At 39.9% G+C, this 72,089-nt stretch overlaps 1 protein-coding gene, 1 long non-coding RNA gene and 1 pseudogene across 2 annotated transcripts; all 3 read left to right on the top strand.

Moving 5' to 3' along the window:
• The first annotated feature begins 28,728 nt into the window (after positions 1–28,728).
• On the top strand, positions 28,729–28,847 carry LOC111911684 (5S ribosomal RNA; annotated as a pseudogene).
• Positions 28,848–48,372: 19,525 nt separating this feature from the next.
• On the top strand, positions 48,373–49,542 carry LOC111911674 (uncharacterized). Its single transcript, XM_052767776.1, has one exon. The coding sequence runs from the start codon at positions 48,373–48,375 to the stop codon at positions 49,540–49,542; it is 1,170 nt and encodes a 389-aa protein (XP_052623736.1).
• Positions 49,543–51,114: 1,572 nt separating this feature from the next.
• On the top strand, positions 51,115–53,621 carry LOC111911671 (uncharacterized). Its single transcript, XR_002856940.3, has 2 exons — positions 51,115–51,486; positions 53,453–53,621. It is a non-coding gene; the product is annotated as an uncharacterized LOC111911671 (long non-coding RNA).
• The last annotated feature ends 18,468 nt before the right edge of the window (positions 53,622–72,089 follow it).

Below are 72,089 nucleotides of genomic sequence, written 5' to 3'. Positions count from 1 at the left end.
GATGGGGACGTACGTCTGAAGCTGTTTTCGCGAGGATCAAATTTTAAATCGAGTCGTATGATAATTTCGGAATCATACAGAAACTTTTAAAGACATTAGAATTAACATAAGACAGTTACAGACAAAACACCACTATGCAACCATGAACAGAGTTACAGTACTTTAAGTTTACCACAAGACTATTGCTGCGAATAAGATATACTACAAAAGACAAGTATACGCAGCACGAGAACTCCTATACAGACAGGATCTCGCAAAAGGTAAGACTCTAGTTGCACTAGTTCTAGATAGTTTATAAGTCTGTTACAACGAAACGCCTTAAACACATTAACGTGGTTCCTGAGCAGGCTCTCCTGCAGCTGTGATCCTGAGAAATTTCCCATCTGCGCCAGAATTCTGCCTTATCAGGCAATCCTTCTGGAGGTGTCCAATTTCACCGCATTGGTGACATATATGGGCAGTACCCACACTGGTGGTGGAAGTGGAGTGTCGGGTAGGAGTTATGGGAACACGGGTTCTTTCCTTGTTTTCCTTCTTTGGGAAATTTCTTTTATAGTGCCCAAACTCACCACATTTATAGCAATTTAGGCTGGCCCTAGTGGTGGAGGTAGCTCTACAGAAACGGGCGATGTGCCCTTTCTTGTTGCAGTTCACGCACTGCAAGACTCGGCACATTCCCTCGTGGTGGAAATTGCACCGGTCGCACTTCGGGAGTGTTCCCTTATATGGTCTGCTCGGTACTGGGATGGCAGAGGTTTGTGGCTGCTGCCTGGCCATTTTCTGAAACCGTTTGCGTTCCACTTTGGCTTGACGTTTTCTTTTCTTGTTCTCTGTTTTCTGGCTTTGCGAGCCTGTGGCTGTTACTGTTGGACGACTTCCTGGGTGGATATCGCGATTGGAAACTTTATTTCCATCAGCAGCATTGACCGTGCTGTTAGTGCTACGGTGCGCCATGACCGCGGTTACGGCAGCCACTACGGCAGCTGTAACTGCCGTTTGAAAGGTGGCGGCGTCCATCGGAAAAGTAGAGGTCTCGTTGCTTGGCTGGTTGTTTCCGGATGACGACATGATTCTGTAACACGAAAGAGTAAAGATTTGTAAGCGATTCTGGTTGACCCTGATGTACTTAGATTGTTCATGAAAAGAGTAAGAGTATGATCTCGAAAGTTTGACCTACATCCCTATGATGCAGTCCTGGTTAAAGAATGAAAGTATGTTCGCGAAGGTTTGACCTACATCCCTATGATGCAGTCCTAGTACGGAATGGAAGTATGTTCGTAGAATGGTCTCAGGACGTTTGTCGTTTGAACTGAGGTATCGTGGGTTGGTGAATAACAAGATCCAACCACTGAAAGAGACTTGGAAATGCCTCTGGAGATAAATCACCATAGTCCAATGACTTGACTAAAGTATGATTCAGATAGACTCCAATGAAAGTAAGATAAAAGTACTCGGATGAAGAATGACACAGAAGTTAGCCGGCTGTCAATATCTTTGATATTCACGATGTAAAGATTCTGGAAAATGACCTTGTAAAGGTCTTACATCATATCCACAGAAGATAGTTCATGACAGCATGAAGACCTAACTAAAGTACTTACGGAACAAGATAATTTCATAGAAAATACCACATCGGGCATAGACAGAAAAACACGATTTCTTTTTATAAGGGAAAATAAAGTAAAGCGTCCACTACGGCGACGGTCATCCCTCTGGTGAACTCTTAGTTCAACCAATTGACGTTCCACGTCAAGTAGGTGTCTTTCACACACCATCTGGCGTACTTGGAGCTCTTAGCCTTCGGCTCGTGATTCAGCTAGTGCTTGCAACAGGATTTCATGGTTTCTCTCTGACCTCTCGTGAGCATCCTCTAGATGAATGGTGTGGAGGGTATGCATTCTAGCATAGGCGACTATTTCTGAAATCTGACGTAGGGCTGTCCGGTCTTGAATCTCCTTTCAGGCCACTCTGCGGACCAAGATTGGCAAGACTATATCTGTTAAGCCCTCATTGCTCACGTCATAAAAGCTTCGGTCACCATCAAATAGCATAAACTGATCTTGTCCTTGGCTCCCTCTTTCCAAGCATTCCACTCACTCAGGGTCGGGCCATGAAAAGCCAGACGAGGGTTAGGAATTGGAACGGGAGTTACTCGAGGTAGGTTCTCAACCTCTGGCTCGGGGTTAGCATCATAAGAAAAGTCTTCATCACGGTGATCATCCAAGGGGATAGGATGATCATTCTCTGGTTCTTCTCCAAACCAACCAGCTATGACTTCATTCGGAAGATACTGGTTGTCAAGGGGATGGAGTCCAGTTATGATTTCTATGCGAGAATTTAGGGAAAGAAGATAATTATTAGACGAACTATCTATATAATTATTTTAGAAAACCTTCATTAGTTACATCGCTATTTGTGAAGTGCATACCAGCTATGTGTAATCTAAACAGGATAGACCTTCGAATAAGTGACCTTAATTCCTTATTCACACAGATAGGGGTAAGGCAAAATTATCACAGATTCTGAGTCTATAACATCCTAATTACATGTAGCCTTAGTGTATCCACTTAGCAACTATGCAATCTAGTAATGAAGATCCCATTTTAATTCTCAAGTATAAAGTACTTATAGTAACACCAAATACTCCTATAGTATTTTAAATTTATTGTTATGTTCTATTGTTCTCATTGTGGTAGGGTTGGTAAGATTTTAGCATTGTTGCCACCACACACTTAAACTTAGGCACATGCTAGTCAACCCTCGGATAATATAGGTGATCGGGCTATATCTTCCCAGTTTTGACCATATGTCTCTAAGCCCACTTGTGTTGCCCAACAATCGTAATTCTTTTGTACTGTCCTAATGACATTGATTTTAGTATGAATGCAACACGTATACTTACTTAAATATTTTACTATTTAAAGTATAAACTCTTGGTCAGAGTATTTTTAATCCCTTATGTATTTATAGTTAGTATATCTTTTATGGGTTGATATACTTAATTCACTATAAACAATGCTCTGATACCAATCTGTCACACCCCAAAACCAAGAACAGCGGAAACGTTCTGGGGCGGAGGACGTCATGTTTAATATCAACAACAATGTAAAGTAGTAAACAAGCAACAACATCATCCATTGCATTAATAAAATAATTATTATACAATTGTATTCGGTCAAATTTTGATAAACACTAAAGCATAAATCAAAATGAAAGATAAGTCTTGAATAAGCTTCATCTTCCTTTCTCCTTGCATCGGTACCTGTCTATGATGACCTGAGGATACAAGTAATTTTGAAAGCGAGTATCAGCTATAAAGCTGGTGAGATCATAAGTATTAATGTGTCTTAATTTGTGAAAACTTATAATTTCTAAGACTTGACATTACTTTGAAAGAAAGCTAGTATAAGTATGAAAATGTTTGTAACTCAACTTTAAATGTTTGAAAATCCCTAGAAATCCCTATGATTCCTATTAGTAACAAAAGGAGTCTTCTACCAAGACTTAACTGTTCTGCGTGTGTGTGTCTCTTGTAAGAGTAAGTATTTTTCCAAAGTATAACTATCATTATCCAAAAATATAGTTTGTACAATTTTGTTTAAGTGAGGTTATCACTAACATATGTATTGGAAAAATTAACGTAGTACTAAATTGTAGCTCTAAAAGGGCTACTATTTATCAACAGGTAGTAACTACATTACCGTGCTCCCTATGAAGAATTCACTAAGTGAATGTAATAGGAAAGAAATGGTACTATGGTGTAGTGTCGAACTACAACCGTACCTATTACCTTAAGTCTAGGGTAATACTTCCAAGTACCATAGTATTTGGATATATATGTGTATATATATATCAGTACATCGATACTCAACTTGCCTTATTTGAGGGATAAGGTATAATGTGATGTCTAGATCCCAAACTGTTTCGCTCCCCTATCAGAGGGATTTTAGGACCTACCCACGACCCCTGCATGAATGCAAGCCGTGAGCATCCACATTACTATGATCATGTATACTCGATATTCCAATCACAATTGTAGTGTGAGTTATCAGTATAGTTAGATCCTGAACTGGTTCTGAGCTATAGCTCCTAGTGACGTCTGTTCTATGTATATGTATATGTATATGTATATGTAAGCGTATTCATGTAAGTGTGATCATGAAATTGTACATTGGTGTACTGAAATGTTCTACGTGTGCTAGCTGAAATATGTGTTCTCTCTATCTAGCAAGTATTGTTACGTAAGCGTTCTAGTATATCTGTATATGTATTGTTTCTAGTATATCTGTATATGTATTGTTTCTAGTATATCTGTATATGTATTGTTTCTAGTATATCTGTATATGTATTGTTTCTAGTATATCTGTATATGTATTGTTTCTAGTATATCTGTATATGTATTGTCTCATGAATGAACTGACTCATTGTATGATATCGCGTTCTAGTACTGGTTCTAGTATCTTCCTGAACTACCCATATGGTAGCTTACTAGTAATCTAAGTAGTACGTATGGACGTGGATGTATACCCTTGCTACCCAAGGGCATAGGATGAATTGGAAGGACCTTTTATGACTTTATATGTACACATGATATATAACAAATATTTAAACGACCTTCGGACGAGTATCCGATATCCCACCAGACCACATCTCAAGCGCGAAAAGGAAATAGGGTGAATAGCCTTCCTAAGCCTTTTAAACATTCCTTATATAACTATACATATAGAGGCATGCAATTTTATAATATCAAAGCATAAATAAATTTAGTAACATTTGAAATATAAATATTAGTCTAAAGAAAGATCGACTTGATGCCAATCTATAAAACAATTTGAAGGCATAAGTTTGATAAAACAGTATAAGTACAAAGAACATTTGTTTGAAAACACAGTTGTAAATGAGTTTGAAATATGATGACAGAGTAAGAGTACAGTGTAATAAGTAGTTGAAAACATATAAAATGTTTATAAAAATCTTTTGAAGGAAAACTATTTGGTAAAACGGCTAATGAGTAGCCAAATCTTTTGAATGCTGTATATTAATCACATGTGATTGATGTAATAAGTAATATAATCCAACTTACTAATCACATGTGATTGACATAATAAGTAGCATGATTCTACTTGTATCCCCCCCATAAAACATTTGAAATAGTTTAAAACATTAGTTAAGGGGTATGAACTCACCTGCAGTATGTGACTGGAAATGAACGGGCTGTTATCGTACGGAAGGATCGGACAAGTGCTTGGTGTCAAGTGATGACTTAGACACACACAATGATCCTAATTACATATGAAGACATATGTATATAAATAATTAGTGGTTATAACACTAATTATACAAGTAATAACATTTAAGCGCGAGGACAACACTTTTGGTCAAGTGCTAGGAGGCAAATGGGTTGCAATAAAGGAGTGCAATGCCCCTAATGGAAGTTTAAGGTCAAAAGACCATAATCAATAGAGTTTACGGCCCAGGGGAGTAAGCTCCTGGCCGTAAACTCTCAAACAAGCCATGAAATGGAGTTTAGAAGTACTACAACTTTAGAGGGGAATTGTTTCAAGGCTAGGCAAGAGTTTAAGGCACCATATTGACTCCTAAGGGGAGTTTACGGCCCAAAGACCCTTTTCGCTTGGAGTTTACGGCCGTAAACTCCCTTGGGAGGGTTCTTATTGTCTTTTCAAGTGTCTAACAATCCTAGGAACAAGTCTAGGCTTCAATACTTGGATTAAGGGAGGTTTAAGGCACTAAATGGGACCATTTGATGAAGTTTACGGCCATAGAACTCTTTGGGCCGTAAACTCCCTCACACATGAGGTCCTAAGAATTTTAACTAGTCCATATCTCATCTAAGTACTTGCCCTAAAAGTTTCTTGGCCTATGGAAGTGTTTAGGGTGTCCTTTGACCCTATTTAAGGAGTTTACGGCCCAAGAAATACTCTTGGCCGTAAAATCTCAAACACTTATGCTTTTTATGTGTTTTCTAGGTCCTAAACACATTAAGGTACATGCCAAAAATGAATACTAAGCCTTAGGAAGAGTTTAAAGGCATTTTGGAACCTAAAACTTGGAGTTTACGGCTCAAGGAGTTTCTTGGCCGTAAACTCCCTTATAGAAATGATTTCTAAGGGTTTTGATGGCATAAATCATGAGTGTAAAGCTTCTAGGTGTTTGTTCTAAGGCTAGGGATCACAAGGCACTCATTTGTGCCCTTTGCTTGGAGTTTACGGCCCAAGAGGTGGTTCCTTGGCCGTAAACTCCTCAAACTAAGTGATTTTGATTTGTTTCTAGCCTCCAATGATCATACACTAGGTCCTTAGTTAGTTGCCTAACACGGAAATGGGACTATGTGGCCTTTAGGCTTGATTTTGGAGTTTACTCCCCAAGAACGTTCTTGGGCGGTAAACTCCCGGATCTTGTGTTTTGGACATGTAATCAATGTTATAAAGCATATAACAAGTATTAAAACACATTTAGGGAAGTAGACTCACAATCTGGGATGAAAACCCGAAGATCCGTGAGAGAGTATTTGGCTTTTCTCTAATTGGAAATCAAATAATGAACCAATTTGGTTCAGAATTCTATTTATAGTCTAGAGATTTTTGGCAGAAAATATTTCTATTCTCGGAATGGTTTCTAATGACCTAGAGTAATGAATTTACAGTGTTGCACAAAATCCTAGTGCAATCACTCTCCTAATAACTCCTTAGGTGTAAAACCCTAAAACTGCCAAACTTATTCCAAAAGTTTGAATTCTCACTGAAACAGCTCTACTTCTATTGGATTGATGTGGTTTGATTTGAATGGAAAATTTCGGGTTGTCACATTTTCCAAACTTTTTCTATGTTTTAAAAGGGGGGGGGGGGGGGTACAAGTAAAAAACAATAAATTATTGTGTTTAAAAATATAAATCATTTATTTCGTTCTATTGTACTTTATAAACACTTTACGCAAAAATGCTAAATAAACGTTTTTGCCAAACTTATAAAATTTTAAAGTTGTTAAAATAACGAGGTTTTTTTTTTTTTTTTTTTTTTTTTTTTTTTTTTTTTACATATATACCAGACAAATGATATGAAAACAAACATATCAATTATAATAGGTATAATTTATGGCTCAGTTAAAAATGATTATCATCGTAAACATGTTTAAATAACAATTACATTTTTATTTACTAAAAGGTTTTCCACTGTATTACTCGTGAACTCGTTGTAATAAGATTTGTGAGACATGTCTTTGCGTACTTACCTAAGTACTAACAGAAGTCCTAGCTTATGAACCAGAGTCTCCTAGAGGGAGAGCGTGAGTTTGTGTATAGATCTATACGGGGCTGACAATCCCGCGTCCTAACTGTTAGCTACAATTATCTGGGGTGACAAATGTCAATAACGGTACTGACGTCTGAAGAACGTCATATCAGGATATCCGACATATTAGTATGGTTATTAGAACTTACATGGAGAAACCAACGACTCATTTGTGTAGTAACATGCTTTTCAAACAATCTTAAGGAGTAGTAAGTATATGATTACTTCGTATATAAATCAGGATTATATATAGTTAATATCTGATAGGCAGTGGAAAGTGTGATTTCTGCCTTACTTCTTGTTACTTGTTTGGTTGTGGGCTTAGGGTAGAATCACCTAATCGACTATTTGTTCGATCTCGATTATATATAATTCGTATGTACTAAGTAATCATGGTAAGGTATTAACAACACATCCAGGTTACAGGGCAAACACATCTTCAACTAGTTTTACTTAATAATAAAACTACACGTTATCAAACTAAGTATGGCACTTATTTTTCGGTCTTGGAACATTAAAGACTACAACTCAACTTATGGAAAATATAGGATTTTCTGGGATAAACACAATTATTTTACAAACAGACAGCTCATAGTTCAGTTTTATAGAAAATATTGGATTTTCTGGAAACGAATACGATTATTTACATACCGGTGTGATTACTTACTGGATACAATTAAGTTATATACAATGAAGATCCGATAGGCACTGGGAGGTGTGATTTCCGCCTTACTTCCTGTTCTTTGTTTGGTTGTGGGATTAGGGCGGAATCACCCAATCGACTGTCTGTTCGATCTTTGATTATATATAACTTGTATGCACTAAGTAATCAAGGTAGAAACAAGTATTGTGTACTCTAATTATATGAATTTAAAGCATTATATGTCATTCTTTAAGCCTAAGACTACATTCCATTTGTGACAACCCGAATTTTCTAGCTTACATTCTTCATTTTTATCAAAGTTAGCGTCGTTTTGCTATTTTATAATGAAGTTTTAGGTCTAAAAGAGTGCTTAAAGCTTAGTATAATTGAGACACGTGTCAGAGGATGGGTTAGATTGGGTGTAGCATCGAAAAAATGGCAAAACACACCAAATCAGGTGTGTGCGGCCGCACACTAGAGTGTACGGCCAGCCAGTCGCACACCCCTCCAGCCGCACTCACCCTCCTATATATACTATCCTTGGTCATTTTGATCGTTTCTTAGACTTCTACAAAGCAAGGACCCGAAAATCCTCTCAAGTATCATCCGGAAAGGTAACATCTTTCACCAAGAACACCAAGAACACCATGTGTTCTGGTAGCACACGCCTTCTGGCCGCACACATGGCTGCACACACGTGCTGGCCGCACACACACATATAGTGTGTATTTTGGCCATACACTCTCTTGTATAGCCTTATAACCCTTCGTACAATCATATATGGTTGTAACACTTCAATATAAGTGTTTACTAGTCTCTAAGGTGGTCGCAATTCAATAATTAGTTGTTCATAATACTAATTATATTCATATATGTATCAATATATGCTAAATAGGATTCACGTGTGTACTCAAGTCACCACTTGGCACTTAGCAACTGATCCAACATTTTCATCAGAACCACTCACTACAGGTGATTTCATACCCCTAAATTAACCTTTGAAATGTTTTTAAATGCTCTTATGGGGGGGGGGGGAATACAAGTTGAAGAATTATAGTTATTATATCAATCACATGTGATTAATGACTACCAAGCAAATGGTTTTCTTACTTTCCAAGCTATTTATCAAACTATTTTACCTCAAACTGTCTTACAAACTCCTTTGATTGTCAAATACTTTTACTTAAACTCTTTTAAACTTATATTCTATGTATCTGTATAGATATAGTTATATAAGTAGGATTGAAAGGACTTAGGACTGCTAGTCTACCCTGTTTCCTGTTCTTGTTTGATTGTGGTCTTAGGGTATCAAGGTTAGTTGTCCGAAGGTCGTTTGAATCCTAGTTATATATTATGTATATGTATATAGATATAAAAGGTTAATTCTTTCATTCAATTCCATGCCCTTGGGTAGCAAGGGTATACAAACATGTTTATACTTTACTAATAAGCTACCATAGGGGTAGTTTAGGAAGATACTATTACTAGAACAATGAAACATACAATGAGTCAGTTCATACATGAGTCAATACATACTATGATGAGAAACAAACGATAGACACTATGAAGAGAAACAAACGATAGACAATATGACGAGAAACAAACATACAAGCTAGATAGAGAAAGAACTCACAATACTGCTAGCACACATATACATTACATATACATTAACACAGTTATGTGAGCCATTAAACAGGGCATGGCACTACCTCCCATGACTGTTTTTGTATCAGAATCTCCTTAATTAGGGAGCGTATGAGTTTGTTCATAGATCTATAGTGGATTGACAATCCTACACCTTGCTGCTAGCTACAGTGGGACTTGCAAGTCTACGGGTGCCAAACGTCATTTTTACGGCATCTTACATTGTCGTTTTACTGTTGAGTCGGTAGCAAGATACAGGCCGATCACATGTTACCTTAAAAATTACAATTGCTTAAGGTAGTTAGTACAACAGTAGTTACTTAATACAACACTACAGTATTATAATATTTTCCCATTACATTCACTTCGTGAACATGCACACGATGCACGGTAATATAAAACTATATTTTTGGTTAATGATAGTCGGAGTTGGGAAAATACACACTCTTACATGAGACAAACACATATACTAGATGCCTTGGTAGAAGGCTACTTTTAGTAGAAAACATGGGGTTTTCTAGGAGAGTTCAAACAAATACAAACTTCACAAAACTTATATAAACATTTTACAAGCATCTTACAAACATCTTACAAATGCTTTCATACAAACGTAGACACTAATATACTTATGACCTCACCAGCTTTCAAGCTGATAAACTCTTTCAAAATAAATTGTATTCTCAAATCACCAGTAGACAGGTATAGGTTCTGGGTTTTGAGAAGAAGGATCTCGTTCAAGACTCCTCTTTTATTTTGATGTATATTAGTTTTGGTGTCTATATAACTTGACAGAACACACTTGTATGAAATTATATTATTAATGCAATGGATTATGTTGTTGCTTGTTTACTACTTGCATTGTTGTGATACTGTATATGACGTCCTCCACCCCAGAACGTTTCCGCCGTTCATCGGTTTTGGGGGTGTGACAGATTGGTATCAGAGCATTGTTTATAGTGAATCGAGTGTATCAACCCATAAAAGATATACGAACTATAAACACAAGCGGGATTTAAAATACTCTGATAAAGAGTTTATACTTTTAAATAATAAAATATTTAACCAAGTATACATATCTGCATTCATACAAAAATCAGTGTCACTAGGACAGAACAAAAGTATTACGATTGTTGGACAGCACAAGTAGACTTAGATACATATGGTCAACCCTGGGATGATGTAGCCTAATCAACTACATTATCTGAGGAGTGATTAGCATATGCCTAAGTATGGTTTTGAGGTTGCAACAAGTCTAAATATTTACCAACACTCCTACAACAAGAACAGTAGAGCATAACATTAAACTTAAAATACTATAGGAGTATTTTGTGTTACAATAATCACTTACCTGAGAATTAAAGATGTTTATTAGTATGTCAATAAGTGCTTAGTGGATACATTACGGGTATATTTTCCTAGGATGTCATAGCCTTAGAATCTATAAATCTTTGCTTTACTTCCCGTTCTTGTTTGATTGTGGGCTTAAAGTTAGGATTCACTTATTCGAAGGGCTATCCTGTCGTGAGTACATATAGCTGGTATGCTCTAAACAAGTGTTGGAGTAACTGATAAAGATCATCTTTTGAATATTCTAGTTAGATAATCTATTAATTATTTCTTTATCCCTTTTCTCGCATAGATTAAATGGCTGGTTTCCATCTTCCCGGAGACCCATACTATCCCAATCACGGCAATGCAGGATGGCTAGAAGAGGAACCAGAAGATGATCACCCAATTCCTTTAGATGATCATGAAGCTGAAGGCTTTTCTGATGGTTCTGACTCGGAGCCAGAAGTCAACAACCTGCCCCCAGCTAATCAAAACCCGAACCCTCGTCCAGCATTTCAAGGACCCACACCTCTGTGGGCCACAAACTTGAATAGGTGGAGTCAGGAACAAGGTCAACCCATTCCCTACAATGGAGACAGAAGCTTCTACAACCTCACTAGGGGAGGTTCAGCTGACAGAGTCCTACCCATTATGGTTTGTAGGATTGCTCAGAACACCGAGCAAGGTCGAGCAGCTATCGACCGAGTAATGGAGGTTGATGCCAATTCTGGCATTAACACTATCCGCATTCGCCAACTGGAGTCCGCTCATGAAAGGGCTTAGGTCAGCAATGCAATGCTCTAAAGGGAACTCGCTGAAACTCAAGCTGAAGTCAGGGAACTTCGAGCTCAGCAAGTTAGGTCTGATAGGCATGTGAGGGACATTGAACGCCTTCTGTCAGAATCCAGGACTCACCCTGGTAGTTCTCGTCGCCGATAGATTCTCATCAACTTCTCTTTTGGATATAACTTAGTTATGCTAACAACCCTAGTTTAATTTCCTATCCTTGTAAATCTTAGACCTGTTAGGTCTTGATTAGGTCATAGATCTGTCAAAATTTTCCATCTTGGTTGATGTAAGACCTACTTCTAGGTCATTTTTCCCAAACTCATTACATCTATAATTCCAGTATCTTTGACAGATGTCTAATCTAATGGAAATTATTATCCAAATTGCTTTCGTCTTCATTCAAGTATATTATTCAATCGTATTGTTGGGCTATGAAGAGTTGGTCCCTGAGTCATTCTCATCAATTCTCCCATTAAATTCTTATCAATGTTTTCATCTTCATAAACTTATAGATCAAAGATGCCGCCTCACAGAAACCCAAGGAGAAACCTTAATAACGAAACACCGATACCACCTCCTCAACCACCTACTCCTCAGTTCGACACGACAGCCTTAAATGCTATTGTAGTTACGGCTGTGGCTACAGCCATGGCTCAATATCATGCATCAGGTTCCACTGGAGGAGGCATCACCCCTGTTAATTCCATTCAAGTCGAAGCTCCTGTGCGCTTGAGAGAGTGCTCCTATAAGGACTTCACGAACTGCAAGCCATTGTCCTTCAAGGGGACTGGCGGAGTCATTGCCCTCTCGCAATGGTTCGAGAAAACCGAATCAGTTTTCAAAATTTGCTCCTGTCCAGAGGAGAGCAAGGTCAAGTTTGCTGCTTGCACCCTTGAAACGAAGGCCCTAACATGGTGGAATAGCCATGTTAAGTCACTATCTCTAGTAGTGGCTAATGCAATGGGCTGGGATACTTTGGAAGACCTCATGATTGAGGAGTATTGCCCGAGGGGCGAGATCCAGAAGCTGGAAGAAGAACTGTGGAGCCTAACCATGAAGGGCTCCAACGTAGTCGCCTATACCGCCAGGTTTTGTGAACTGGTGGCCCTCTATCCCAACATGGTACATACTGAGGGGAAGAAGATCGAGATATATATGGGGACTGATGCCACCGTACCAGGGAAATGTATTGGATTCACATCCCACTACATTTGATAGTGCCAAGCAATTGGCACAGTGGCTAATTGACCATGGGGCTCGTACCCCGGCCGCAACAACAACAACCACCCTGGCCATCTCAGAACATTTCAGAACCACTGAGTCTAAGCGGAAGTTTTGGGATGACAAAAAGAAGAAAAAGGCTACCAAAAAGCAGCAGGTCGTGGCAGTCCATGCTGCGATAGCACCTGCCGCTGTTGCTCCGGTTAGGCAGTATTCTGGGAGTTTGCCCAATTGCAACAAATTCAACTTCCATCACGTGGGAGCCTGCCGGGAAATGCAGTGTGTAAACTACAACAGAAAAGGGCACACAACCCATTTCTGAAAAGCTTCGGCGAGGCCAATCACCCAGGTCCCCGGTGCTGGAGTGGGCCAAACTTGCTACGAATGTGGTGAGGCAGGCCACTTCAAAAGAAACTGCCCGAAGACAGGGTTTGCCGGTGGAGCGGCAAGAGTTCTGGCCATAGGCCATGAGGAAGCGGTTGCCGACCCCACAGTGGTCACTGGTACGTTCCTCCTTTATAACTCTTATGCATGCATTCTATTTGATAGTGGAGCGGAGAGGAGTTTCATGAACCAAAAATTTGCTCATTTACTTAAGTATAAATCACGAGCACTTAAAGAACTGTTCACTGTAGAAATGGATAATGGAAAGACAGAGAGAACTAGCTGCATATACATAGGGTGTACTTTAACTTTAGATAGCCATTCGTTTTCGATCGATCTCATGCCGGTCTCAATTAAAAGTTTCGACGTCATTATTGACATGGATTGGTTGAGTCGTCATTGTGCCGATATCATGTGTTACGAAAAGGCTGTTCGCCTTAATCTACTGTCTGGCGAAACCTTAGTAATTTATGGCGACAAACCCAGCACGAACCTTCGTATCATCTCGTGCATTCGAGCTCAGAAATTCTTGCGAAAGGAATGTCGTGCATTCCTTGCTCATGTTGTCGATGTGAGCCAAGAAACGAAGGACCTTCAGAACATTCCAGTAGTACGCGAATTTCCTGACATCTTTGCAGAAGAACTCCAAGGATTACCTCCGCAACGTCAAGTCGAGTTCCGAATCGACTTAGTTCCAGGGGCTACCCCTGTAGCCAAATCGCCCTATCGTCTAACACCTGCAGAGACGCAAGAACTATCCGGTCAACTTAACGAACTACTCAGCAAGGGCTTTATAAGACCAAGCTTCTCACCCTGGGGAGCTCCAGTTTTGTTCGTCAAGAAGAAAGACAGATCGTTTCGAATGTGCATCGACTACCGGGAGCTCAACAAACTGACCGTCAAGAATGGTTATCCTTTGCCTCGGATTGACGGTTTGTTTGACCAACTTCAAGGGGCGAACTTCTTTTCAAAAATCGACTTGAGATCCGGATATCACCAACTACGAGTTCTAGGGGAGGATGTTCCGAAGACAGCCTTCCGGACTCGTTATGGACACTACGAATTTGTAGTGATGTCGTTCGGATTAACAAACGCGCCCACATTATTCATGGATTTAATGAATAGGGAGTGTCGTCCTTACTTGTATCAGTTCTTCATCGTCTTCATCGATGACATACTTATCTACTCTCGAAGTATGGAGGAACATAGCCAAAATTTGCGATTAGTCTTAGAAACCCTGCGTGTGGAGAAGCTTTATGCGAAGTTCTCGAAATGCGAATTTTGGATCTGCCGAGTCGAATTCTTAGGGCACGTGGTTAGCGAAGAGGGAATACATGTGGACCCTTCCAAAATTAAAGCCATTGAGAGTTGGTCAGCACTGAAGACGCCTACAGAAATTCGTCAATTTCTAGGCCTCGCTGGTTACTATCGTAGGTTCATTCAGAACTTCTCCCGCATAGCGAAGCCTTTTACAACACTTACCCAGAAGGGCGTATCCTTTGATTGGGAAGAAAATTAGGATACAGCATTCAAACGCTCAAACGAGCCTTGTGTACCGCACCAATACTATTCCTCTCCGAAGGGATATAAGACTTTGTTGTCTATTGCGATGCATCAAATCAATGACTCGGATGTGTACTAATGCAGCGAGGTAAGGTCATCGCCTATGCCTCGAGACAGCTGAAGACACATGAGGTCAACTATACGACCCATGATCTTGAACTAGGAGCAATTGTGTTTGCTCTGAAGATCTGGAGACACTACCTGTATGGTACGAAGAGGACAATCTTTACAGACCACAAGAGCCTACAACACATATTCGACCAGAAGGAGCTCAACATGAGACAACGACGGTGGGTCGAACTACTTAGTGAATACGAATGCGAAATTTGTTATCATCCCGGCAAGGCCAATGTAGTAGCTGACGCCCTAATTCGGAAAGAATACTCTAGTCGTAGGGTCAAATCATTGACTATGACTATCCATTCACACTTATCCACACAAATACAGGCGGCTCAGCTCGACGCTTTGAAACCTGAAAATGTGACCAGTGAATCCCTGCGAGGGATGGATAAGAACTTGAAAGTCAAGGGTGGCGGAGCTTATTATCTCATGAATCGGATCTGGACCCCAAAACTTGGTGGTTTCAGAGACTTAGTCATGAACGAGGCGCACAACACTCGTTATTCCGTCCACCCAGGTTCATATAAAATGTATTTGGATCTTAAAAAGTTATACTGGTGGCCTAACATGTAAGCAGAGATTGCTACCTTCATGAGTAAATGCCTTACTTGCGCAAAGGTCAAGGTCGAGTACCAGAAACCCTCAGGCCTCCTACAACAACCTTAGATCCCGAAATGGAAGTGGGAGCGGATCACTATGGATTTCATTACCAAGTTGCCCAAGACAACGGGTGGACTTGATACCATATGGGTCATCGTCGACAGATTGACCAAGTCCGCGCACTTCCTACCTATCAAGGAAACAGACAAGATGGAGAAACTTACAAGAACTTACATTAGGGAGATAGTACAACTGCACAGTGTTCCCATACCCATTATCTCGGATAGAGATAGTAGGTTCACTTCTAGGTTCTAGCAGTCGCTACAGAGTTCCCTAGGAACTAGGCTGGACATGAGTATAGCCTACCATCCGCAGACAGACGGACAAAGTGAGAGGACTATTCAAACCTTGGAAGATATGTTGCAAGCCTGTGTGATTGACTTTGGGAAGGCATGGGATACTCATTTACCCCTTGTTGAATTTTCCTACAACAACAGTTATCACACAAGCATAAAGGGTGCTCCATTCGAGGCCCTCTATGGCCGCAAGTGCAGATCCCCTCTGTGCTGGGCTGAGGTGGGTGATACCCAGTTAGCTAAAGGTCAAGTTCCTGAAATCACTCTCACAAGTCCGGAGATCATACAGGAAATGACGGAGAAGATCGTTTAGATCCGTGGACGATTGAAAGCCTCCAGAGACCGACAGAAAAGCTACGCTGATAAACGTAGAAAACCATTGGAATTCCAGGTGGGTGACCGTGTTTTATTGAAGGTATCACCCTGGAAGGGCTTGATACGCTTCGGAAAGCGTAGAAAGCTAAATCCAAGGTACATTGGGCCTTTCGAGATTCTTGTCAGAATCGGCCCAGTAGCTTACAAACTCAATCTACCGAGCGAACTTAGTAACATACATTCTACCTTCCATGTATCGAAATTGAAAAAGTGTCTGTCCGACGAGACTCTTGTAATCCCACTCGACGAGATCGAGATCAAAGAGAGCCTCAACTCCGTGGAAGAACCTGTAGAGATCATGGACCGAGAGGTCAAGCAAACGAAACAAAGCCGTATCCCGATAGTGAAGGTTCGCTGGAACGCCAAGCGAGGACCTGAATTCACTTGGGAACGAGAGGATCAAATGAAAATGAAATACCCTCATCTTTTTACTTAGTTACTTGTAATTACTTATTTGCTTAAAGTCTAATTTCGGGACGAAATTCCTTCTAAGGAGGGGATGATGTGGCAACCCGAAATTTCTAGCTTACATTCTTCATTTTTATCAAAGTTAGCTTCGTTTTGCTATTTTATAATGAAGTTTTGGGTCTAAAAGAGTGCATAAAGCTTAGTATAATTGAGATACGTGTCATTGGATGGGTTAGATTGGGTGTAGCATCGAAAAAACGGGCCGAACATACCAAACCAGGTGTGTGCGGCCAGCCAGCCGCACACAGGCCAACCGCACACCCCTCCAGCCACACTCACCCTCCTATATATACTATCCTTGGTCATTTTGGATCATTTCTTACACTTCTAGAAAGCAAGGACCCGAAAATCCTCTCAAGTATCATCCGGAAAGGTAACATCTTTCACCAAGAACACCAAGAACACCAAGAACACCAAGAACACCATGTGTTCTTGCAGCACACACCTTCTGGCCGCACACATGGCTGCACACACGTGCTGGCCGCACACCTGGCCGCTCTCCTGTCCGCACACACACATATAGTGTGTATTTTGGCCATACACTCTCTTGTATAGCCTTATAACCCTTCGTACAATCATATATGGTTGTAACACTTCAATATAAGTGTTTACTAGTCCCTAAGGTGGTCTCAATTCAATAATTAGTTGTTCATAAAACTAATTATATTCATATATGTATCAATATATGCTAAATAGGATTCGCGTGTGTACTCAAGTCACCACTTGGCACTTAGCAACTGATCCAACATTTTCATCAGAACCACTCACTACAGGTGAGTTCATACCCCTAAATTAACCTTTGAAATGTTTTTAAATGCTCTTATGGGGGGGAATACAAGTTGAAGAATTATAGTTATTATATCAATCACATGTAATTAATGACTACCAAGCAAATGGTTTTCTTACTTTCCAAACTATTTATCAAACTGTTTTACCTCAAACTATCTTACAAACTCCTTTGATTGTCAAATACTTTTACTTAAACTCTTTTAAACTTTTATTCTATGTATCTGTATAGATATAGTTATATAAGTAGGATTGAAAGGACTTAGGACTGCTAGTCTACCCTGCTTCCTGTTCTTGTTTGATTGTGGTCTTAGGTATCAAGGTTAGTTGTCCGAAGGTCGTTTGAATCCTAGTTATATATTATGTATATGTATATAGATATAAAAGGTTAATTCTTTCATTCAATTCCATGCCCTTGGGTAGCAAGGGTATACAAACATGTTCATACTTTACTAATAAGCTACCATAGGGGTAGTTTAGGAAGATACTATTACTAGAACAATGAAACATACAATGAGTCAGTTCATACATGAGTCAATACATACTATGATGAGAAACAAACGATAGACACTATGAAGAGAAACAAACGATAGACAATATGACGAGAAACAAACATACAAGCTAGATAGAGAAAGAACTCACAATACTGCTAGCACACATATACATTACATATACATTAACACAGTTATGTGAGCCATTAAACAGGGCATGGCACTACCTCCCATGACTGTTTTTGTATCAGAATCTCCTTAATTAGGGAGCGTATGAGTTTGTTCATAGATCTATAGTGGATTGACAATCCTACACCTTGCTGCTAGCTACAGTGGGACTTGCAAGTCTACGGGTGCCAAACGTCATTTTTACGGCATCTTACATTTTCGTTTTACTATTGAGTCGGTAGCAAGATAGAGGCCGATCACATGTTACCTTAAAAATTACAATTGCTTAAGGTAGTTAGTACACCAGTAGTTAATTAATACAACACTACAGTACTATAATATTTTCCCATTACATTCACTTCGTGAACATGCACACGATGCACGGTAATATAAAAACTATATTTTTGGTTAATGATAGTCGGAGTTGGGAAAATACACACTCTTACATGAGACACACAGAGATACTAGATGCCTTTGTAGAAGGCTACTTTTAGTAGAAAACATGGGGTTTTCTAGGAGAGTTCAAACAAATACAAACTTCACAAAACTTATATAAACAATTTACAAGCATCTTGCAAACATCTTACAAATGCTTTCATACGAACGCAGACACTAATATACTTATGACCTCACCAGCTTTAAAGCTGATAAACTCTTTCAAAATAAATTGTATTCTCAGGTCACCAGTAGACAGGTACTGGTGCCAGGTTTTGAGAAGAAGGAGCTCGTTCAAGACTCCTCTTTTATTTTGATGTATATTATTTTTGGTGTCTATATAACTTGACAGAGCACACTTGTATGAAATTATATTATTAATGCAATGGATGATGTTGTTGCTTGTTTACTACTTGCATTGTTGTGATACTGTACATGACGTCCTCCACCCGAGAACGTTTCCGCCGTTCATCGGTTTTGGGGGTGTGACACCATTTTACTAAGAAAATATAGGATTTTCTAAAGGAACACACTCATCATTTTCAAAGAACAAAGAACTTACTTTCTAAAATAAAATACTTATGAACTCACCAACTTAAATGTTGATACACTTTCAAAATCACTTGTATTCTCAAGAAACTAGTAGACAGGTACACACACAGGTTTTGAGATGACGGAGCATAGTAGCTTCAATTCTTTGTTTTTCTATTTACTTTTGGAGTCAATCATATATGAATCGAATACAATGTAAACACTTTATTATTAATACAATGGTTGTTGTTGCTTTGATTACTATTATTCATTATTATGATACTGTACATGATGTCCTCCGCTCCGAATGTTTCCGCCGTTCCGGTTTGGGAGTGTAACAGTCTATTACACAGGCTCGGAGCAAATCTTCTAAAGTTTGAATGGTCCTCTCACTCTGACCATTAGTTTGTGGGTGATATCTTGTGCTCATATCTAAGCGTGTTCGTAAGGATTTCTGTAGTGATTGCCAAAATCATAACACGAACCTACAATCTCTGTCATAAATAATGGAAATCAGAACTCCATGCAATCTGAAAATTTCCTTGAGATAAGTTTTAGTCAGCTTCTCCATCTTGTTGTTCTCCTTGATTGGTAAGTAATGGTCAGACTTAGACAAACAATTGATTATTACCCAAATAGTGGCAAAAACACTAGGAGTGTTGGGTAGTTTGGTGATGAAGTTCATTCATATTTGCTCCTTGTATTCAAGTATTTCCAGTTGTTGAAGTAAACCCGAGGGCTTTTAATGTTCTGCCTTTACTTTAGAATAAGTTAGGCATTTTCTCACATAAGTATCAATCTCAACCTTCATGTTTGGCCACCAATAATGTTCTTTGAAATCTAAGTAGATTTTTTTTAGAGCCTAGATGAACGGAATATATGGACTTGTGGGCTTCTTCTAAGACCAAGTACCTGACTCCACCGAACTTAGGTATCTAAATTCGGTTCATAAAGTGTCGGGTTTCATTATCTTTTTAGATAAATTGCTTTTCCATTCCTCGCAAAGCTTCGTTCTTGATGTTTTCTTCTTCTAGAGCCTCAGATTAAGCTTCTCTAATTTTTGCGGTAAAGTTAGAATGGATAGTTATAGTTAATGCTCGTACCAGACGAGGTTTAATACATTCCTTTTGACTTAATGCATCCGCTACCACGTTTGCCTTTCTGGGATGATACCTTATCTCACATTCATAATCATTCAACAATTCGACCCATCTTCGTTGTCTCATATTAAGATCTCTTTGGTTGAAGATGTGTTGAAGACTCTTGTGATCGGTAAAGATAGTACACTTCATACCATATAAGTAACGCCTCCAAATTTTTAGTGCAAAAGCTACAACTCCCAATTCAATATCATGTGTAGTTTAATTATTCTCACGCACCTTAAGTTGTCGTGATGCGTATGCGATAACTTTCCCCTTTACATCAACACACATCCCAATCCTTTATTTGACGCGTCAAAGTATACGACGAAATCTTTTGTCTCATCTGGGAGGGATAGGATTGGTGCACTACATAACATTTGTTTTAGTTTCTAGAAAGCAGCTTCTTGTTTGTCTTCCCAGTTAAACTTCCTATCTTTCTGTGTTAGTGTTGTAAGCGGCTTGGCTATTTTGGAGAAATTCTCTATGAATCTACGGTAATAGCCAGCAAGTCCAAAGAATTGACGCACTCTTGTTGGTGTCTTTGGTGCTTAGCAATTCTTGATTGCTTCAACTTTGGAGGGGACAACATGAAATCCTTCGTTGCTAACTACATGACCTAAAAATTGTACTTCTCTAATCCAAAATTCTCATTGTAGAGAATTTAGCATACGACTTTTCTTTGGTTAGTAGTTCCAAGATTATTTGCAAGTGTTGACAGTGTTCTTCCTTGGTTTGTGAATATATCAATATATCATCAATAAATACTATCACAAATTTATCCAAGTGCGGTTTGCAAACATGATTCAGGAGGTCCATAAACACTGCTGGGGCGTTGGTCATTCCAAAAGGCATAACTAAGAACTCATAATGACCATATCGAGTCCTAAATGTTGTTTTTGGAACATCGTCTTCTTGTACTGTAAGTTGATGGTATCCTGATCTGAGATCTATGTTTGAGTAGTAGCTAGATCCTTGAAGTTGATCGGATAGATCATCAATTCTTGGAAGCGGGTAACAATTCTTGATCATGAGTTTGTTGAGCTCCTGATAATCTATACACATTCAAAAGGATCCGTCCTTTTTAACAAACAAAATCGGTGCTCCCCAACGTGAAAAGCTTGGTCTGATGAAGAGTTTTTCAAGAAGTTCTTGTAACTGGCTAGATAATTCTAGCATTTTGTAAGGAGCCAACCGATAAGGGGATTTCGTTACCGGTTCTGCTCCTCGAATATAATAGATTTGGAATTTGATTTGTCGAACGGGTGGCATTCCAGGTAGATCTTCAGGAAATACATATGAGTAGTCACATACTTGCGGTATGTCGTTGATTTCTTTTGTTTTGCTTTTTCTTATCTACAATGAGAGCCAAGAAGGTGCTACATTTCTTATGTAGATATTTTTGAGTCTTGGTGCAAGAGATGATTTTGAGGTTTTTCCCAGACTTATCACCATAGATAATCAGGGCTTCGCCGTTAAGTGAGGGTAGTTGTATGGCCTCTTCGTAGCACATGATTTCGACATGGTGTGAAGATAACCAATCCATGCCAATTACGATATCAAGACTACAAATAGACATTGGCATGAGGATGATGTGAAAGAGGTAGTTATTTAGAGCTAACAGACAATTTTCTAGATTTCCATGTGTCCTCTCGGTTTGACCGTTAACGATTTCTACTTCCTAGTTTTCTTTTAATTTGCTAGACTCATGACTCAACAGTTTTCTAAACGTCAGGGTTATAAAACTTCTATTGTGACAACCTGAAATTTTCTATCCTGTACAGTTAAACACTTCAAAGAAAGTCAAACTCATTTCTACTACCTTTTAGCACGTTTGGTGTCCGTTTGAGCAATTCTGAGCTTTAATCCTTCAAGAGGTAAACATAGGACGTATACTCCAGGGCATGTTGTACTTCATAGAAGTCTCAAAACTCCAAGAATTTGCAGTTTACGGCCCAAAAATTGAGTTTGCTGCCGTAAACTTCATGGAGTATATATACGGCACTTAGCCATCTTTACTTCATTTCTTCCATTTCAACTAGAGAAAACCCGATTTCTCTCCCAAGGATCTTCAAGCTTTCGTCCCAAATTGTAAGTACTTATACCCTAGAGTGTATTAAAGCTTATTACATGTCCATATATCAAGGAAATCACCCAAGAATCACAAGAATAAGGTGTTTACGGCCCAAGATCTTCTTAGGCCGTAAACCCTAAAAAGGGTGCCAAAGTGTGCCCTAGCTCCTTCTTTATGCTTAGGAGTTAGCATAGAACCTTTCCTTGATGAGTTTAGCACTTGAAAGACAACAAGAACCTCCATGTTTATGAGTTTGCGGTTTGGGAATCTCCCAAAACTGTAAACACCCATAAAGATTGTTTTGATGCCCCTAACACCTTAGTAAGCCTTGGATATTAGCATAGAGCCTTACACCATTGAACTAGGGACTTCAATACATGATTTGGTACTTCATAACATGAGTTTACAGCCGTAAACTCATGGAGAAGTGGTCCTAGGGCCGTAAACACATATAAGGACCATTTTTGGACCTTAAACCCCCATAGCCTCTTGTTTAAGCTTTGGAGCACTTAACCACTTAAGTCCTTATAGTGTTAAGCCCCATTTGGTGATTCACTTAAGAGTTTATGGTCAGGAGTAAACTCCCCTGGACCGTAAACTCCAACAAACATGGTCAATTGACCATAAACTCCTGTATAAAGCTTTGCACTCCTTTGTTGCAACCCGATAGCCTCCTAACACTTTGACCAAAGTGTTTTCCTCACATTAGGATGTTTATACATGTTTAATTAGGGTTATCAACGCTAACCATATATACATATATCTTCATATGTTATTACATGTTTAAAACTCTTTATCAAATTGTCTTACATACTGTAAGTTTCCTTTCAAACTCTGTTACAAATGTGTTTTCAAACAAAGGTTTTCCTTATACTTAAATTGTCTTATCAAACAAAATACTTTAATTCGTTTTATAAACTGACATCAAGTCATCATTTCTTAGTATCAAACTTTTCAAAGGTTTTTACAAAACTTCTTTTATACTTTTATATTGTCAAATGCATGTCTAGAATTGTATAGTTATATAAATAATGTTTAAAGGACTTAGGACGGTTAGCTCGCTTTATTTCCTTTTCCTCGTTGGGATGTGGCCTTAGGGCATCGGTTGCTCGTCCGAATGTCGTCTAAATATTAGTTATATATCATGTATACATATATAGACATAAAAGTTCCAATAGTCAGTTCAGTACCTTTGGGTAGCAAAGGTATACTTTCGGTGATAGACGTACATTACTAGTAACTATAATAGGCATAGTTAGGTGATACTACTTATCATTCCAAGTACAAGGAATCACACAAGAGTCAGTTCATTCATCGAGAACATATACAACTATACTAGAACGAGAACATATACAACTATACTAGAATGAGAACATATACAACTATACTAGAATGAGAACATATACAACTATACTAGTGTGAGAACATATACAACTATACTAAAGTGAGAACATATACAACTATACTAGAAAGAGAACATATACAACGATACTACGATGAGTAACTAATACATTACATGTTACAAGAATACGTTTACATAGATACGCCTACACGAATACGCTTACAATACACGATGACAAAACAAACATAGCAAGGTGCTATAGCATGGAACAAGTTCAGGATCTAACTATACCAATGAATCACTCTGCATTGTGATTATTATGTTGTGTATACATGATCATAGTAATGTGGATGTTCACGAATTGCAGAAATGAAGGTTCGTGTTTGGCTGCCAGAAGCTCCTGAAAGAGAGCGTATAGTATGGGTTGTAGCCATCACATTATGCCTTAACCCTCAATTAAGGCAAATTAGTACAAAGTAGTCACTTATTACAAATACTAGAGTACTTACACTTTGCAAACGATAATTGCAAACACATTAAAAATCCGGGTAATATATTATTAATATCTTTACCATGTGCCACATTCACATAATCGATGAGGTAGAAAATAATATCAATAGGCATACATTCTAGTCTTGGTAGAAGGCTACCTTCAAAACAGTCTAGTCTTGGTAGAAGACTATTTTCAAACCAGTTAGGTCTTGGTACCAGACTACTTTTTAATACTAATAGAAATCATAGGGATTTGCTAGGGTGTTCAAATGTTTTCAACTACTTTCAAACAGTTCATACTTATACAAACGTTTCTCCAAATGTTTACAAGTCTTTACTTTCCAGTTTTGTAAATCAAAGACACATTAATACTTATGAATTCACCAGCTTTTTGGCTGATACTCGCTTTCAAAATAACTTTTATTCTCAGTTCACAAATAGACAGGTACAACGACCAAGTTTTGTGAAGACGGAGAAATCAAGACTCCTCTTTTATTTTGATTATCCATTATGTTGTCTTATACTATGAAAGAACTCTTGTGATCAAAGTTATACTATTAATGCAATGGATGATGGTTTTGCTTGTTTACTACTTTACATTGTTGTGATACACTACATGACGTCCTCCACCCTAGAACATTTCCGCCGTTCTCGGTTTTGGGGTGTGACAGATTGGTATCAGAGCATTGTTTATAGTGAATTAAGTATATCAACCCATAAAAGATATACTAACTATAAATACAATGGGATTAAAAATACTCTGACCAAGAGTTTATACTTTTAAATAATATAATATTTAACAAAGTCTACGTGCCTGCATTCATACTAAAATCCGTGTCACAACGAAAAGAACAAAAGTATTACGATTGTTGAATATCACAGGTAAGCTCGGGGATGTATGGTCAGTCTTGGGAGTGGCATAGCCTGATCAACTATGCTGGTCCAAGGAGTGATTAGCACATGCCCAAGAATGGTTGTGATGTGTCAATAAGTCTAAAAACTTACCAACACTACCACAATGAGAACATTAGAGTAGAACCTAGGTCTAAAATACCATAGGGGTGTTTTGTGTTACTATAATTACTTACTTGAGAACTAACAAGGATCTTCATTACTAAGTTGATAGTTGCTAAGTGGATACACTAAGGTTATATGTAACTAGGCTGTTATAGACTTAGAATCTGTGAAGTTTTTGCTTTACCCCGGTTCCGTGTGAATTTGGAGTTAAGGTCACGTATTCGAAGGCCTATCCTGTATTGATTACATATAACTGGTATGCACTTTACAAATAGCGATGTAACTAATGAAGATTATCTAATAATTATCTAGATAGTTCGTCTAATAATTATTACCTTACCACAATTCTCGCATAGATAACATGGCTGGACTCCATCCCCACGACAACCCGTACCTTCCGAATGAAGGCAATGCTGGATGGTTTGGAGAAGAACCCGAGAATGATCATCCAATCCATTTGAATGATCACCATGCTGAAGACCTTTCAGATGATGATAACTCTGAGCCCGAGGTTGAGAACCTACCCCCAGTAGCTCCTATTCCAAATCCTAACCCTCGTCCGGCTTTTCATGGCCCGACGCCTCCTTGGGTAGAATGTTTGGAAGCATGGAGCGAAGATCAAGATCAACCTATGTCGTTTAATGGAGACCGAAGCTTCTACAACGTAAACGAAGGGAGCTCAGCAGACAGACTTCTACCAATCTTGATCCGTAGAGTTGCCCGAAACGAAATTCAGGGCAGGACGGCTCTCCAACGTATCGAAGAGGTTAATGCCAATGCAAGAATGCATATATCCGCATCAATCTCCTTGATCACACAAGTGAGAGATCTGAGAGAAACCATGAGACCCTGCTACAAGCACTAGCTGAAACTCGAGCCGAAGTCATAGAGCTCCGAGTACGCCAGAGGGTGTACGAAAGACACCTGCTTGATATGGAACGTCAACTAGCTGAACTAAGGGTTCACCATAGAGGTAACCGTCACCAGTAGGAGATGCTTTACTTTCCTTCTTTGTTTTAAAGAATCGTGTTCTTGTCTATGTTCTTTGTAGCACTTTTCTATGTGACTACCTTGTACTGTAAGTACTTTTAGTTAGGCCTTTATGCTGTCAAGGACTTTTTCTACTCCGGATGTGATGTAAGACCTGTTACAAGGTCAATTTTTTCCCAAACTTATTACATCTTAAACATCGATGTTATTGACAGTCGGCTAACTACCGTGTCACTCTTTGTTCAATTACTTTCATTGGAGTCCATCTGAAATTTGCTTTAGTCAAGTCATTGGACTATAGTAATTTAACTCCGAGAACATTTCCAAGTCTCTTTCAAAGGTTGGATCATATTATCCACCAACCTATAATACCTCAGCTGGAACGAAAAACATCTTGAGACCACTCTGCGAACTTACTTCCATTCTGTACTAGGACTGCATCATGGGGATGTAGGTCAAACCTTCGAGAACATACCCTTACTCTTTAATTGAGCAATCGAAATTCATCTTGGGTCAATGGTAGCCTTTACTAGGAATTCTAGTTCATTAAAAAGGATTCGTAAGAAGGTTATTATTATGGTTTTCCTCGCTTATACATTCCTGAGTTATATATAACGAAGACCTAGTAGACAATAGAATGTGAGATTTCTAATTTAGTTCCTTTTCCTCGTTGGGATGTGGGACTAAAGTAGAATCCCACATTTTATTATCCGTCCAATCTTGATTATATTATAACGTGTATAAGCAAAGTTTTCATGTATAATAACTCATATCTTAGTCAGAATCAAACCTATAAAGGATCAACCGTAACAACTCACGAACTCCTTTTCTTTCGTGTAACAGAATCATGTCGTCATCCGGAAATAGTCAGCCGAACAATGAAACCCCTGCCTTTCCTATGGACGCCGCTACTTTCCAAGTTGCAGTTACGACTGTCGTGACGGCTGTCGTGGCAGCTATCCTTCCAAACCGCAACGCTATCAACACAAGTTATGCTGACAAAGGAGTTGACCACCCCGATAGTAGTATCAATCTAGGAAGTCATCAAAAGATAACAGTCGCAGGCTTGCTAAGCCGAAAAACAGAGGATAGGAAATGAAAGCATCGAGCCCAGAAGGAACGCATGCGATCCCAAAGAATTGCCATTAAACGACAACAAGTGGCAACCCCTGCATTCCCAGTACTGATCAGACCATACGAGGGAAAGCTCCCGAAGAGTGATAAGTGTAGCTCTAATCATAATGGGGCTTGCATGAAATGCAAAGTTTTAATTGCCTAAAAATAGGGCACCCTGCTCGTAGCTGTGGAGCATCGGCACGACCCATCACTCAAGCCCCTGACATCGGAGTCAACCAGGCTTGCGAAGGTGGTGGTAAAACGGGACCCTATAAAAGGAAATTTTCAAAGTGGATGAATGAGGAGGGAACTCGTGTTCACATAACTCTTACTCGACACCTCACTCCTAATGCTAGTACTAGCCAGATATGTCACCAATGCGGTGACATAGGGCACTTCAAGAAGGATTGTCCAATAACAAAGAACTTCGGCTCAGACGGGAGAATACTAAGGATCACTGCCGTAGGAGAGACTACTCCGGACCCACGTTAATGTAAATAAGGCATTTCGTTGTAACAGACTTATAAACTGTTTACTTCGGATGTAATGTAAATAAGGCGTTTCGTTTGTTCGCAGCAGTATTCCTGTAGTTACTCTATAGTATTGTAACTCTGTTAAAAGTTACACTGTTGTGTTTTTTCTGTTACGCCTTATGCTCAAATCTAATGTCTTTAGTTTCCATATGATCCCGACATTATCATACAACTTGAGTAAATTCGATCCTCGTAATACCAGTTTCGTGCGCGCATATCGTTCTCCGAAATCGCCTTTCTTGCGAATTCGTCATTCCAAAACTCCGAAGTACTCATGCATAGAGTACCTCATGTTTCATAACCTTCTCGAAGAAACCTCAGCAAACCTCCCCGAAGTACCACTCGTACAGTATGTCAAGTTCAAACCAAGGACCTTTATGGTTGATCTATCTTTGAAGAATGTATACACATGGGTGGTATATAATCAAGGTTCTACAGGTTTAGAATTGATGATTCCACTTTAACTCTTTTCCTTGTTGGGATGTGAGGTTAAAGAAGAATCATTTATTCAACTACCTTTTCAATCTTAATTATATACGACTCGTATACACGAGATTGCGATTTATGAACCATGTATGACTTCTAATATGAACATCAGGACGAAGACTACCCAAGACTACGAGTGATCGCATCGTCATGCGAACAAACTTAGAACCCAATACGACTCCTATAACCAGATCGCTCTACGGTCTAACGCCCATGGAGATACAAGAACCGTGTAGACAGCTTAACGACTACTCAGTAATAGAATGAGTAGACCAAGCTCCTCACCTTTGAGAGCTCCGACCTTATTCTTCAAGAAGACAGACTTCAACGGGTGCGATCATACCAACACTATTGCACCGAATCCCATCCGAACTCTGCAGTTAAGCATGCTTGGGCGAGAGTAGTACTAGGATGGGTGACACCTTGGGAAGTCCTCGTGGTGCAGACCTCGACAGGACTTCCATTAGAAATCATTACTTTCTACCTCGTATAGATGAGTCGGTTGACCAACCGCAAGGAACTATTTATCTTCCAGAAATAGGCGTGAGATCCGAATATCATCAGATACGAGTGTTAGTGAAGGATGTTCCGAGGACAATCTTCCAAACTCGATACGGAAACTTCGAGTCCATAGTGATACCCCTCGGACAGGACCAATACGCCCGTAGTATTCATGAGTCTAATGAATAGGGTACGCCATTCTTACTTGGATCAGTTCGTCATTGTTCTTGTAAATGACTTACTTATCTACTCTCGTAGTAAGAAGGAAATCATGAAGAACATCTACAACAAACCATGGGAACATTACGATTAGAGAAGCTTTACGCGAAGTTCTCTAAATACGAGTTTTAGATTCGAAGAGTCGAATTCCTAAGACACATTATTAATAATGTGGGAATTCTTGAGGACCCTTCCAAAGATCGAAACCATTGAGAATTTGTCAGCACCGAAGACGCTTACGGAATTTGCCAAATTCTAGGTCTCGCTGACCTAATGTCGGGAGTTCATTCAGTACTCCTTGCAAATTACAGAGCCTATTACGACTTTGACTCAGCAGGGAGTAGCCATTGACTGGGAAGAGAAGCAAGAAAAAGAAACCTTGGAATTCCAAGTGAGATGCCAAATCCTTTTGGAAGTCTCACTCTGGAAAAGCTTGATACGCATCAGAAAGTGTGTAAGCTAAATCCAAGAGAGTTAGGACCTCCGAGATTCTTACCCGAATTGGCCCTGTAACTCACAAACCCAACCTACACCGCGAGCTCAGTAACGTACATTTCACCCTTCACGTCTCAAACTTGAAAACGTACCTTTCCGTCAGGAATCTCGTAATCCCACTCGACGAGATCGAGATCAACGAGATCCTCGCCTTCGTGGAAAAATCGTAGTGACCATCAACCGAGAGGTCAAGCAGACGAAGCAACGCCGCATCCCATTAGTGAAAGTTCGTTGGGTTACCAACCAAGGACCTGCATTCACTTGGGAGCACAAGAACCAATCGATTACGAAGTCTCCCCACCTCCTTGACTCAATCATTCATACCTACTTCCTTACCCAAATTCTAATTTCGGGACGAAATTCCCTCTAACAGGGGGATGATGTGCCAACCCGAAGTTTTCTATCCTGTACAATTAAACACTTCAAAGAAAGTCAAACTCATTTATGCTACCTTTTAGCACGTTTGGTGTCCGTTTGAGCAATTCTAAGCTTTAATCCTTCAAGAGGTAAACATAGGACGTATACTCCAGGGCATGTTGTACTTCATAGAAGTCTCAAAACTCCAAGAATTTGGAGTTTATGGCCCAAAAATGGAGTTTATTGCCGTAAACTCCATGGAGTATATATAGGGCACTTAGCCATTTTTACTTCATTTCTTCCATTTCAACTAGAGAGAACCCGATTTCTCTCCCAAGGATCTTCAAGCTTTCGTCCCAAATTGTAAGTACTTCTACCCTAGAGTGTGTTAAAGCTTATTACATGTCCATATATGAAGGAAATCACCCAAGAATCACAAGAATAAGGTGTTTAGGACCCGAGATCTTCTTAGGCCGTAAACCCTAAAAAGGGTGCAAAAGTGTGCCCTAGCTCCTTCCGTATGCTTAGGAGTTAGCATAGAACCTTTCCTTGATGACTTTAGCACTTGAAAGACACCAAGAACCTCCGTGCTTATGATTTTATGGTTTGGTAATCTCCCAAAACTGTAAACACCTACAAAGGGTGTTTTGATGCCCCTAACACCTTAGTAAGCCTTGGATATTAGCATAGAGCCTTACACCATTGAACTAGGGACTTTAATACATGATTTAGTACTTCATACCATGAGTTTATGGCCGTAAACTCATGGGGAAGTGGTCCTAGGGCCGTAAACACATATAAGGACCATTTTTGGACCTTAACCCCCCTTAGCCTCTTGTTTAAGCTTTGGAGCACTTAACCACTTAAGTCCTTATAGTGTTAAGCCTCATTTGGTGATCCATTTAAGAGTTTATGGTCAGGAATAAACTCCCCTGGACCGTAAAATCCAACAAACATGGTCCATTGACCATAAACTCCTGTATAAGGCTTTGCACTCCTTTGTTGCAACCCGATAGCCTCCTAACACTTTGACCAAAGTGTTTTCCTCACATTAGGATGTTTATACATGTTTAATTAATGTTATAAACACTAATCATATATAAATATATCTTCATATGTTATTACATGTTTAAAACTCTTTATCAAACTATCTTACATACTGTAAGTTTCCTTTCAAACTCTGTTACAAATGTGTTTTCAAACAAAGGTTTTCCTTATACTTAAACTGTCTTATCAAACAAAATACTTTAAATCGTTTTATAAACTGACATCAAGTCATAATTTCTTAGTATCAAACTTTTCAAAGGTTTTTACAAAACTTCTTTTATACTTTTAAATTGTCAAACGCATGCCTAGATATGTATAGTTATATAAATAATGTTTAAAGGACTTAGGACAGTTAGCTCGCTTTATTTGCTTTTCCTCGTTGGGATGTGGCCTTAGGGCATCGGTTGCTCGTCCGAATGTCGTCTGAATATTAGTTATATATCATGTATACATATATAGACATAAAAGTTCCAATAGTCAGTTCAGTACCTTTGGGTAGCAAAGGTATACTTTCGGTGATACACGTACATTACTAGTAACTATAATAGGCATAGTTAGGTGATACTACTTATCATTCCAAGTACAAGGAATCACACAAGATTCAGTTCATTCATCGAGAACATATACAACTATACTAGAACGAGAACATATACAACTATACTAGAATGAGAACATATACAACTATACTAGAATGAGAACATATACAACTATACTAGTGTGAGAACATATACAACTATACTAAAGTGAGAACATATACAACTATACTAGAAAGAGATCATATACAACGATACTACAATGAGTAACTAATACATTACATGTTACATGTACACGAATACGCTTACAATACACAATAACAGAACAAACATAGCAAGCTGCTATAGCATGGAACAAGTTCAGGATCTAACTATACCAATGAATCACTCTGCATTGTGATTATTATATTGTATATACATGATCATAGTAATGTGGATGTTCACGACTTGCAGAAATGAAGGTTCGTGTTTGGTTCCTAGAATCTCCTGAAAGAGAGCATATAGTACGGGTTCTAGCCATCACATTATGCCTTAACCCTCAATTAAGGCAAATTAGTACAAAGTAGTCACTTATTACAAATACTATAGTACTTACACTTTGCAAACGACAATTGCAAACGGATTAAAAATCCGGGTAATATATTATTAATACCTTTACCATGTGCCACATTCACATAATCGATGAGGTAGAAAATAATATCAGTAGGCTACAGTCTAGTCTTGGTAGAAGGCTACCTTCAAAACAGTCTAGTCTTGGTAGAAGACTACTTTCGAAATAGTTTGGTCTTGGTAGAAGACTACTTTTTAATACTAATAGAAATCATAGGGATTTGCTAGGGTGTTCAAACGTTTTCAACTACTTTCAAACAGTTCATACTTATACAAACTTTTCTCCAAATGTTTACAAGTCTTTACTTTCCATTTTTGTAAATCAAATACACATTAATACTTATGAATTTACCAGCGTTTTGGCTGATACTCGCTTTCAAAATAACTTGTATTCTCAGGTCACAAATAGACAGGTACGACGACCAAGTTTTGTGAATACGGAGAAATCAAGACTCCTCTTTTATTTTGATTATCCATTATGTTGTCTTATACTATGAAAGAACTCTTGTGATTAAAATTATACTATTAATGCAATGTATGATGTTGTTGCTTGTTTACTACTTTACATTGTTGTGATACACTACATGACGTCCTCCGCCCCAGAACGTTTCCACCATTCTCGGTTTTGGGGTGTGACAGATCAACTCCCGAGTTGAAGAGCATAGTAGCATATAAATTATCTATGAGAAACATACCGGATACCACCAAAGGGTCTTGTATAGCTTCCCTGCTTCCGATTACAAATGCTCTTGTAATAATGTACATTTTCAAAAATAAAAAATCAATTTAAAAATCATGAAATTCTCATAACATAGTTCACAAAACCCCCAAATGATAATGTTTTCAAAACACATATTTAGAAAATGTTTTAAACACAATCCAGGATCCTAAAAAATGTGACTCTGCCTCGTTTATACAATCAAGTCGGCACCTTCCCGTGATCTTGAGAAGTACCCGAAACACATAACATGTAACATGGTAAGCACAAAGCTTAGTGAGTTCCCCAAAATACCACACATATCTCATTAGCCTCTCATTGCTATACTCAAGTAAGACGCTCCAGTCAATGTGTCTTAGTGGAACCCTCCGGTCCCACAAATCAGGCGGACCCTCCGGTCGTAACTCAGTAAGCTTAGAATAATACACAACATAAATCACAAAGAAAGTATGCAAGATATCATAATACTCAATATAAACACATAAGACCCTCCAGTCATACAAAGATTACCATTCTAGGTAACTATAGCGAGAAGACTAACCTCGTAAGAAACCGGATAACCTCGAACTCAAATCACCGGTCTAGCCTCCGCCTAACACAAATGAATATTATCTCTAATTAATAACGAATCTCAAAGAAGCTAAACTAACCCTTCTACAAAATCATAGAAGGATAAAAGACAATTTTACCCTTCCATGGCCTTAATAGTCCACCAATTGACCAAACCCTAAGAGTTAATTAAAAGTGAAAGGTCGTGCGTATGTTGTGTGTAAAAGCCCTCTACGCTGGGCGTACTCCTTCGCCATCCAGGCATCGAGAATTCTTGACCCTATGCTGCGCGTACTGGAAATACACTCAGCATACGCCCCAATTTTGCTCTTCCTGTTTATTTGGTCTTAATCCATTATGACCTTAACTCAAATCTCATATTTAGACTTCCTAAAGGCTCATACTCCATAAAGTCTGTGAATTTAAGCCTTTGCATGGTTGAAAAAGTCACAAACACCAAAACTCTCACTCTCTATTCTCAAGAATGCTCATATCTCATGCATGGGTTGGATTAAACGTCCAAGTCTCGATTTTTATGACTCTACACCACTAAAAACACTCAAAAGAGCTATAATAAACTCTGGGGCTCAATATCTCATAAAGCATCCAACTTTGGGACCAAAGCCATAAAATGAACTAAAATGATGCATAAATCAAAAATGTGAGAAAGCTTTGAGCTTTGTAGCTCTAACTGAAGCTCCAACCACAGATAAGCTCAGATCCAAAGCATGGACTCCCACTCCTTCCTCTTCAAAGCTCCTTCTTCACTCCAAAGAAACCACAAAACACTTAATAGCTCACAAATGGACACACAAGCTCAAGGGAAAAGAAATTAGGGTTTGAGAGGGATGATGTCTGGAAATGGTGGCCATGAATGAGGCCATCATGTCCTTTAAATAGGGACACACCCTAAATTAGGAATTTCACTCTGGGCCTTGTACGTCCAACGTACTAGGTGGCTTCTGCGTCAAAAACATGCACATGAGTACGCTGAGCGTACACAAGCGTACGCCTCGCGTACTCATTTACGACCTTTTCTCAAATAAGGGCCTAACTTGACAATTACCAAAAGAACAAGGGTTTATAAGGTATACCTGGTCTTGGGATGTTACAATTCTCCCTCACTAGAATCAGACTTCGCCCTCGAAGTCATCTTCTGGAAATAACTCTAGGTACTGTTAGCGCATCTCGGACTCCGACTCCTAAGTCCACTCGGACCCCTTCTGATGTTGCCATTGGACCTGAACCAAGGGCACCTCTTTATTCCTCAAGACCTTCACCTTCCTATTTAAGATCGCTATTGGCCTCTCGATGTAATTCAGACTCACATTAATCTGAATGTCCTCTAACGGTACCATTGACATCTCGTCGGCTACACACTTCCTCAATTGAGACACGTGGAAGGTGTTATGTATTTGGCTCAACTCTGCAAGTAGCTCCAACCAATAAGCTACCTTCCCAACTCTGGCAATCACCCTGAAAGGTTCGATATATCTTGGACCCAACTTTCCGCGTAAATCTTCTAGTGACTCTATGCTGTCAGTAACCTCTGTCTGACCTGCTGAATCTGCTCATTCGTATTTAGCACTATCTCATTGCCACCCATCACTCGGTGCCCTACCTCTCCCCAACAGATAGGAGTCCAACACCTCCTCCCATATTAGAGCTCAAACGGAGGCATACCAATACTTGAATGGTGGCTGTTCTTGTAAGAAAACTCAGCCAAGGGAAAATAGGTGTCCCAACTTCCTCCGAAGTCCATAACACATGCACGACACATGTCCTCGAGCATCTGAATCGTCCGCTCACTATGCCCATCTGTCTGCGGGTGGTATGTAGTACTAAAATGCAATCGGGTACCCAATTCCTCATGAAATTTCTTCCAGAATCTTGAATTAAAGCGTACATCTCGATCTGACACTATTGAGGTCGGAACTCCATACCGAGCCACCACCTCTCTCAAATAAATCTCAACCAACTTCTCTGTGTAAGAGCTCTCACCGATAGCAAGGAAGTGAGCACTCTTCGTCAACCGATCTATAATCACCCATATCGCGTCAACCCCATGTGCAGTCCTCAGTAACTTGGTGATAAAATCCATCGAAATATATTCCCACTTTGACTGGGGAATCTCTAAAGGCTTTAACGGACTATGTGGACGATGGTGCTCCGCCTTAACCCGACGATAGGTCAAGCACCTCTCGATTACCCGTGCCACATCCCTCTTTATACAGGGCCACCCGTAATCTCTCTTCAGATCCAAATACATCTTAGTGGCTCTTGGATGGATCGAGAATCTCGATCTATGTGCCTCCTCCATCAGTATACGCCGAGCTCCACCTGTATAGGGTACCCAAATCCGCCCACAAAAATTCATAAGCCCCCGAATATCCGTCTCAAAATCGGAAACCTGTCCAATCACTCTCTCCCTCTTGACGTTCTCGGGCATCACAGCCTCCACCCGGGCCTCTCGGATGGTATCTAGGACTGGACTCATCTTCGTTATCCTCATACATACGTCTCGAATCAAAGAACTCTCTACTCTGTGGCTCAAGGAATCAACTACCACATTAGCTTGGCCAGGGTAATACAAGATCTCACAGTCGTAGTCTTTCACTACATCCAACCACCTCCTCTTTCTCATATTCAGGTTGGGCTGGTCCACTATGTACTTCAGGATCTTCTGGTCCGTTTATATAGTACACCGAACCCCGTACAGATAATGGCGCCAGATCATCAGGGCGAAAACTACCGCCCCCAACTCCAAATCTTGGGTGGGATACCTCGTCTCATGAGGCTTCAACTGCCTCGAGGCGTATGCTATAATATGCCCCCTCTGCATCAACACCGCACCCAACGCTGATATAGATGCATCAAAGAAAACCACAGAATCCTCCACTCCCTCGTGAAGGGCTAACACTGGAGCTTCGCACAATCTCTGGCGAAGAGTCTCGAACGAGGCCTACTGCTCGGGCCTCCAGACAAAAGTGACACCCTTTCGGGTCAGTCTGGTAAGAGGAACAACAATCTTGGATAAATCCTTGATAAATCTCCGATAGTAGCTGGATCTCAAAGAAGCTTGACTAACCCTTTTACAAACTTATAGCAGGATAAAATACCATTTTACCCTTCTGTGGCCTTAATAGTCCACCAATTGAACAAACCCTAAAAGTCAAAGGCAACGCATACGTTGCACGTACAAGCCCTCTACGTTGGGCGTACTCCTTCGCCATGCATGCATCAGAAATTCTCGACCCTACGCTGCGCATACTAGAATTAAACTCTACGTACTCCCCAGTTTTGCTCTTCCTACTCATTTGGTCTTAATCTGTTAAGACCTTAGCTCAAATCTTAGTTCTGGACTTCCTAAAAGCTCATACTCCATAAATTCTGTGACATTAACACTTTACATGGATGAAAAAGTCACAAACACCAAAACTCTCAATCTCTATTCTCAAAAATGCTCATATCTCATGCATGGGTTGGTTTAAACATCCAAGTCTTGATTTTTATGATTCTACACCACTAAAAACACTCAAAAGTGTTGATAATAAACTCTGGGGCTCAACATCTCATAAAGCATCCAACTTTGGGACCAAAACCCTAAAATGAACTAAAATGATGCATAAATGAAAAGGGTGAGAAAGCTTTGAGCTTTATACCTCTAACCGAAGCTCCAACCATAGATAAGCTTAGATCTAAAGCCTGGAATCCCACTCCTTCCTCTTCAAAGCTCCTTTTTTACTCCAAAGAAACAACAAGAACACTTAATAGCTCACAAATGGACACACAAGCTCAAGGGACAAGAAATTAGGGTTTGAGAGGGTTGATGTCTTGGAATGGTGGCCAAAAATGAGGCCATCATGTCCTTTAAATAGGGACACACCCTAAATTAGGGTATTTACTCTGGGCCTAGTATGCCCAACATACTAGGTGGCTTCCACATCAAAACACGCACATGAGTACGCTGAGCGTACACACGCGTACGCCCCGCATACTCATTTACGACCTTTTTTCAAATTAGGGAAAAACTTGACAATTACCAAAAGAAAAAGGGTTTATAAGGTATACCTGGTCTTGGGATGTTACAGCTCTGTCACAGCCTAAACCTCCCTGACTCCTTAACTTTGGACATTCTTTCTTGAAATGTCTAATTTCACTACACTCAAAACATGGTCTTCTTCCACCATAGCCTGTTCCAGTATTTGTTTTATGATTTACTATTGCAGGTGTTGTGCTTCTATAGTAATTAGCCGTGTGTCCCTTCTTTTTGCACTACATGGAAACAAAACAGTCATTTGTATGTTGACGGTTGCACTGATTGCACCATGGAGAATTTCCATTATTCTTCCTTAGTTCTATGGGTATCGCTGTCGTGGCTGCATAATTAATTGTCACTTTTTGTCTCTTCCTGAATGCTTGTTTGGGATTCTTCCCATTAAACTTGCGCTTGTTCGTTCCAAATTTGGGAGACTCAGCTTTCGAGACCATAAATTTCCCTTGGATCTTTGTGTTGGTTAGCTGATAAGCTATTCGCTTCGTGTTGTCGTATGTTGTAAGTTTTGATGCGATCACCATGCCTTTGATTTGTGATGCTAGACCCCCGATATATTGCTCTATCTTCTTATATTCAGGGGTTACAAGTGTTGGACACATCACCGTAAGGTCACTGAATCTAGGAGTATAAGCATTTATCTCTGAACTCTTCATTGTTAGGTTCTATAGTTCTTGTTCTAGCTTTTGTATTTCCTCCCGAGGACAATACTCCTCTACTAACATCATCTTCAAATCCTCCTATTTCCACCATGTTATCACTGAATTAGCGAAAGTACATCCTGCAAATTGTACTTTACAATCATCTAGACAGAAGCTTATTTGAAAGATTGATTCTGTCTTTTCAATCCACCTAGTCAAATTAACAATCCCTTCAGTTCCATGGAAGCTCTTTGGTTTGCAATTCACAAAGTCTTTGTAGGTACACATTTTGGCGGTTCCTACATTGCCTTCAGTTCTAATTCCACATGTTGTGACATTAGCTAGAGTTGCAACTATTCTCTGAGCTATAATTTCTTCAAGTTCTGTTGAACTTATTGTGGGGCTTATTTATGGTGGTGGTGATTGTTGTTGTGGTTCTGATTGTTGGTTATGGTTTAGTCGAGCATTACTTCTTTTAGGCATTTTTATTTAGTTCCTATTATAAATAGTAAGAATATTATGAGTTTTATGAAGTATCTTAATTAGTCATTAAAAGACGAGTACCAATGTCTTCAATTATTCTTCAAGGTATAGAACATAGTGAACGACACTATTTGGCACATGATTGTTGCAATATATGCTTCATATTTATTGTCGGTGGCTACATCAGTTTATTGTAGGTTTATATGGGAAAAGTTTCTAAAAACATTGCAAGGTTTACTACACCCTTTCCATAAACTTTTCCCCATTACTTTAACTAGTCTAATGATTACCTCCTATTTTATACAACCACTAGTTCTACTCTATTTGCCGGTATCCTAAGTGATGGCCTAGTGCGTCAGTGACGTAAACCATTTGTTCCTCAAGTGCTTGATTTCTTTACTCAAGCTCTCCAGTGCATTCTTCCTTTCTTGAGGTTTGATTTTGGAGTTCTAATTCTGTAATCGTTGCGTCGTGAGTAATCATGCCGTTATAAGTGAAATTACTGCTATAATGGACATCCATCACTGCCTCTTGATCTTGCGTTCTCTGTCCTTCTAGACTTCGCATTCTTCCTAAGTGATGAGTAGTCTTACCTTCGACAATTTCCATTTCGTTTTCAATTCTTACACTTTTCTCAAACAATTGAGATAAAGTGTCGTCTTTGGAAGAAGGTGATAGATATGGTCGGGATGATTGACCGATCTCATAATTGTTACCAACTCTTTCTTCTTCTACCACCTCCCACACATAAATGTCTGCTAACTTTTCAACAGAGATACTCTCAGAGATCGGAATAAAATGGGCACTCTTTGTCAACCTGTCCACGATGACCCATATGACATCCACACCTCGTTGTCCTCGGTAAATCCGTGATGAATTCCATGGTCATCTCTTCCTATTTCCACATAGGAATGGGTAATGGTTGAACCTTGCCCTGAGGTTGCTGAAGTTTGACCTTGACCTTCTTACAGATCAAGCACCGCTGCACAAACCAGGCGATCTCCAGCTTCATGCAGGGCCACCAGTAACTCAGTCTCAGGTTTCTATACATTTTTGTATCCCCCCGGATGTATAGAGAACTTGGAATTATGTACCTCTTCTAATATCTTCTGTCTCACTCCTGCAGATACCTGAACCCACACCCGGCTACACTGTGTCAAAAGACCCCGACCATCCTGAACAAACAAGGGAATCTAATCTCGAATCTACTCTAACTTCCAATTTTCTCTCTTCAAACCCTCCACCCGAGCCTTCTTGATCATATCAAACAGCTGATAGATCACCGTCATCCTCAAACAAACGTTCCCAATCGGGGAACCCTCCGTCTTGCGGCTCAAAGCATCAGCTACCAAGTTGGCCTTCCTTGGATAGTATAAGATCTCACAACCATACTCTTTTAGCACACCCAACCACCTCCTCTGTCGGTTCTTGAGGTTCTGCTGATCCATCAAATACTTCAAGCTTTTGTGGTCAGTAAAGATGGTGCACCAAACTCCGTACAAGTAATGCCTCCAGATTTTGAGAGCAAACACCACTGCCCCTAATTCCAGGTCATGAGTGGGGTAATTTGCCTCATGAGGCGTCAACTACCTCGAGGCGTACACAATCACATGCCCCCTCTGCATTAGTACCACCCCTAAGCCGAAGATCGATGCATCACAATACACTACCAAATCATCTAGCCATTCAGGTAGTACTAGAATCGGGGCCTCACATAACCTCTACTTCAAGGACTCGAAAGCCGTCTGTTCGCCTGTGCCCCACCGGAAAGTCACATTCTTCTTGGTCAAACGGGTCAATGGCACAACGATCTTGGAGAAATCTTGGATGAATCTCCGATAATAACCCGCTAGACCCAAGAAGCTACGGATGAATCTTCGAAATACCCTTCTGGTTGATGATGTTCCCCAAAAACTGCACCTCTCACAACCAGAAGTCACACTTCGAGAACTTGGCATATATATTTCCATTCTAAGTGTCTCCAATACCTCCCTCAGATGCTACTCATGCTGCTCCATGGTATTAGAATAGACCATGATATCATCAATGAAAATGATCACCAACTGATCCAGCATCGGTCTACACAACCTGTTCATGAGATCCATGAATGTTGTTGGGGCATTGGTGAGCCTAAATGGCATCACCACAAACTCATAGTTCCTATACCGAGTCATGAAAGCTGTCTTCGGTATATCCTCATCCCGAATCCTTATGTAATGGTACCCCAACTGAAGATTAATCTTGAAAAACAAAGATACACCTTGTAGCTGATCGAACAAATCATCGATCCTCGGGAGCAGATAATGGTTTTTCACCGTTAACTTATTCAGCTCTCGATAATCAATACACATCCGGTGTGACTCGTCCTTCTTTTTCACGAACAGGATTGATGCTCTCCATGGTGAACTGTTCGGACGAATAAACCCTCGGTCTAGCAACTCCTGAAGCTACATAGACAGCTCCTGCATCTCAGGCGGAGCTAGCCGGTATGGTGCTTTGGTTATCGGAGCAGCACTCGGTACCATATCAATGCGAAAATCTACCCGCCTCTCCGGAGGCACCCCTGGCAACTCATAGGGAAAGACAACCTGAAAATCTCGTAGAACTGGCACACTACTCAAATCTTTCATAGGCTCAACCCTCGTATCTCAGATGTACGCCAAAAATCCCAAACAACCTTGATGGAGAAGTCTCCTAGCTCTCACAGTCGAACAGAAGGTTGGCCCCTGCATGGCCCTCTCTCCATGAATAGTCAGTTCTCCCCCACTTGGGGTTAGAACTCTCACCAGCCGGCGCTGGGAATCAATCATGGCCCCATTGTCCCCCAACCAGTCCAACCCAATGATCACCTTTAGTCCCCACAGCAGTATTGGTACTAGATCAACCCGAAACCTCTCCTCAAATACATTCAGGACACAGTCCCGGTATACCCTCACAACACTCACTATTTGATCATCTACAATCTCAACCTGATGCGGGGAATCCAATGTTCCTGAAGCATCCCGGAATTTTTTGCTAAGCGCAAGAGATACAAACGATCGGGTACCTCCCGAATCGAATCAAACGTAGGCAGACATACCATTGACCAAAAAGGTCCCTATATAGGAGCACGTATATACATATAAGAAAAATAAATCAATAACAAATAGGAAGAATAAAATACGTACCAGCCACGACGTCTGGCACTGTCCGAGCCTCCTTGGTAGTCAACTGAAATGCGCAGCTCTTCACCGCAGGAGCATCCACCTTGGCAGGGCGGCCGTTAGTGATCCTCATTGTGGCAGGCGCAGGCGCCACCACCGTTGTAACATCCTATTTATTAAATAAATAAATAGATAAAAATTAATGAATGAATAGTCGCCCAAAAATCCATAGTATTTCGTGGGGTATTGGTTTTGGGAAGCCAAATGTTATAATTTGGATTAATCGGGGTTAAAATATAAATTCGAGATTTAATTTGTAAAGACTTTTAGAATTCAGGGGGTGTTTGTTAATTATTGGACTTCCATGGAAAGAATTTTGGAAGGATGGGGGTTAAATGGTAACTTCTGGAACTTTAGTTGTAAGGAATTATTATTAATGGGGGTTAATTGGTAAATAATGGATTTAATTTGAAAAGGTTATGCGTGGGAGGGACTAGAATCGTCGACTTTTTATAGATTTGTATGGAACATGGAATTTAATAGGTGCATCTTTCCCTCCTCGTTTCATCATTTAACCCTAACCCTAGACTCACGTATCCTTCAGCCGCCACCCTCTCTTTGACCACCTCCAGCCGTCACCTCCCTCTTTGTAGTTCTAATCAAGATAGACCGGCGTGCATAGGTTTCCAGCTGAGGTCGTTGCCGCCATTAAAAGTCGTCATCCAGTCACAAGCAACCACCGCGACCATCCCATCTACCGGCAAGGACGATCGTCACAACTGTTTCACTGCCATCCGACCACCGTAACCACATACATGACGAGTGCTTCTGCTGCTGCCCCTTCGACGACGAAGGACGAGGATCGAGTGCCTCCTTCTCTGCCGCTTCTATCCACTGCTGCCGCTACAACCCGCGTCTCCGCCCCTTCTTCCGCATTTTGCTTGTTGCGTCTCAGGCCACTACCATCGTGTCTGGGTGGCTGAGGGTGTATTACTGGTGGCTGGCTGCGTTCGGATCTGAAGCAAGTGTTTGGGTGGTCGTTACCCTATTCTACCGCCATGCCACCCTAATCTGCCACCACAAGCCACCGTGAAAGGTGGTTGTGTACGTGTTGTGGTGTTTGTGTTCGTGTGTTGTAATGGTATAAAATTGCAGTAGCATCTTTTGGCCGAAGATCTGAAAAAGACCCCACCGCCACCACCTCACGGTGGTGGCTGCCACCACGTGCCAACACCAGCGACCACTAGGTTGTTGTGTACATGTGTTTGTATTAGTGTGGGTGTGTGTTATTTGGGTTTTTCCTTGTAATATTGTAACCAATGCAAAATAATGAAAGGAAAACCCGTAACCACCACCGTGAGATGGTGGCCGCTGCCATTAGCCGCCGTATGCCATCGGTGACCACCACTACCCGAGGTGGTAGTGGGCGGTGCCCAACTAGCGAAACCCTAATGGGCCTAAGGACTTAGCTTTTGGGCCTAATTGGATTGTAATGGGTTAGAAACCCTATGTAGGATTTAGAAAACCCTAATTTTCGTATTATTGATTTGGACTTATCGAGACCCGCACTAGTATCATTTACTAAATTAAAATATAAATTAATAAACAATTGTAATTAACCTAAGGTCATATTGGACACAATGGATTAAGTACTTAATGGGTTAAGTGAGGAACACTTAACCTAATTGTCATTTTATGTGAAAAACCCTAATTGGTTTTGGGCTCTTATTGGGCCATTTGTTGGACTAAGCTGCTGTGAGCCTTGTGGGCCAATTGTGAACATATTATGGACTTAGGAAATTATTAGGCCTTAGGATAAGACCATTAGAGAGGCTTAGGCCCAATTTTGGAAAATTAGGCCATAAGTGGGCCACAATTGGGCCTTGAAGACTATTAGCTACTGGGCCACCAGAATGCCCAATGGTAGGACTGGACTACATGATTGGGCCTTAAGATAAGCCTGTATAGAGGTTTGGGCCCAATTTGGAAAATTGTGCCATATGTTGGGATTTGGTTCATGCTTTGACTTTTGGGCCTTTTGATTGGGCCTTGGACTGAATAAAGCAAAGTTGCGTTAAAGTAGTCTTTTACCCCAAGTATGGAGTTGTGTTCATGCATTGGAACCAAATTATGAATTGGGTATCGTTTGATGTTGGCAATTCGGGAATCTGTCAACCAGCAGCTGGAAGTTCATCCACGGGACTTCAGCAGTGCGAGGTGAGTCTCCTCACCATACCAATTGGTCTAAGGCACCAAGGTCGGTCCATTTTATGATAAGTGATACACTAGCTGAAGTTGTATTATGTGATATCTTAGATGGTTATGTGATAGGGAGTATGCTAGTGATTATGTGGTATGTTAATTGATTACGTGGTACGTGATATGCAAGTGGTCTTTGTGATACTTCCATGGAAGACCTCGGGGGGGGGGGGGGGGGGGGGGGGGTTCTCAGGGCACGTAGGTGTAAGACCTTGGAGGGTTTCCATGGCATCCTAGGTAAAGACCTCGGGGGGTTCCCGAGGTACTAGGGTATAAGACCTTTGAGGGTTTCCATGGCATCCTTAGTTAAGACCATGTGGGGGTTCCTATGGCATTGGGCTAAGATCATGTGGAGGTTCCCATGGCACACGGTGTAAGACCCTAAAGGGTTTCTAGGGCATCCTTATGTGTTTGCATGATTAGCTTATATGTTGGTATGTATGGTTTGATTGGTTGTTAGTAAAGACCATGTGGGGGTTTCCATGGCAGTGGGCTAAGACCTTGGAGGTTTTCCAGGGCACCCGGTGTAAGACCTTGGAGGGTTTCCAGGGCTTCCATATATGTTTATATGCATGGCTGGTGTAGTTTATATGATTTACGTGAGTATGTGAATAAGAACTTGGAAGGTTTCCATGGCATCTTCATATGTATATATGCATGCTTATGCAATTGTTATGATTTATGTAGTTGTTATAGCTGATATGGATTATGTGGTTATGTGGATTGTATGGGGTATGCGTCGGGGAACTCACTAAGCTTCGTGCTTACAGTTTTGTTTATGGTTTCAGGTATCATCAATTTGGAAAAAGGAGGGCTGGGATTGATCGCAGTGCACACGCCTATGATTTCCGCAATGGATAATTTTGGGAAAAACTCTGATAAATGTTTTACTTAATGATGATTTGAAATGTCTGAAACAAATGGTAACAATGTTTTAGCTATATTAAAAATGAAATTTTTACCCTTGATTTTTGGGTTGTTACAAGTTGGTATTAGAGTCTTGGTTTGAGGGATTCGGACATACTTTCGGGTGAATCTGAACTCAAACTGAGGATCTGTAAAGTTTTCAAAAGAAAAATGTTTTTAAATAAAGAATTTCTAAGACAAGAAAGGGTGTGGTGCATGCAATCATCCGAGCTCATGTAAGTTTCCCCAGAATACCCATATATGTTATCTGTTATGAATTGATTTATGAATTTGAGAATCGCATGGTAGTTAAGGATAGGGAAGATGCCTTTAGATGTTGTATAAGCTAGTAGACTTGCATGCTAGTGCAGGGTAGTTAGCAATAGATTGGTCTGATATGTGAAGCTTGTAGCCTTGGGAATATTTGATGCCATGCTAGAACGAGAATGATTATTGGTATTAGTAACTGCTACGTGTATACTTTTAAAATTGAACACGGTTAGGATCTTATAGCCTTAGAATAATAGATTTGGCCTTATTTCATATTCCTTGTTTGGTTGCGGTCCTAGGGTAGATTCTATTATTCTACAGTCTTGTGACAACCCATAATTTAGGGCTATTATTATAACCGCCAATCTATCCGTGAATCTCATGTTAATCCGAATTATTGAGTTTTAGTACATCTAAGGTAAAATAAATAATTTTATTTCAATTATTACATGATATCAGATCATACCTTAATGTGTAAACTGTAATCCGAATCAAACCGCTTAAACGGCAACGCTAATTAATGCGTTTGAAAAACTAAAAATTTGCATTACGTAGTTTTGAGCAAAACAAAAATTAAAATATCATACTACATTTTCCTCTCTTTCCAAAAATATAAAGAACATCCAAAACGGAGTTCGTATGCAAAAGATACGACAATTTTAAGAAAACAGACAGTAAAACACCGGTTTTCTTTAATCGCGTAAAACCGAATCGATCTGTTGAAGTACTTAAACTTTGCCGAATGGATTTCTGAGAGCGTTTTTGGACTCATAATATAGTCTATTATTTAATTTCAAACTCGAAATAATTTTTACGAAAATATTTACAAAATTCGCGAAAACGGACACCGTGAGCCGTTTAGACATAAAACTTCAAATGCAATTTTCCAGAGATCCGTAACTCCAAAAATTAATCCGTTTGATGTTCCAGAATCCTTGAATTAAACTCTATCTAACGGTACTTTCGAAAAGAATTTTCGATGCACGGATCCCGAGGCACCCATTTTTGTGTGTTTTGGGCAATTAATGAGGGAATAACCCATGTGGGGCCCACATGTGACACAAGAAGGTAAAAAGTCCATATTTTCTTCCCTTCTACTTCTTCCCCACGTTCTTCTTTCCTCCCCCTCTCTTCTTCTTTGTGTGCAAGTCTATCAAAATGGTACAATGCTTGGTTGGAGGTATGGCCACAAAAGAGTGCCGTTGATACTGCCGCTGTAAGTACTCATCCCCAACATTTGTTATTTATTTATTCATTTTTTTTATGATCGAGCTTTGACGAGGTCCTGAATCATTTTTTTATCATTCATGAAACTTCATGTAGATGAACACACGAGGTAAATTACCTCCTATGCAATTGAGTTTAATTGATTTTACTGTTTGTTACATTTTACTTACTTCAATAATGCCCTCAAAGTTTGTTGATGTTACGAAATCAACCCCCACACCTTATACGTCCATTTCAAGATTTACACAATCCTCCCCTCCACTTCAAAGGTTTCTACAAATAGGACCCTAAGTCCCAAACTTCAATTCCAAAATAATTCTTAGCTCCCTCCCAAAGAATTTGTTTACAAAACTAGTCATAGGTTCCTAAAACATCATTTAAAATGTTCAAAACCTACCCTCCTTGGAAATCTCTTACAAAAACAAGTCCCAAGTCTCAAACCTGTGTCTATTTTATTTATTTTAACCCCTCTGTAGAGATTTATTTGCAAAATAAATCCTAAACTCAAACCTAGAATTTAAATAAACAATTTTAGTCCCTTATTTGGAAATTATTAACAACCTTAGTCTATTTAATATATTTAAATTCATGAATGGATCCCATATATTGGTTAAATTTCCAAACAACTCTTCACATATTAATTTATGTTAATATTTCTAGGAAACTAAATAAATCTCAACGATTCGTATTCACGACAATATATCTCGCTTTTTCTCGCAACAATTACTCGACAACTACACATTAAGGTGAGTGTTACGGCCCTATTTTTACATATTTTCGGGGGGGGGGGGGGGGGGGGGGGATACATGTAGTACTTGTATATCTAATATATATCTATTTTCTAAATACTTTGTTTAAACATACAACACTGCCGTTTTTATGCAATATAATTCACACAAAAATATTATTTATCACGCTACAACTTACAGTACATGTACTACGTAATATTTATCAAATACACAAAAAAATATCATTGTTTTGTATAAATACTTTACCAGTTTTAGAAATAATTGTTTAAACGCTTACATGTTAAGTAAACAAAATCGTTTTAAACCTCAATACTTTTATATGTTATTTTGTTAAGATAATACACATGCAGTTTTGTTTATCGTTGTAATTGTGCTATATATTCAGTTTATCTGTGATCCATGAACTTAGTCCCACTCCCGGCGTGTTCCGCCTTGGCCGGGGGTGTGACAGAATGGTATCAGAGCTAAATTGGCTATAGAGAACTCGTATCCTCGAAAGAGTAATACAACTATAGCAGACTAGCTTCTAATAAAAGTATTATTAATAATAACACTATTTCTCGACTACTTACGCCGTTTGATGTCCGGCCATCGTCAGTGCTCGGTAGTCGGGAAGAACAAACAAAAATTAATAATACTACAAACCCCACCAACCATAATATATAAGAGTTTATATATACTCTGACCCGCGATGAGAAAACTTAATAAAATTTTAACATCCCTTCAACTAAAACTACCAACTCAACCCTTTAGGTCAGACGCCTCAATTAGGGTTAGTATCGTACATAAGTTATACCATAAATAAACCTGGAATGCGCACCTATGTTATTTATGGTCAGGCCGGTGCACAACCAACCTTGAGCAAGGAGTCTGACAGACTACAACGGTTGAATGTTTTAAGAGATTGAAGGATGTTCTCCAGATTCGCTACATCAACCTAGTACCTTAGAATCCATACATACATTTTAAAACACTTACAATTCATTAGCAATTAAGGTCCCCTTTCTATCCTTTAGAAATCTAGAGGATTTCTAAACCAAGCACCTTTTCCTTATCATTTGGAAATCTAGAGGATTTCTAAATCAATCCTCTTTCTCTTATAATTTATAGGATTTCACAAGCAAACTATATCATAAAATGCATCCCATGCATACTTGTTAGGACTTTATAGTATTAACACAACTTAACGTGTCCGTTTTAAACATATTAGGAGATGGCCCCACGAAAGCAACCGGGAGTTCGTCCACCGCCAACTCCCCGAGACAACGCGAGGAGAACCCCACCAGTAACTCAAACATCAGTGGAAACGCCAAACCAGGGAGGAGACCCAGAAGTAACAAATGTAAACCAAACATTCCAAATGAATTCTGCCATGATGCAGAACATGCTCGCACAAGGAATTGCTACGGCTTTGGCAGCATACGAGGCAGCCCGAAATGGAAACACTGGAACTAGTGGAAGTGGCACTCCCGCAACTCACCAAAGCAACACCAGACACTGCTCCTATAAGGATTTCATGAGCTGCAAACCTCGACTCTTCTACGACACTGAAGGAGCTGTTGGGCTATCCCGTTGGATAGAAAAGACTGAGGCTGTCTTCCACATCAGTGCTTGCCCCGTTGACTATAGGGTTAAGTACGCTACATGCATGTTAATGGACTCCGCTTTAACTTGGTGGAATAACCATGCGAAGTCCATGGGAATCACTGAAGCTTATGCCATGGGCTGGGAATCCCTGAAGCAGCTAATGACCAAGGAGTATTGTCCCCGACAGGAGATACAAGCTCTAGAGCAAGAGCTTTGGAACCTTGTCATGAAAGGATCAGAAGTAGCTGCTTACACCTCTCGATTCAATGACCTTGCAAACCTTTGCCCAGGAATGGTGACCCCGGAAGACAGGAAGATCGAAAGGTACATTTGGGGACTAGCTTCACCTGTTCAAGGTCTAGTGATGGCATCCAAACCCTCCACTTTCGATAGTGCTAAGCAATTAGCCTATCAGTTGACTGAACAGTGTGTCCGGCAGGGTACCATGACCCCACCGGCAGAGAAGAAGCTCACTGGAGGCACCAAAAGGAAGTTTCATGGGGAAACAAAGGAGGACTCCAAGCATCAGAAGCTTGAACCAGAACCGTTAGCTGTCTACGCTGCAGTTACTAATACTCCCACCCCAACTAAGTCCTACTCTGGGACTTTACCTCATTGTATAAAGTGCAATTTCCACCATGTCGGAAATTGCAGGGAGGTGATCTGCAACAAGTGTAACATGAGAGGTCACATCTCGAGGTACTGTAGAAGAACCCCAACCACTACGACAGAAGGAATCGTAACTGTTACGAGTGCAATCAGCCAGGGCATTTTAGGAAGGACTTCCCACAACTAAAGAACCAAGGTGGCAATGGAAGGGTACTTATGATCACAGCAAGAGACGCTCTTTCGGAACCACCTGTGGTTATTGGTACGTTTCATAACAACAATGTTTAGGCCTCAGTATTTATTAATACTAGTGCCAATTAAAGTTTTATCGACCATAGGTTTAAAAACGCGACTAAACATGAAATCTATGCAGTAGCTATAACAAAAAGTACTTGTTGGTTGCCTTATCACCCAAGTTAATCATGCCATTCACATAGAAACTAAGTACCCTTGCTGGTAATCTATGCTTGCTAAATTTATACGTTAGGGTTGTATATAATTAAGATTCTATAGACTTAGGATTTGTGATTCCGCTTTACTTCCTATTCCTTGTTTGGTTGTGGGCTTAGAGTAGAATCACTTATTCGACTGACTATTCAATCTTGGTTATATACAACTTATATACACCAAGGGAATGTAGAAGGACCAGCCAAGGATCATGCGCCACGTAAGTACATTACTATTTATCGATATGGAAAAAGTACTCCCTAGTTGCTTTCTCACCCGAATTAATCACATCATTCATATAGAAACTAAGGACCCTTGCTGGTAATCTATGATTGCTAAGTGTATAAGTTGGGGTTATATATAATTAAGATTCTAAAGACTTAGGATTTGTGATTACACCTTACTTCCTGTTCCTTGTTTGGTTGTGGGCTTAGGGTAGAATCACTTATTCGACAGTCTGTTCGATCTTAATTATATACGACTTGTATACACCAACCGATTATAGAAGGACCAGGCAGGGATCATGTACCATGAGATTACATTACTATTTATCGAAGCCCTAGTACTACCAGTACCAACTTAATTTCGGGACGAAATTTCCTTTAACGGGGAGGTAATGTGACAACCCATAATTTAGGGCTATTATTATAACCGCCAATCTATCCGTGAATCTCATGTTAATCCGAATTATTGAGTTTTAGTACATCTAAGGGAAAATAAATAATTTTATTTCAATTATTACATGATATCAGATCATACCTTACTTCCAAATGTGTAAACTGTAATCCGAATCAAACCGCTTAAACAGCAACGCTAATTAATGCGTTTGAAAAACTAAAAATTTGCATTACGTAGTTTTGAGCAAAACAAAAATTAAAATATCATACTACATTTTCCTCTCTTTCCAAAAATATAAAGAACATCCAAAACGGAGTTCGTATGCAAAAGATACGACAATTTTAAGAAAACAGACAGTAAAACACCGGTTTTCTTTAATCGCGTAAAACCGAATCGATCCGTTGAAGTACTTAAACTTTGCCGAATGGATTTCTGAGAGCGTTTTTGGACTCATAATATAGTCTATTATTTAATTTCACACTCGAAATAATTTTTACGAAAATATTTACAAAATTCGCGAAAACGGACACCGTGAACCGTTTAGACGTAAAACTTCAAACGCAATTTCCCAGAGATCCGTAACTCCAAAAATTAATCCGTTTGATGTTCCAGAATCCTTGAATTAAACTCTATCTAACGGTACATTCGAAAAGAATTTTCGATGCATGGATCCCGAGGCACCCAGTTTTGTGTGTTTTGGGCAATTAATGAGGGAATAACCCATGTGGGGCCCACATGTGACACAAGAAGGTAAAAAGTCTAGATTTTCTTCCCTTCTACTTCTTCCCCACGTTCTTCTTTCCTCCCCCTCTCTTCTTCTTTGTGTGCAAGTCTATCAAAAATGGTACAATGCTTGGTTGGAGGTATGGCCACAAAAGAGTGTGTGTTCCTCTTTTAGTATAAATAAGAGCTCTTAGAAGCCATTAAAGTCACCAATTCACAGCCACTTCTCTCAAGTTCTCTCCCTCCTTATTTCTCTCTATTCCTATTGATTTCTTGATCATCACCCTTAACCACCACAACCCCGTCATAAACCACCACCTCTTATGCCGTTAATACTGCCGCTGTAAGTACTCATCCCCAACATTTGTTATTTATTTATTCATTTTTTTTTATGATCGAGCTTTGACGAGGTCCTGAATCATTTTTTTATCATTCATGAAACTTCATGTAGATGAACACACGAGGTAAATTACCTCCTATGCAATTGAGTTTAATTGATTTTACTGTTTGTTACATTTTACTTACTTCAATAATGACCTCAAAGTTTGTTGATGTTACGAAATCAACCCCCACACCTTATACGTCCATTTCAAGATTTACACAATCCTCCCCTCCACTTCAAAGGTTTCTACAAATAGGACCCTAAGTCCCAAACTTCAATTCCAAAATAATTCTTAGCTCCCTCCCAAAGAATTTTTTTACAAAACTAGTCATAGGTTCCTAAAACATCATTTAAAATGTTCAAAACCTACCCTCCTTGGAAATCTCTTACAAAAACAAGTCCCAAGTCTCAAACCTGTGTCTATTTTATTTATTTTAACCCCTCTGTAGAGATTTATTTGCAAAATAAATCCTAAACTCAAACCTAGAATTTAAATAAACAATTTTAGTCCCTTATTTGGAATATTAACAACCTTAGTCTATTTAATATATTTAAATTCGTGAATGGATCCTATACATTGGTTAAATTTCCAAACAACTCTTCACATATTAATTTATGTTAATATTTCTAGGAAACTAAATAAATCTCGACGATTCGTATTCACGACAATATATCTCGCTTTTTCTCGCAACAATTACTCGATAACTACACATTAAGATGAGTGTTACGGCCCCATTTTTACATATTTTCGGGGGGGGAATACATGTAGTACTTGTATATCTAATATATATATATATATATATATATATATATATATATATATATATATATATATATATATATATATATATATTCTAAATACTTTGTTTAAACATACAACACTGCCGTTTTTATGCAATATAATTCACACAAAAATATTATTTATCACGCTACAACTTACAGTACGTGTACTAAGTAATATTTATCAAATACACAAAAAAAATATCATTGTTTTGTGTAAATACTTTACCAGTTTTAGAAATAATTGTTTAAATGCTTACATGTTAAGTAAACAAAATCGTTTTAAACCTCAATACTTTTATATGTTATTTTGTTAAGATAATACGATTAATAAAACTACCATATACGTTTTGACAAAAATTGTGTTAAAACTGTATAGCCGGTTATCAACTTGGTAGTCTAGTTATACCTCATACATACATAGAAACATATAAGTTTATATAGTTATACAAGTATTGTACTCTTCAATGTGTACGCTTATCAAATATACTTGTCAATTACCTGTTTATCCGTATCCGCGGTTGTTAAGTTCAACCTTGGCAGATAACTTTATCCGTATATCCGTATATCTGTTTATGACATAAATATATAGGTTTATACATATATACAAGTTATAGAACTTGTATCTTAGGCTCATACATGTGCTTGCGTACATTATACTAAGTCTTGTCAACTGTTTAAACAAGTATCGTACACTTTACGTGTATGCTTATCAAATATACTTGTTGTTTATCCGTATCTTCGGTTGTTAAGTTCAACCTTGGCAGATAATTGTATCCGTATATCCGTATGTTTGTTTATCCGTATCTGCGATTGTGAAGTACAACCTTGGCAGAAAACTTTATTCGTTACCCGTACAACCATGGATTTGGTTGCTTTCAAACACAATTTTAAGTATGGAATTACTTATGAAACATAACGTTTTGGCTTTTAAAGATTCATTACAAACACAGTTTTACGTATGGGTTTACTTATACAAACTATACATTTTGGCTTTTAAAGACTCATTGCAAACACTGTTTTAACTGTTGTTATACATACAAAGATAATACTTTTTTAGACTTACTAAAAGTATTACTGCGTTAGCAGAAAACCTGTGACACTCACCAAACTTTGTGTTGACTTTCAAAATTACATGTATTCTTAGGGGATCATTAGCCAGGCGTTCAGACAGAAGATTAGCTATGGATTGCAGACGACCTAGCTAGCTTGTTTTTGATATCTGCTTACCTGTTTAAGGCAACTACTGTACTATTATTATCTGTATGAACCTTGTATTCAAACTTAATGATGAAATACAAATGCAGTTTTGTTTATCGTTGTACTTGTGCTATATATTCAGTTTATCAGTGATCCATGAACTTAGTCCCACTCCCGGCGTGTTCCGCCTTGGCCGGGGGTGTGACAAGTCTATTAGATCCTGTTCTGTGTATAATTTGCATGCATAATGTGACAACCCGATATTGCGGGTCAATGTAATGTAAAACCGATCAAATTTAGGTCAAAATGTAACCTTCCTAAAAATCTTATTCGGATTAAATAAAGTAATAGGAATCATATCAAGGTTTGCGTACATAAAAAGAACGTCCAAATCTGACTCCGGATGAGGAAGTTATGAAATTTTGAAGAAATTCCTTAATCACGTCGTTTTAATAAATAAATAATAAAAATAATTTCGGAATTAGCCAACGGAATCTAAACGAAAGTCGTAGATCATGGTCTCACCTTCGCGAGGATATAAAGAACGTCAGAAACGGAGTTCGTATGAGGGAGATATGAATTTTTGAAGTTTATTTATAATAAATATAAATTTAATTATAAATTCCCGGTAATATCCGAAGGGGAGTCATCGGATTGGACCGAAGTACGCCCTGCGTACCTTCGTACGCCCCGCGTACTGAGATCGAGGGTCTCGGATCGTCCACGTCGCACTATCCGAAGAGTTCTAACCCGTCCGACCCGTCCGAAGCTCCGACCCGTCCGACCCGCTGTCCCGTCCGACCCGCCGTCCCATCCGACCCACGTACCCAGCAACCCGTCCCATCCGAACCGAGGCAGTCGAGGCTTCGCTCATGCATGACGTACGCGTACGCGCTGCGTACGAGCGTACGCCCCGCGTTCGGAGGCGGTTCAGCCTTCCTATAAATAGGATGCGAGGCTTTCCGAAAATGTTGCTCATTTCTCTCCTCTCTCTCACAACTTTGTCTCGTTTTCCGTGCCCGTTATAACCCGAAGCTCTGGTCTTTTTGCTCAAGTCCCGAGGGTCGATTTTACTCCCGAGATTCCCGAGAATCCCGAGAAAAATCCGTTTTCCGAAACGAAACTCTGCCCGGTTTTCCATCTCGCTTTCTTCAATCAATCAAGTGAGTTTCATACCCCTTAATCAACCTGTTAAATATTCTAAATGCTTTTATATGCTTTCAAAAGGGGGGGAATGCAAGTTAAATACTTATAGTTATTGTTTCAATCACCTGTGATTGTACTAATCACATGTGATTAATAACTAGGGAAATCAGTGGTTTTATCACTATTCAAACTATCTATCAAACTGTTTTACTTCTAAATGTTTTCCAAACCCATTTACTTTTCGAATTTACACTGCAACTGTGATTTAAGCAAATGTTCCTTATACTTAAACTGTTTTAATCAAATCTACACCTTCAAATGGTTTTATAGATTGACATCAAGTCAATCTTTCTTTAAAAATAATACTTATGTTTCAAATGTCTTATAAATACTTATTTATGCTTTTATATTACAAATTGCATGCCCATATATGTATAGACGTATAAATAATGTTTAAAGGACTTAGGAAGGCTATCCACCTTGTTTCCTTTTCCTCGATTTGGATGTGGTCTGATAGGATTTTGGGTGACCATCCGAAGGTCGTTTCCATATTAATTATATATCAAATATACATACATAGACATGAAAGTACTTCCATAATCATATGTACTAAACGCACTGTTAACAAGTTACCATCGGGGTAACACAGAATCAAACTATTACAACTGCTAGATCAATGAGTCAGTTCATTCATGAGTCTATACTAGGAAGAGAATATATACAACTATACTACGAGAACATATACAACTATACTAGAACAAGAAACATTTCATCACACATGCAAGAATACGATAACCAATGTGATCCACTGTATCGGAGCATGCCTTAAATGTCATGGCCCGAGTTGTAGCCAGAATTCTCTTGGAGGGAGAGCGTTGAGTTTGCGTATAGATCTATACTGGATTGACTATCCTACACCTTGCTGCTAGCTACAGCCGGACCTGCAGGTCTGCGAGTGCCAAACGTCATTCCGTTATTACGACCGTTCTTTATGTCGTTGTTATCAGTCGATAGTATGGTGCAATTATCACATTATACCTTAATATAAATCCGGTTTAAGGTAGTAGTAATCAGTACAACAGTAGTTCTTATTATACAAAACTACAGTACTACAATGATTTACCCATTACATATTTTGGTGATAATCTCACTTAAGCATTAATGTACAAACTATATTTTATCAAATGATAGTTATACTTGGGTAATCACACACTTTTACAACAGACGAGTTTACAAAACAGTTAAGCCTTGGTATAAGGTTACTATTATAGAAAATATAGGATTTTCTGAGAGATTCAAACTTTCGAAAATACTTTTAAACATTTATTTACATTTTTACAAACTTATACATTGGGACAAGTTCAAACGTTTTTGACAATGAACATTGACACTAAAATACTTATGAACTCACCAGCTTAATGCTGATAAACTCTTTCAAAATAACTTGTATTCTCAGGTCATCAGTAGACAGGTACCGATGCCAGCTTTTGAGATGATGGAGCGTACTCAAGACTCATCATTTTGTTATTTTGATTTACGTTATATTTTTGGTGTCTAAAATTTTACAGAACACACATGTATTAAATTTATATATTTAATGCAATGGATGATGTTGTTTGCCTATTTACAATTACTGTGTTGTGATTACCTTACATGACGTCCTCCGCCCCAGAACGTTTCCGCCGTTCTTGGTTTTGGGGTGTGACACATAAGGCAGCTGATAGTATGGATGGATGGATGTGAATAGCACGAGTTGCGATATATGGGCAGAATGTTCTATGATAGTTCTTTGGATCAGAGTGCTACTGCACGAATGCTAATTGCTTTATGCTTTGTGGAACTCTTGAGTGATGGCATTCAGCTACTAAGTGGATATGACGATATCCAGGAGGTGGATGGCTGGCATCACGGGGAGTTCTTCAGCAGCTGATGGCAGGGCGAGGTTGGGAACCTAGGGGTAGCCTAGGAGGTGCTTCAGTGGATATTGTGTCGCTGTTTAGCAGCCATTTAGTACATCATGGGAGTAGGTGACTTAGAGGATTCGGGATGATTCCGAAGGAAAATATGGATAGGTGTGGAAGGTAGTATTGGGCCCATGCTATTGAAAGCACAGGATCCATACTCGAATCGAGGAAAGTCTTGGAGAATATAAGAAACCTGGGAAGGGGAATCATTGGTTATGTTCTGATAGTGGGGATAGTTGCTTTGCTAGATGAGGATGAGCACACATGAAGGAGGACCAAGGTTTGGTAACGGCTCCGCTGGTGAGCCAAATAGCGGAAGGACTGTTAGGATTTTGAGTTCGCCGTGGATCTCTCGTATCGAACGATACGGATTGATTTTGCGTACTATTGCACTCTCGGGATGGAGACTGTGTCTTGGGATTGGTGTGTATCCTGGTTTAGGTCAGAGATTGCTCCGGCTACTGCAGTTCGTCTGTAAACGATTGAGCTGGTGAGTGTGCCGGGATGCGAGACCCAGATGATATGATTTCTACAGCTCGAGAATAGGGATTGATTGGCGCGCACTGGGAAGAAGGGACCAGATTGGGTACCTACATTGGAGTGTCCTGGAAAGAGACCCAAGAGTTCGAGTCAGCTTGTGAGAGGCCAACAGGGCTGGATTCAATGCAGTTCTTGTGGAAAACTACACGAGGGAGTTTTTCGTTTCAAGGTTTAGTAAATGTATCTTTGGGCTCGTTTTCCTGCTTGTGTTTGGACTATGCATTCAAGCATTGGTCGTATTCCATTCGCACACCGTGTGTTATGGGGTGGTTAGTGAAAAGTTTTTTCCCTCTTTGCTGGTTTGGAGCGTTCAATGTTATATGGGTCTAGGGTCGAGATCGGTTCAGGACATGATGCGGAAGGCCTATAGACAGGATTGGTGACTCGGCCATTATGCTCAAGTCGGCTTTTAGAGGAGAGAGGGAAAGTGGGTTACTGTTGAGGCTTGTCCTGGACATTGGTTATTCTAACCTCAAGATATAGGTGGGGCTTCATTTCAAGGCATATGAGATTATTGGTATCGCTGGGATTCGGGAAGTGTTTGTCTGATCCTTTGGAGTTGCATGGCCCTTGCAACTTGGGCCCGTAATAGAACACTTGCATGGACAAGAAACAGGTTGTTAGTAGTTGGTTTTTAAAGAGTAAGAAGGGTTGGGAATCCTTCAAATCTCATGTATTGCGAAGACTTAGTCGAATCTAAGTGGGGGAGAATCGCGCAGGTATTCAGGACAAGGACAGGTATGAGACAGGGATGGTTTTCTCGTCCTCATCAAGGGAGTAAACTCATTTTCTTGTGTTAGAAATGCCCTCAACACCCCCTATGGCCTTGGAAAAATAGCTAGAATGCAATACCATAGTTGTAAGGGCCTTAAACTTAAATAAAACCAAGGTAGTAGGAGTTCACGGCCGTGAAATCCCATAGGGGTGGTTAATGGGCCGTAAACTCCCAATTTATGCCCAAATGGTGCCCCAAACTCCCCATTTGACTTGGAAAAATGCTTAGGAATTTACCCTCTACCACTTAAGCCCTTAAAACACCAAAAGAAAGAGTGTATAGGAGCTTACGGCTGTAAGCTCCCTTGCTTAGGGCCGTAAACTCCTCAAAGGGTCCTTTTGATGCTTTCAACCCATTCACACATTTGATATTTTAGTCTAGCAAAATTCGACGATTGATATGAGACCTTTTAGCACCCTAGAACACTCTCACCATGAGTTTACGGCCGTAAACTCATGGGAGTTGTCCCAGGGCCATAAACTAAGTGTATAGAGTTTACTCTTGGAGAGTAAACTCCATTCCTAAGTCATTCAAGCCCTTAAATGTTACCCGGGACACCCCAAACACATAACCAAAGTGTTTTCTGCTCTTTAGGGTGCTTATACTTGTTAAATTAGTATTAAATGTACTAATTGTATGTGAACATATGTTATCATATGTTAAATAGGTCACTAAGTGTGTCCAAGTCTTCACTTGACACCGAGCACCCAACCGGCGCCTTCGTCGGATCCACTTACACCAGGTGAGTTCATACCCCTGAATGAATTTTATATTATGTATGCAAGCATAGTCATATGGGTTTACATTAGTCAGTTCAGTTATGAGTCTCTACCTCTAGTTCAACACTTATATTGGAAACATACTACCCACTATTTGGGATGCATCTTTGGGACACGACCTTCTCCGTCGTCTAGTTGGTAACCAGAGTCTCCTGTAGGGAGAGATGACATTGTGTGTATAGATCTATACGGGATTGACACCCCCGCACCCTGACTACTAGCTACAGTCAACGGCCTACCAAGCCAAGGGGTGACAAATGTCATATTTTATAGACGCTTGTAGGGCGTCAGGTACTCTAGTGTCGGTTAGTATGGTTACGAGTATCCCAGGTTACCTTATAATTCATGGCCTTAAGGTAACGGTATTTCACACTATACTTTACACTATATGCTAAAAACCCACTCTCAGAGTCACACTGTTTTTAGACCTTGCTAGCTGTATCTTTCATTTGATACTGTCTGGGGTCTGTATTCCTTGTTTTAGACCTTGCTAGCTGTATCTTTCATTTGATATTGTCTGGGGTCTGTATTCCTTGTTTTAGACCTTACTAGCTGTGTCTTTCATTTGATACTGTCTGGGGTTTGTAGTCACTGTTTTTAGACCTTGCTAGCCGTACCTTTCATTTGGTACCGTCTGGGGTCTGTGTCTCCCTTTGTTAGACTGAGCCAGGCGTGTCATTCGTTCGATACTCTCCTGGAGTCTATGATTCCTCCTGCCTTAGTCAGCAGTCTTCACTGCTGAGGCATATGTTATTTTCCATGATCTCTCCTGCTTTCTTTAATAATCAAATGATGTATTTTGATAATGATAGCGATTAAGGGAAACTACTTTTTACCACATAACACCATCCAGTCTTGGTAGAAGACTGCTTTTATTAAAGAAAATATAGGATTTTCTGGAAAAGACACTAATGTAATGGATACCCTAAAACTACCACTTTGATTTAATTTATTTGAATAAAATGACACTAAACACTTATGAACTCACCAGCATTTGTAAAAATGCTGATACTCACTTTTCAAATAACTTGTATTCTCATCTCATCATTAGACAGGTACATTCCCGGAGCTTCTGACGAAGACAGTTTAGTACCAAGCTGCACCTATATATTTACTTGTATTACTTTGATAATTGTAATGTAAACCATGTAAAACTATTACTATTAATGCAATGTTTTGTTGTACTTTGATTACTATAATGCATGTGTTGTGATACTTGACATGACGTCATCCACCCCAGAACGTTTCCGCCGTTCCGGTTTTGGGGTGTGACAGATTGGTATCAGAGCATTGTTTATAGTGAGCTAAGTATATCAATTCATAAAAGATATACAGCCTATAAATACATGGGAATAAAACACTCTGACCAAGAATTATACTTTAAAATATAGCCATATTTTACCAAAGTATAAGAACATCCAGAACCTAAAGACTCGAACAAAAGTATCACAAGAAGAACAATAATAAAAGTCTTCGGATGTTGAGCACTACAGTCAAACCTGGGCAGTTATGTAATCGTAAGCTGGAATAAATGTAACCTGATCAACTACATTTATTCGAGATGAGATGAACATGTGCTTGGGAGTGATAGTGATGTTGCAACAGGTCTGAAACTTACCAACTAGGAATGCTAGAGCCAAACATAAAGTCAAAATACTATAGGAGTATTTTGGAACACTAAAAGATTCACACTAATCCCAGAACCATATTCAGAAGATAAGAACCAAACAAGAAATTAAAATACCATAGGGGTATTTTAGGATCCATAACTAACCTTGTGTGAAGAACTAAAAAGATCCTTATCGATATACCTACAACTACAGAGGGTGTACTCCCAAGGTTATATATATAATAAGGATCCCATAGGCTAAGAATGTGTGGTTTCGCTCTACTTCCTTTTCCTCGTTGGGATGTGGATATAGATTAGTATCAAATATTCGAAGGCCCATCGGATCTAAGCTATATATGATTTGTATACCCTGTGTAATCGTAGCAGGACTCGATATGGATCATCCAGTGAAATGTTAATAATCTCTTAGGATTCTTTAGACATTTCCATTCTCGCACGAACCCTGTAGAAAACCCTATCCACTTCAGTGCTTAACAGAAGAGTTAAGTCCGACCCCGAAGAAGTTCATTAAGAAGATTTCCTGTTCGGAAATAAAGGAACCGGGTCGAGACTATTGAATTCACCAAGTGCCTATATCTTTTAGGGACAGTGGTGAGAGATTCGCCTAAGCTTCCGAGATTTCCAGTCATCCATTAAGAAGTGATGACACCCAGAGACGGATTCAGAAGTAAGGCGGAGTAGAGATTCAGTATGTCCATACGAGAAGAGAACCCTAGGTAACTATCCGAAGGAAACCAACGCTGATACCAGTCAAAGATACGAGGCAGACAGAGGGAGCCAGCACATGGAACCCAAGAAGTGTCTTACCCTCGTGTTCGTCACGCTAATACACCCTTAAAATAATACAATTTAGTGAGTTAGTGGTTACACTACTCACGCTATGTGTTAGGTAAATCGTCGTTTCCCGTTGCCAGTTACACGATTAGAGCGGATCCCCGCACCTCTATCGAGGATATTTAGCCATAAGCCTTCATAAGCCTTTCTTTTCGCGGTTTCGTTCCGAACTATCCTCAAATCTCTCCAGGCCGGAGAGTGAAACCTTTCCTAGTATAAAAGGTAACTTAGTAGGAACGACTCGCATCTTATGGCCTTTCTCTGATACCTATACTCCTACCTTGTACACCAGGACTACATCATAGGGATGTAGGTCGGCACTCAGACAACCAGTACCGAAGGCACGGGAAAAATTTATGCCTAATACATTCGGGACAGATATGTCCAGGGTTAGCCATCGTCTCTCATTATCTTGTATTCCTTTCCATGTAGGAAAAACCATGCCACCGAAGAAGCGTAACCAGTCCACAAGCAAGAAACCTACTCTCTTATTCGATGAAGCTACGTTCCAAGCTACGGTCTCGGCAGCCGTAGCAGCTGTCATGGCTCACCTGAATGCTAACAACGCTAATGTTAGCAATGGCCTTATTGGGATTTCCGATCCTAGCAATGGACAACAACAACCAACCCCTGCATACCCAGCCACCCAAGAACCTCAACCGAATCCACTAAAGAGAAAACTCAAGATCGAGGAGGGAGGCACCTCGGCTCAAGGACCTTCCAAAGGGCAACGAGCTGAGGCAGTCAATACCCCTGCCAATCCTTCCCTCCTGACTCCAAGAAGGCCATACCTAGGAAACCTTCCCCACTGCGGCAAGTGTAGCTACCATCATCATGGTATATGTCGGGAACTCTTATGTGCTAGGTGCAACATGAAGGGGCATACTGCTCGCGTATGCAGAACTCCGGTGGAGCGTATTGCATCAATCACCAACGTGACGACCAAACCAGTTTGCCGTCTATGTGGTGTGATTGGACACTTCAAAAGGGACTGCCCAACCGAAGGAAAAGACAAGGACACAAGAGGAGCCTAACTCTACAGCTTAGGGAGAAGCATCAAGAAACCCGATAGATTTTTGGTACGTCTTTCGATCTCAGATAACTAAACCGAAAACATTAAAAGACTAATTCAAAATTTAAATACTTCCCTATTAAGGCGAAAGTCGCAGCACTGTTATAAAATTTAAAATTCATCAGGTAAAACTATAATGGCTAAACATATACGTTACGGCCATGTATAGTTAAGATGGATAGACCTAGAGTGAGTGAATGCCGCCTCATTTCCTATTCCTCGTTTGGTTGTGGATTTAGGGTGGAGTCGCTCAGTCAACAGTCCTCCCCACCTTAATTATACATGACTAGTATATGTTAGGCGACTATAGAAATGCCTTGTGAGAATCCATTCATGAAAAGGTACTCTACTCGGAAACACTTAGGACTCTCTATAGTTCCGCGTAGACTTTATCGGTCCAAGTATCCGCGGCAGTGATACACAGGACGAAACCCGAGACGCCTAGAACTTGTGTGCCTGTTCGGCGCATGACTCTATCGGTCTTCATCTTATATCATGTCGAGGTATGCCAACTTCGACGACTCTATCGATCATGGTTTGACTTCGTTCAGCTATGTGTAAATCCTTAATGCTGTGTAAAAAGAACTCTCTCCATAGCCCTTTCGGCAAATAAAGGTTCTTCCGAACCTAAACAAAATAAAAATAATAAATACTAATTCAATCCTTCAGTCGTCACTGTTATTTCAAACTTTCCGAAGTACCCAGGAGAGGGGTACCGCGCGCTGTTAACCAACCCTCCTTAGACAGATAGGAACCGAAGCGAAAGGCACAACATGCATTCCAGAAGACGATAACCACCCGATGCATACCTAGTAGATTCCCTAGAAAGACCCTTCACCCTATCCCATGGAACGGGAGCTAGAGTCAAGAGAACCCTTACAGATTGAGCTACTATAATGACCACAAATCTGAAGTTCTTTTCATTCCGCTTGAGCCAACATATTAGCTAACACCCTCAGTTGGTAAAGAAATCCGAGTCGTAAGAGTCAAGGACATTGACTATGACCCTCCATTCACGCTTAATCCCCCGAATTAAGCATCGCAGCGAATATCCCGGAAATCCGAGAGCTGCAATAAATTAAACTCTGAGAAGAGTGGATGAGAAAACTAAAGTTCCGAGTGATGGGAACCTATACTCACCAGATCTGACCTAGACCGAGAAAAATCAGAACCTCCGGAAGAGTAGTTGCTGAAGATATTCGCACTACTCGGGTACTTCGTCCAAAGGATCCTCCGCCCTCTCTCATGGAGGAAGTCACCGCCGCCTTGTAGGCGATAGACTACATCCTCCGAAGAAAACACTAGAATACCGAGAACCATAGGATAACCTCCACAGCCAGGAATGCTTGATCAAAGTGCGAAAGTAGTTGCATCAAGCCTCATGACCTAGATCCCGAAGAGATTATAGACTTGACACCAGCCTTGGTGTTAGTCGAGGGGTTATGCAGGAGCATGCGCTTTCCATACTAGAATAAACCAAAGTATTAGAGATTACTGGACTATTAGGTGTTCCACGAATACTATCTCATGCAGAAATAGTAGAACCACCTCCAGAGATAGTCCAACACCCGTCTGGTGAAACCCTATCTCCCCGACCCTGAGGGTTTCCGTATCTCAAGATTAGTTAGTGCAGGTTCATTTTTCACGAGCTTGAGATAGACACTCTACAGAAATAGATACCATAGGCACGCAACCCATTCGATGACCTAGAAAGCCTCTAAAAGCCAATTGACAGGAAAACACGAAACCAAGGACAACCCGAACTTCCTAAGAACCAATCTGATGGACTACACTCCCAGTAAGAGAAAGAACTTAGGAACTTCGGAATGGCGATCACACCAGTAATGATCTTGCCATAGAAGTACACTATGTTCTTAATACTGAAAAGCTCTCCCCTTCTGAGAGCTTAGGACCATATGAGAATCCTCATGGAGATTTGGTCCAACCCTCGTCATACCACTACTACTTCCGGATATTCCACAAGTTTCACACCCAATCGATCCACTTCTTAGACTTGATATGTGTTTACCCGACATCACTCTTCGTATTCCACTCATCTTGATAGAGACCATTGAGAACCCTAACCTCATAGATACACCACTCGGAACCCACTAACTACACGAGACGAAATCCGCATCCCGTAAGTGAAGGTTTGTTGCAATGACAAACACAGACCAAAGTTCACTTGGGAGTGCGAGGACAAACCGAATAGGAAGTACCCTCCTGTCTCTATCATTCACACCTACTTCCTTGCCTAGACTTGAATTTCGGGATGAAATTCCCTCTAACGGGGGGATGATGTGACAACCCAAAGTTTATTCCGTTACATTACCCCGTTACCATTAACAGAATATTCCATTTTATAAAAGTTCCGTTAATTTGAGGTCGTAAAATAAATAAACGTTTTATTCATTTATATTCTATGTCGTTATTCATCGTAATAAAATAAAGTAAAAACACTTAAGTTACATTTCCATATTAATTTTTGGGAAAAGGTTAAATTTTATTACGACCACTAAATCGGGTGCGACCAAAAGCCCCGTATAATGGCAGTATCGGGTAGAATTCCACTGAGCCCCAACTCCAATCCCTCTATAAGGGTGAGTGGAGTCCATTGGAGACTTTTTACACTCTCGCCACTCTCTCTCTCTCTCTCTCTCAACTTAAATTCGAGCCTAAAATCGTCCGTTTCGAGCCCCAAACGAATAGGTAAACTGTCCTAACTTGTTGTACAACCTATCTAGCATGCAAATTCGTATTTAGATCATAAAATAGGGACAAAATGATGTGTTTACGGCCCAAGAACACTCTTGGACCATGAAAACCATTCAATAGGGTTTTTAAGCCCCAAAACCCCTCCAAATTGTCCCTAAGGCTTAGATATGACTTGTAGGCTTATGGAATCGGATTTAGAACACCTTGATCTAGCATTTTGGGGAGTAAACATGAGTTTACTGCCCAAGAACATTCTTGGGCCGTAAACTCCCCTTCATGCGGAGTAAACTCATTTTCTTGTGTTAGAAATGCCCTCAACACCCCCTATGGCCTTGGAAAAATAGCTAGAATGCAATACCATAGTTGTAAGGGCCTTAAACTTAAATAAAACCAAGGTAGTAGGAGTTCACGGCCGTGAAATCCCATAGGGGTGGTTAATGGGCCGTAAACTCCCAATTTATGCCCAAATGGTGCCCCAAACTCCCCATTTGACTTGGAAAAATGCTTAGGAATTTACCCTTTACCACTTAAGCCCTTAAAACACCAAAAGAAAGAGTGTATAGGAGCTTACGGCCGTAAGCTCCCTTGCTTAGGGCCGTAAACTCCTCAAAGGGTCCTTTTGATGCTTTCAACCCATTCACACATTTGATATTTGAGTCTAGCAAAATTCGACGATTGATATGAGACCTTTTAGCACCCTAGAACACTCTCACCATGAGTTTACGGCCGTAAACTCATGGGAGTTGTCCCAGGGCCATAAACTAAGTGTATAGAGTTTACTCTTGGAGAGTAAACTCCATTCCTAAGTCATTCAAGCCCTTAAATGTTACCCGGGACACCCCAAACACATAACCAAAGTGTTTTCTGCTCTTTAGGGTGCTTATACTTGTTAAATTAGTATTAAATGTACTAATTGTATGTGAACATATGTTATCATATGTTAAATAGGTCACTAAGTGTGTCCAAGTCTTCACTTGACACCGAGCACCCAACCGGCGCCTTCGTCGGATCCACTTACACCAGATGAGTTCATACCCCTGAATGAACCTTTTATATGTTTTCTACATGTTTTATAGGGGGGGGAATACAAGTTAAACATGGCAGTTATCATATCAATCACATATGATTGATAACCCGCCTGCACAAGGATTTACCACACTGTAAACTGTTTTACCGAGAATGACACTGTAAATGGTTTTCTAAAAACATAGTTATTTGTTCAGCTTTTACTTACGATGTTTAATCAAAGTTTCATTTTAAACTTGTTTATGAAAGGTTTGAAAAGGATTTTTAAAGATTTTCAAACTTATTTTACAAAGGAATACAAAGTCGTGATTTTCTTAATATATAAAGGTTTTTCCAAAGTTCCCGTCTATGTTTTTATACTTCTACTTGGTTAAGATACCACTGCGTTATTTCTGTTTAGTTAATACCTCCACATCGTGATACACTTATACTTGAGAATGCCTCCACTTCGTGATACACTTATACTTGAGAACGTCTCCACTTCGTGATACACTGGAACTTGAGAACGTCTCCACTTCGTGATACACTTATACTTGAGAACGCCTCCACTTCGTGATACACTTATACTTGAGAACGTCTCCACTTCGTGATACACTTGAACTTGAGAACGCCTCCACTTTGTGATACACTTATTCTTGAGAACGCCTCCACTTCGTGATACACTTATACTTGAGAACGTCTCCACTTCGTGATACACTTGTACTTGAGAACGTCTCCACTTCGTGATACACTTATTCTTGAGAACGCCTCCACTTTGTGATACACCTATACTTGGGAATGCCCCCACTTCATTATACGATTATACCTAATAATACTTCCACATAGTTAGATGTATGCCTGTGCTTGTATAGATGCATATAAATAATGTTTGAAGGACTTAGGAAGGCTTATTTGCCCTATTTCCTTTTTCTTCGTTGGGATGTGGTCTGGTGGGATCGGATGTCCGTCCGAAGGTCGTTCGATCATTAATTTTATATTATGTATGCAAGCATAGTCATATAGGTTTACATTAGTCAGTTCAGTTATGAGTCTCTATCTCTAGTTCAACACTTATATTGGAAACACACTACCCACTATTTGGGATGCATCTTTGGGACACGGCCTTCTCCGTCGTCTAGATGGTAACCAGAGTCTCCTGTAGGGAGAGCGGACATTGTGTGTATAGATCTATACGGGATTGACACCCCTGCACCCTGACTACTAGCTACAGTCCACAGCCTACCAAGCCAAGGGGTGACAAATGTCATATTTTATAGACACTTGTAGGGCGTCAGGTACTCTAGTGTCGGTTAGTATGGTTACGAGTATCCCAGGTTACCTTATAATTCATGGCCTCAAGGTAACGGTATTTCACACTGTACTTTACACTGTATGCTGAAAACCCACTCTCAGAGTCACACTGTTTTTAGACCTTGCTAGCTGTATCTTTCATTTGATACTGTCTGGGGTCTGTATTCCTTGTTTTAGACCTTGCTAGCTGTATCTTTCATTTGATACTGTCTGGGGTCTATATTCCTTGTTTTAGACCTTACTAGCTATGTCTTTCATTTGATATTGTATGGGGTCTGTAGTCTCTGTTTTTAGACCTTGCTAGTCGTACCTTTCATTTGGTACCGTCTGGGGTCTGTGTCTCCCTTTGTTAGACTGAGCCAGGCGTGTCGTTCGTTCGATACTCTCCTGGAGTCTATGATTCCTCCTGCCTTAGTCAACAGTCTTCACTGCTGAGGCATATGTTATTTTCCCGGATCTCTCCTGCTTTCTTTAATAATCAAATTCTGTATTTTGATAATGATAGCGATTAAGGGAAACTACTTTTTACCACATAACACCGTCCAGTCTTGGTAGAAGACTGGTTTTATTAAAGAAAATATAGGATTTTCTAGAAAAGACACTAATGTAATGGATACCCTAAAACTACCATTTTTATTTAAGTTATTTGAATAAAATGACACTAAACACTTATGAACTCACCAACATTTGTAAAAATGTTGATACTCGCTTTTCAAATAACCTGTATTCTTAGGTCAGCATTAGACAGGTACATTCCCGGAGCTTCTGACGAAGACAGTTTAGTACCAAGTTGCACCTATATATTTACTTGTATTACTTTGATAATTGTAATGTAAACCATGTAAAACTATTACTATTAATGCAATGTTTTGTTGTACTTTGATTACTATAATGCATGTGTTGTGATACTTGACATGACGTCATCCACCCCAGAACGTTTCCGCCGTTCCGGTTTTGGGGTGTGACATGTAAGACTACGGGGGTTCCATAGCATTCACAAGCAGTCAGATACTATGGAAAGTGTCAAAAGACTGTAGGGTAGCCGTGACATTTATGGATACATTCGGATGACTTAGGCCAGTGTGTGCCAGTTCGCAAGGTTGCGAGAAGGTTACATCATAATTGGGATCAGGAACGGTAGGTTGAAGGAGACCGGATATGACGTAAGACTACATTTATACTGGTAGCATTCACATTTTTCGTTGGACTCAGTGACGACAGGTTGTCAGCCCATCATGATCAGATGGATAAAATGGATGAAAGGAGCCATCAGTTGCTATTTAGGTAGGGCATTTATTGTCAGACGAGGTATCCTTCGGGGATCATGTGGGACTGTTGTATGTGTGTTTCTGGCTTAGTAATGGGGTAGGTGTCCGGTGGTTCGGACAGTTGGCAGACAAGTTGGGACCAGGGAGGTCCTGGTTGTTCTTCAAGAAATCAGCATGTGGCAGCAAGAGGAGTTGGAGCGACTTTAGTGATTTGGGGTCCGTATGTGGAATTACTTGTGATTCGGTAGCCACAGTTGCGCAATGATTTTTCTTTTTAAGAATCCTCAAGGTATTACGGGTGGGAAGTATTCTAGCTAAGCAGGTTCTTGTGGAATCAGTTCGATGATGATTCGATGTGGGCAGTCTGTAAGGGAGACAGACCATCTCGAGACTACAGATCTCATACGGAGTAGATGCGATCATGTTACAAGAAATTCTTTCATCATTAGGTTTAGGACCCTGCGGGGGATGGTTTTGGTTGCCTTGGGAAGGGTAGTGTATGCTTGTGCTTTCGGACCATGTTGTCGAAGTTTTCGGGCATGTAAGGAACGGTAAGGAATGATTTTGAGGATGAAATCTAATTTAAGTGGGGGAGAGTTGTAACATCATGTTTATTAAATAAATAAATAGATAAAAATTGATGAACGAATAGTCACCCAAAAATCCATAGTATTTCGTGGGGTGTTGGTTTTGGGAAGCGAAATGTTATAATTTGTATTACTCGGGGTTAAAGTATAAATTCGAGATTTAATTTGTAAAGACTTTTAGAATTCAAGGGGTGTTTGGTAATTATTGGACTTGCATGGAAAGAATTTTGTAAGGCTGAGGGTTAAATGGTAACTTTTGGGACTTTGGTTGTAAGGAATTATTATTAATGGGGATTAATTGGTAAATAATGGAATTAATTTGAAAAGGTTATGCATGGGAGGGACTGGAATCATCGATTTTGTTTAGATTTGTATGGAACACGGGATTTAACATGTGCATCTTTCCCTCCTTGTTTCATCATTTAACCCTAAACTAAACCCACGTATCCTTCAGCCACCACCCTCTCTTTGACCACCTCCAGCCGTCACCTCCCTCTTTGTAATCCCGATCAAGAAAGACCGGCATACATAACCTTCCAGCCGACGTCGCTGCCGCCACTAAAATTTGTTATCCAGTCACGAGCAACCATCGCGACCATCCCATCTACTGGCGAGGATGATCATCGCAACTGTTTCATTGCCATCTGACCATCATGACCACCGCCAAGACGAGCGTTGCTGCTGCTGCCCCTTCGACGACAACGGACGAGGATCGAGCGCCTCCTTATTCGCCGCTTCTATCCACTGTTGCTGCTACAAAATCGTGCTGCCGCCCCTTCCTCCGTCTTTCGCTTGCTGCGTCTCAGGCCACTGCCGCCATGTCTGGGTGGCTGAGGGTGTATTGTTAGTGGCTGGCTGCGTTCAGATCTAGAGCAAGTGTTTGGGTGGTCGTTACCCTATTCTACCACCATGCCACCCTAATCTGCCGCCACAAGCCAGTGTGAAAGGTGGCTGTGTACGTGTTGTGGCGTTTGTGTTTGTGAGTTGTGATGGTATAAGACTACAGGAGCATCTTTTGGTTGAAGATCAGAAAAAGACCCCACCGCCACCACGTGCCACCACCATCGACCACTAGGTTGTTGTGTATATGTGTTTTATTAGTGTGGGTGTGTGTTATTCAGGTTTTGCCTTGTAATATTTTAACGAATGCGAAATAATGAAAAGAAAACCCGTAACCACCACCGTGAGGTGCTGACCGCTGCGGTGAGCCACCGTATGTCGTTGTTGACCACCACTACCTGAGGTGGTAGTGGGTGGTGCCCAACTAGCAAAACCCTAATCGGCCTAAGAAATTAGCTTTTCGGCCTAATTGGATTGTAATGGGTTAGAAACCCTAAGTAGGGTTTAGAAAAACCCTAATTTTGGTATTATTGATTTGGACTTATCGAGACCCGCTCTAGAATCATTAACTAAATTAAAATATAAATTTATAACCAATTGTAATTAACCTAAGGTCATATTGGACTTAATGGGTTAAGTGAGGAACACTTACCCTAATTGTCATTTTATATGAAAACGCTAATTGGGTTTGGGCTCTTATTGGGACATTTATTGAACTAAGCTATTGTGAGCCTTCTGGGCCAATTGGGAACATATTATGGACTAAGGAAATTATTGGGCCTTAGGATAAGACCCATTAGAGAGGCTTGGGCCCAATTTGGAAAATTACGCCATAATTGGGCCTTGAGGACTATTAGCTACTAGGCCATCAGAATACCCAGTGGTTGGACTGGACTACATGATTGGGCCTTAAGATAACTCTATATAGAGGTTTGGATATAGAGGTTTGGGCCTAATTTGGAAAATTAGGCCATATGTTGGGCTTTGGTTCATGCTTTGACTTTTGGGCCTTTGGATTGGGCCTTGGACTCAATAAAGCTAAGTTACTTTTGTTGGATAAAGTGTCTAAGTCCATAACTTATTTGGTATATACTTGACCCGACCCGGCATGGTCCATTTGGGTTGCACTTAATATATTATAAGTTATAATATATTAATATGAAGTCATGTTATTTAATTAGTCTTAGTCTTAAATTAATTATGAATTAATTTAGAGATTAAAAGGAAGACTAATTAGATTGTGGGCTATTGGTTTTATATGGTGTGGGCTAACACTCATTTGTTAATGGGCTAGGCTTCTATGGAAGTCCATGGATGATCCATGGAGCTTTTAACCCATGGATCCTTGGAAAAGGAAAGGTCATGGGTTATTAGGGTTTCACCCTAACCATGTACACTATATAAGCATGCTTATGTTGCATGAAATAGCCACTAGTGTGACTAGTGACACTAGTGTGTGTGCTTGTGTGTGGCCGAAAATTACAAATGTGTATACACTCTCTCAAAGTTTTCCAAGAGTTTGTGGTGATTTGTGATTCCATTTGAGGCATTCACACTATTAGTGCTTGGCCCTCAAACTCCTTAGGAATCAAACTCATCATCAAAAGGTATGTAATCTCATCAAATTCTTTTATGTTTAAAAGTACCCCATGCCATGTTAGATAGGTTATGAACCTTGGAAGATTATTATTTTGCATGTATTTAGACAAACATAGATCCAAGGTTTATTAGGGTTGCATGCACACTTAGGAAGTGTTAGATTGCTCAAAACCCAACAGTGGTATCAGAGCCTAGGCTTGCTTGTTTGATACTTAATGCAAAATAGAGTAAAAAGTTGAAATTGTTGCTGTCTGAGTGATGTACTCGCCGAGTCCATGGGGGGACTCGTCGAGTCCAAGGCAAAATTCATCCTACTCGCCGAGTAGGTTCGTGCACTCGGCGAGTAGAATGATCAGAGTGCAGAATTTCGACTTTTGCTGCTGGAAATGGACTAGAAACATTACCCTAAACTGTTTTGGTGTTTTAAAACTTGTTTTAGTTGGTGTAATGGTTGTTCTAATCCATTTACAATAGCATATATCAAAATTCCATGTTTTTTATGTGTTCATATAATTCTTG

The sequence above is a fragment of the Lactuca sativa genome, chromosome 9, assembly GCF_002870075.4.
Source record: "Lactuca sativa cultivar Salinas chromosome 9, Lsat_Salinas_v11, whole genome shotgun sequence".
Taxonomy (NCBI): domain Eukaryota; kingdom Viridiplantae; phylum Streptophyta; class Magnoliopsida; order Asterales; family Asteraceae; genus Lactuca; species Lactuca sativa.
The sequence above is the reverse complement of the archived record's forward strand: the minus strand, read 5'-3'. Positions and strand labels throughout refer to the sequence as shown.

Excerpts from the sequence above, each read along its gene's own strand:
- LOC111911674 (XM_052767776.1), top strand. The coding sequence starts at position 48,373 with ATGGCCCCACGAAAGCAACCGGGAGTTCGTCCACCGCCAACTCCCCGA.